At 50.5% G+C, this 66,740-nt stretch overlaps 1 protein-coding gene and 1 long non-coding RNA gene across 4 annotated transcripts; both read left to right on the top strand.

Moving 5' to 3' along the window:
* Positions 1-6,784: 6,784 nt before the first annotated feature.
* LOC108542278 (uncharacterized) lies at positions 6,785-16,082 on the top strand. Its single transcript, XR_001889214.1, has 2 exons — positions 6,785-6,895; positions 14,416-16,082. It is a non-coding gene; the product is annotated as an uncharacterized LOC108542278 (long non-coding RNA).
* A 10,813-nt stretch (positions 16,083-26,895) lies between these two features.
* MELTF (melanotransferrin) lies at positions 26,896-53,068 on the top strand. Of its 3 annotated transcripts, XM_017892239.1 has the most exons (16): positions 26,896-27,130; positions 28,747-28,901; positions 29,887-29,986; positions 32,163-32,345; positions 33,505-33,661; positions 35,140-35,207; positions 39,045-39,232; positions 39,983-40,163; positions 40,849-41,000; positions 45,375-45,494; positions 45,798-45,894; positions 46,775-46,969; positions 47,612-47,768; positions 47,853-47,920; positions 49,810-49,997; positions 52,444-53,068. In XM_017892239.1, the coding sequence occupies exons 1-16, from the start codon at positions 27,082-27,084 to the stop codon at positions 52,705-52,707; spliced, it is 2,322 nt and encodes a 773-aa protein (XP_017747728.1). In that variant the 5' UTR covers positions 26,896-27,081; the 3' UTR covers positions 52,708-53,068. The 3 variants fall into 3 exon arrangements, with proteins under 3 accessions (XP_017747728.1, XP_017747729.1, XP_017747730.1); XM_017892240.1 differs by lacking the exon at positions 45,375-45,494; XM_017892241.1 differs by lacking the exons at positions 33,505-33,661; positions 35,140-35,207.
* Positions 53,069-66,740: the final 13,672 nt, after the last annotated feature.

The following is a 66,740-nucleotide window of genomic DNA, read 5'->3' as shown; positions in this document are numbered from 1 at the left end:
AGGGGAGGGGAGGGGTGAAGAAAAGAAAAGAAAAGAAAAGAAAAGAAAAGAAAGAAAGAAAAAGAGAAAGAAAGAAAATGGCCATACTGCCAAAAGCAATCTACAAATTCAGTGCAATTCCCATCAACTTAGAGTCAACTGATCTTCAACAAAGCAAACAAAATAAAGTGGGGAAAGGACACTCTATTCAACAAATGGTGCTGGGATAATCGGCAAGCCACATGTAGAAGAATCAAAGTGGATCCTCATCTCTTTCTCATCTTATACAAAAATCAACTAAAGATGGATTAAATCCAAGACCTGAAACCACAAAAAATTCTAGAACACTGGAAAAACCCTTCTAGACAATGGCTTAGGCAAAGATTTAATGACCAAAACCCAAAAGAAAATGCAACAAAACAAAGATAAATAGATGAGACAATTTAAAAAGCTTCTACACAGCAAAAGAAATAATCGGCAGAGTAAACAGGCAACCAACAGACTGGGAAAAAATCTTCACAATCTATACATCTGACAAATGACTAATATCCAGAATCTACAAGGAACTCAAACAAATCAAGAAAAAAAAAAATCCCATCAAAAAGTGGGGTCAGGACATGAATAGACAATTCTCAAAAGAAGATATACAAATGTCCAACAAACATATGAAAAAATGCTCTACATCACTAATTATCAGGAAAATGCAAATCAAAACCACAATACGATACCACCTCACTCCTGCAAGAATGGCCATAATCAAAAAATCAAAAAACAATAGATGTTGGCATGGATGTGGAAAAGGGAACACTTTTACACTGTTGGTGGGAATTTAAAATAGTACAACCACTGTGGAAAACAGTGTGGAGAGTCCTTAAAGAACTAAAAGTAGATCTACTATTTGATGCAGCAATCCCACTCCTGGGTATCTATTCAGAGGAAAAGAAGTCATTCTATGAAAAACTTGCACACACTTTTATGGCAGCACAATTTGCAATCGCAAAAATATGAAACCAGCCCAACTACTACTCAGTCATAAAAAGGAACAAAATAATGGCATTTGCAGCAACCTGGATGGACTTGGAGACTATTATTCTAAGTGAAGTAACTCAGAAATGAAAAACCAAACACTGTATATTCTCACTCACAAGTGGGAGCTAAGGTATGAGGACACAAAGGCATAAGAATGATACAATGGGCCGGGCGCCATGGCTCACGCCTGTAATCCCAACACTTTGGGAGGCCGAGGCGGGTGGATCACGAGACGTCAGGAGCTCCAACATGGTGAAACCTCGTCTCTACAAAAAATACAAAAATTAGCCTGGCAGTAGTGGCATGTGTCTGTTATCCCAGCTACTCTGGAGGCTGAGGCATAAGGATTGCTTGAACCCAGGAGACAGAGGTTGTGGTGAGCAGGGATGGTGCCACTGCACTCCAGCCTGGCAACAAAGCGAGACTCCATCTAAAAAAAAAAACAAAAGAATGATACAATGGGCCGGGCGCGGTGGCTCACCCCTGTAATCCCAGCACTTTGGGAGGCTAAGGCGGGCAGATCACGCCCAAGACCAGCCTGGCCAATATGGTGAAACCCCGTCTCTACTAAAAAACACAAAAATTAACCGGGCGTGGTGGCACATGCCTGTAGTCCCAGCTACTCAGGAGGCTAAGGCAGGAGAATCGCTGGAACCCAGGAGAGGTGGAGGTTGCAGTGAACAGATGCACCACTGCATCTGTCTCAAAAAAAAAAAAGAATGATACAATGGACTTTGGGGATTTGGAGGAAATGGTGTGTGGGTGGGTGAGGGAAAAAAGACTACACATTGGGTACAGTGTATGCTGCTTGAGTGACAGTTGCACCAAAATCTCAGAGATCACCACTAAAGAACTTATTCATGTAACCAAACACCACCTGTTCCCCAAAAACCTACTGAAATATAAAAAAAAAATAAAAAATAAAAAAAGATGTGAAAGACTTGTACTGCAAAAACTATAAACATTGCTAAGAAGAATAAAAAAAATATGTCAGTGGAAAGACATTTTATGTTCCTGGACTGGAAGACTAAGTCACACCATGTAAATACATGAAGGAAATGTAAATGCATATTTCTAAGTAAAAGAAGCCAATATTAAAAAAATACATACTGTATGATTTAAACCACGTTACCCTCAGGAAAAGGCAAAATTAAGGAAACAGTTAAAGAATCCATAGTTGCCCGGGTTTAGTGGAGAGGGAGCAATAAATAGATGGAGCACAGAAGATTCTGTCAGTAAAACTGCTCTGTGTGATACTATAATGGTAGATACATGTCATACCTTTGTCAAAACAGAATGTATGACACCAAAAGGGAACCTTAATGTAAACTATGTACCTTGAGTGATAATGATGTGTCCATACAGTTTCATCAGTTGTAAAAAATGAACCACTCTGGTGGGGAATGTTGATAATGAAGGGGGAGGCCATGTATGTGTGAGGGTAGAGGTACATGAGAAATAGCTATACCTTCTGCTCAATTTTGCTGGGAATGTAAAACTTCTTAAATAAAGTCTACTTTAAAAAACACACAAAAACAGCACCTTACAACTCAAACAACTCAAGAATAAGAAGAAAATAGCCTCATTAAAATGGGTAAATTTTTGAATGGACATTTTACTAAAGAATATATGCAAGTTGCTAACATTCCCATGAATGAAACGTTAGCATTCAGCATCATTAACAATTAGGGAAATTCATGAGAAACCACTTTACACCCACCAAAGTGACTATAATCAAACAGAAAGGAAATACTAAGTGTTAATATTTGTCGGGGCGGCCGGGCGCGGTGGCTCAAGCCTGTAATCCCAGCACTTTGGGAGGCCGAGACGGGCGGATCACGAGGTCAGGAGATCGAGACCATCCTGGCGAACACGGTGAAACCCCGTCTCTACTAAAAATACAAAAACTAGCCGGGCGAGGTGGCGGGCGCCTGTAGTCCCAGCTACTTGGGAGGCTGAGGCAGGAGAATGGCGTAAACCCGGGAGGCGGAGCTTGCAGTGAGCTGAGATCCGGCCACTGCACTCCAGCCTGGGCGACAGAGCGAGACTCCGCCTCAAAAAAAAAAAAAAAAAAAGAGTCAGTAACTAAAAACTAGAAACTACCCAAACACTGTCAGCAGTAGAATATGTAAATAAATTATGATATACTCACAACGAAACATTGTATGATAATGAGAGTGAGCAATCTCCCGCCACATACAAAAGTATGGAAGAATCTCACAAGTACAATTTGAGTTAAAAACAAAAACCCTGACCTAAAGATATACATACTCTATGATTCCAAATTTAGTAATTGCTCATAGAAGTCAAATAGAGGTTACCCTGTGAGAAGGGGCTGGTGACTAGAGTGAGCACACCCGGATTCTGGGGTACTAGTGACGTTCTGTGTCTTGACCTAAGTACACAGGTGCATGTAAGTTTGTGAAAATGTAACAAGCTGAATGATACGATTTTTCTGATATTGCTCATCTGTGTTTGAAACCTATACTTCAGAAAATGTTAAGGAAAAAATAGAAAGGGAAAAGAGAAATAGAAAACCTAAATAATCTAGTACTTAGTAAAGACTTGAACCCGTCATAAAAAGCCTTTCCACTAATTAAATACTAAGCCTAGAGGACTTACTAAATTGTACCAAAAGCTAAGAAGCTATGTCAATTTTATACAAACTCTTCAACTAATTTATGAGCATTAATTTGATACCCAAACCTGGAAAGGACTGTATAGGAAAGGAAAATGATAAAGCCAGTCTTAATTATGACTATAGATGCAAGAACCCTTACCAAAATAGGAGCAAATTGAATCAAAGAATTTTTTTAATAAGGCAAAATATAACAACCAAGTTGGGTATATTTCTGGTATGCAACACTGCTTTAACATTTAAAAACTAATCAATTATGGAGCTAGAGGGAAGATGGAAGAGTAGGAAGCTCTGGGAATCTGTCACCCCACCCAGACAACAACTGCACTGGCAGACTCTGTCTGATGTTACTATTTTGGAACTCTGTTCACCATTTTTATCGGTTTTGGAACTCTGAAGTCTATTGAAGGCTTATAACTTCCAGGGGAAGGTTTGAAAGGTTAATTTCAGCTCTTAACATGGTAGCAACTACCTATTCCTCTACCCTCAGCCCCACAGCATGTAGCCATGCACACATTTTCCAGCGGCTTTGCATAGGGTTTGTGGGAGCCAGTGTGGACAATAAGGATTCTGTCCTCCAAATAGCAGGGATCTTTGCTGTGATAGCTAATTACTGCTTCTGATCATGGAGGTGTGGCCATACAGCCATCAAGTGAGCCACTGTTGCAGACCCCACTGCCACTGTTACAAGCCCTTCCACTGGAGGCTGAAGTGACTTTTAAAGATTTAAAGGGCCATTGCCTTCAGTGGTGATTAGTGAGGAGAAAGAAAAGAAAACCAAATGAAAACAAAGGACTAGCGCCTCCCCCTTCCACCTATACCACATACACACCCCTTTTTGCTCCCCCCCGTTTTGGGGGCCAGACCTGGACATTCAAAAGTAACCATGTATGTGAGGGGAGATTTTCATATCCATGGAAAATCACAGGCTTAGAAAATACCTGAAAAGACTGGCTGATTCCTGGTACAGAAACACCTTGCAAGAGTAAACAATAAAATTAAATTTGAAATAAAACAGCAAACCCTAGGAAAGGAAGAGAATGTGATCTCCAGAGTTACCACATTGTAAGAGTTAAATGTGCAGTTTCCAACAAAAAGCACAAGACGTACAAAGAAACAGGAAAATACAGCCCATTCAAAGAAAAAATAAACTGTCCCTGCGGAAGACTATCCTTGAGAAAGAGTTAGACTAAGACTGTAAAACAAGATGCTAAATGAGCTAAAAGACATGGACAAAGTCTCAAGAAAATGATAGGCCCAGCGCAGTGGCTCATGCCTGTGATTCTAGCACTTAGAAGGCTGAGACGAACCACTTGAACTCAGTGGTTCGAGACTAGCCTGGGCAACATAGTGAGACCTTGCCTCTACAAAAAGTCAGCAAAAATTGGCCGGGCGCAGTGCCTCATGCCTGTAACCCCAGCACTTTGGGAGGCCGAGGCAGGCAGAACACCTGAGGTCAGGAGTTCGAGACCAGCGTGGGCAACATAGTGAAACCCCGTCTCTACTAAAAATACAAAAATTAGCTGGGCGTGGTGGTGGGCATCTGTAATCCCAGCTACTTGGGAGGCTGAGGCACGAGAACCGCTTGAACCCAGGAGGCGGAGGTTGCAGTGAGTGGAGACCATACCATTGCACCCCAGCCTGGGCAACAAGAGCAAAACTCCGTCTCAGAAAATAAAATAAACAAAATTATCTGGCCATGGTGGCACGAGCCTCTGGTCCCAGCTACATGCGAAGCTGAGGTGGGAGGATCTCTTGAGCCTGGGAGGTCAAGGCTGCAGTGAGCCAAGATCATGCCACTGCACTGCAGCCTGAGCAACAGAGGGAGACCTTGTCTACAAAAAGATAAAGGAAGAAAAGATGAAAAAGATACATGAACAAAATGGAAATATCAACAAAGAAATAAAAAACGTAAAAAGAAACCAAAAGGAAATTCTGGAGCTAAAAATAACTGAAATGGAAAATTCACTACAGGGATTCAGGGAGATTTGAGCAGACAGAAGAAAGAGTCAACAAATTTAACTTAAAGATACAACAATGGAAATTATTTAGTCTGAGAAACAGAGAAATGATTGAAGAAAAGGGCCTATAGGACACCATCAAGCAGTCAAGTCACACATCGTGGTGGTCCTGGAGGAGAATAGAGAGGGGAAGGGCAGAGAGATGGAAGAAATAATAGCCAAAAACATCCCACATTTGATGAAAGACACGAATATAATCCAAGAAAATCAAGGAACTCAAAGCAGGATAAACTTAGATGCCCACACAGAGGCACATTATCATCAAACTGTCAGACTATGGAGAGAATCTTGAAAGCAGCAACTTACCACACACGAGGGATTTCCCAATAAGATTATCAGTTGATGTTTTTGTTTGTTTTTTGAGACAAGGTCTCTTTGTCACCCAGGCTGGAGTGCAGTGGCATGATCTCAGCTCACTGCAACCTCTGCCTCCCGGGTTCAAGCAATTCTCCTGCCTCAGCCTCCCAAGTAGCTGGGACTACAAGCGTGTGCGACCACTCCCGCCTAATTTTTATATTTTTAGTAGAGACAAGGTTTCATCTTGTTGGCCAGGCTGGTCCTGAACTCCTGACCTCAGGTGATCCACCTCCCTCGGCCTCTCAAAGTGCTGGGATTACAGATGTGAGCCACCATGCCCAGTCTATTACTTTTATTTTTAAAAATCCCAGAAACAGGCTGGGCTCAGTGGCTCACACCTGTAATCCCAGCACTTTGGGAGGCTGAGGTGAGCAGATCACCTAAGGTCAGGAGTTTGGGACTAGTCTACCCAACTGTGAAACCCCATCTCTACTAAAAATATAAAAATTAGCCGGGCGTGGTGGCGCATGCCTATAATCCAGCTACTTGTGAGATGGAGGCAGGAGAATCACTTAAACCCAGGAGGCAGAGGTTGCAGTGAGCCGAGATCACGCCACTGCACTCCAGCCTGGGTGACAGAGTGAGACCCTGTCTCAAAAAAAAAAAAAAAAAAAAATCCCAGAAATGGCCAGAATGACTAAAGTTTTTAATGACATTCATATTTTCAACAGAGTCAACTTTTCCTGATTTTCTATTTTATGTGTCTTCTCTCCTTTGTCGTCTTTTTAAAAAAAGTAATACAATGTGGTCATTATCAATTTCTGTATTTATTTGCATAGGGAAATGAATAAGCGTCTAACAGAAGAACAAGCCAGAAAAACGTTTGAGAGAGCCATGAAACTGGAACAGGAGTTCACTGAACATTTCACAGGTTGGAACCACGTTGTAACAGTCCTCTTTAAGATAAAATTTTGCTCTGAAGCCATGTGAACTGATCCATGCAAGTGGATTTTGAACTACGCCTGCATCTACCAGTAGTAACTAGTACTGTCATTTTCAGAACAAACCCTTAAGATCAGTGGTTTTGTCCTGTGGGAAATTCATCTAGCCTAGGCAGCGGTGCTGGGGAATCTTTTCTGGAGACGGAGTTTTGCTCTGTCGCCCAAGTGGAGTGCAGTGGTGTGACTCGGCTCCCTGTAACCTCTGCCTCCCAGGCTCAAGTGATTCTCCTGCCTTAGCCTCCTGAGTAGCTGGGACTACAGGCATGCACCACCACACCTGGCTAATTTTGTATTTTTAGCAGAGATGGGGTTTCACCATGTTGGCCAGGCTCGTCTTGAACTCCTGACCTCAGGTGACCCACCTGCCTCAGCCTCCCAAAGTGCTGGGATTACAGGAGTGAGCCACCACGCCCCGCCAGGAATCTTGAGATTTAATGTTTCTTAGGTTATTGATTGGAACAGCAAAAACAGGAATAATTCATACTTGACCAGGGAAAAGAGATTTAGATTTCATTTATTCTATGAAACTCTGATTTTCCTCTTATCCTTTATAAATTTTGATCCATTTTCTCTAGCCATGTTGAGGTATAATTGACAAAATGTGTATATATTCAAGGCATATAATGTGATGTGATAAACATATACATTGTAAATTGAGTAACACAATCAAATTAACACGTCTTTCGCCACACAGTTACCATTTTGTGTGTGTAGGGAAGATGCTTAATACTCTTTATTAACAATAGTCACTATTGCTGTATATTAGATCCCCAGAATTGACTTACCTTATAACTGAAAGTTTGTACCCTTTCACCAACATCTCCCCATTTCTTCTACTCTGCAGTCACTGGAAACCACCTCTGTGTTTCAATGAGTTCTACTTTTTTAGATTCCACGTAGAAATGAAATACAGTATTTGTTTTGCTGTGTCTGGCTTATTTCATGTAGCATCAGGTCCTCCACATTCACTCATGTTGGTTGTTGCAGATGATAGGATTTTCATTTTTATGGCCTAATAAAATATTCCATTGTTGTATATATACCATATACATACATACATACATATATAGATATGTATATTTGTTACTTGTTTTTATTTGTTGTTACTTAGTTTTTTCTCTTTTTTTTTGAGACGGAGTCTCACTTTGTCGCCAAGGCTGCAGTGCAGTGGCGCGATCTCGGCTCATTGCAAGCTCCGCCTCCCGGGTTCATGCCATTCTCCTGCCTCAGCCTCCCGAGTGACTGGGACTACAGGCACCGCCACCACGCCCTGCTAATTTTTTGTATTTGTTAGTAGAGACGGGGTTTCACCGTGTTAGCCAGGATGGTCTCAACTCATGACCTCATGATCCGCCCGCCTGAGCCTCCCCGAGTGCTGGGATTGCAGGTGTGAGCCACCACACCCAGCCTGTTTTTGGTTTTTTTGTTCATTTCTGAGACAGGGTCTTGTTCTTGCCCAGGCTGGAGTACAGTGCCATGATCATGGCTCACTGCAGCCTCAACCTTCTGGGCTCAAGCAATTCTCCCTCTTCAGCTTCCTTAGTAGCTGGGACTACAGGCGTGCAGCACCACACCTGGCTAATGTTTTATTTTTGTAGAGACAGGGTCTCGCTGTGTTGCCTACGCTGGTCTCAAAACTCTTAGGCTCAAGCAATTCTCCTTCCTCGGCCTCCCAGAGTGCTTGGATTATAGGTGCACTGCACCTGGCCTACGATACTTTCTTTATTCATTCAACTTTTTTTTTTTTTTTTTTTTTTTTTGAGATGGAGTTTTGCTCTTGCTGCTCAGGCTGGAGTGCAGTGGCGTGATCTCAGCTCACCACAACCTCCCAGGTTCAAGCAATTCTCCTGCCTCAGCCTCCTGAGTAGCTGGGATTACAGGCATGTGCTACCACGCCTGGCTAATTTTGTATTTTTAGTAGAGACGGGGTTTCTCCATGTTGGTCAGGCTGGTCTCAAACTCCTGACCTCAGGTGATCTGCCCGCCTCAGCTTCCCAAAGTGCTGGGATTACAGGCGTGAGCCACCAGGCCTGGCTCATTCATCTTTTGACAGACTCTTAGGTTATTTTCCTATCTTGGCTATTGTTGATTATGTTGCAGTGAACATAGGAGTGCAGATTTCTCTTCAACATACCCATTTCTTTTCCTTTGGGTTTGTTGTTGTTGGCTTTTTGTTTGTTTGTTTTTATTGTTTTGTTTTGAGACAGTCTCGCTCTGTTGCCCAGGCTGGAGTGCAGTGGCATGATCTCGGCTCACTGCAACTGTCGTGTCCTGGGTTCAGTTGATTCTCCTGCCTTAGCCTCCCAAGTAGTGGGGACTAGAGGCGCATGCCACCCCACCAGCTAATTTTTGTATTTTTAGTAGAGATAGAGTTGGCCAGGCTGGTCTCAAACTCCTGACCTCAAGTGATCCGCCTGCCTCAGCCTCCCAAAGTGCTGGAATTACAGGCGTGAGCCACCACGCCTGGCCCAATTTCCTTTCCTTTGGATATATATACCCAGTAGTGGGATTGCTAGGTCATATAATAGTTCAGTCTTTAATTTTTTGAGGTGACCGGGCACGGTGGCTCATGCCTGTAATCCCAGCATTTTGGGAGGCCAAGGTGGGCGGATCACCTGAGGTTGGGAGTTCGAGACCAGCCTGACCAACATGGAGAAACCCCGTCTCTACTAAAAATACAAAATTAGCCAGGCGTGGTGGTGCATGCTTGTAATGCCAACTACTTGGAAGGCTGGGGGCAGGAGAATTGCTTGAACCCGGGAGGCGGAGGTTGCGGTGAGCCGAGATCGCGCCATTGCATTCCAACCTAGGCAACAAGAGCGAAACTCCATCTCAAAAAAAAAATTTTTTTTGAGGAATGTCCACACGATTTTCTATGATGGCTTTACTCATTTACATTCCCACCAACATTGTACAGGGTTCCCTTTTCTTCATACCATTGCCTACTTGTTATCTCTTATATTTCTGATAACAGCCATCCACACAGGTCTAAGGGGATATTTCATTATGGGGTGTGTGTGTGTGTGTGTGTGTGTGTGTCAGAGTCTTGCTATGTCACCCAGGCTGGAGGCAGTGGCATGATCTCAGCTCACTGCAACCTCTGCCTCCTGTGTTCAAGTGATTCTCGTGCCTCAGCCTCCTGAATAGCTGGGATTACAGGCACCCGCCACCACACTCAGCTAATTTTTGTGTTTTTAGTAGAGACAGGGTTTTGCCATGTTGGTCAGGCTGGTCTCGAACTCCTGGCCTCAAGTGATCCGCCCACCTCAGCCTCCCAAAGTGTTAGGATGGCAGGCGTGAGCCACTGCGCCCGGCCTCATGATTTTGATTTCTGTTCCTCTGATGATTAAAGAAGTTGAGCACTTTTACTGGTATCTGTTGGCCATCTGTATGTCTTCTTTGGATAAATGTCTATTCCAGTCCTTTGCCCGTTTTTTTTGTGTGTGGTTTTTTTTTTTTTTTTTGAGACGGAGTCTTGCTGTATCGCCCAGGCTGGGTCAGTGGCCATAGATCTCTTGCTCACTGCAAGCTCCGCGCTCCCAGCGGTTCATTGCCATTCTCCTGCCTCGGCCCCGGATAGCTGGCACTACAGGCACACCCCGCACCACGCCTGGGCTAACTTTTTATATTTTTAGTTAGAGACGGGGTTTCACCATGTTAGCCAGGATGAGTCTCGATCTCCTGACCTCGTGATCCGCCCGTCTCGGCCTCCTCAAAGTGCTGGGTATGTACAGGCTTGAGGCCACCGCGGTCTTGGCCGTTTCCTGACTTTTTAATGATCGCCATCTAACTGGTGTGAGATGGTATCTCATTGTGGTTTTGATTGCATTTCTCTGTTATGGGCAGTGATGATGAACATTTTCATGTGTCTGTTGGCTGTATGAATGTCTTTTTGACATGTCTGTTCATATCCTTTGCCACTTTTTCGATGGGGTTGTTTGTTTTTTGTCCTTGTAAATTGTTTGAAGTCTTTGTAGGTTCTGGATATTAGCCCTTTGTCAGATGGAAGTAGATTGCTAAATGAGGTGGTTTCACTCTGAGGTATTCTTTGCCTGGCAGAAGCTTAGTTATTAGATCCCTTTGTCCAATTTTGGCTTGCTGGCCGTGCTTTTGGTGTTCTTAGGACATGAAAGTCCTTGCCCATGCTATGTCCTGAATGGTTACTACCTAGGTTTTTTTCTAGGTTTTTATGGTTATTAGGTCTAACATTGAAAGTCTCTAATCCATCTTGAATTAATTTTCGTATTTAAGGAGTGAGGGAAAGGATCCAGTTTCAGCTTTTCTACTCATGGCTAGCCAATTTTCCGCCAGCACCATTATAAATGTAAGGGGGAATCCATTTCCCCATTTCTTGTTTTCTCTCAGGTTTTGTCAAAGGATCAGTATGGCTGTTAGATGTGTGGTATTATTTCTGAGGACTCTGTCTCTGTTCCATTGGTCTATTATCTTCTGTTTTGGTACAGTTACGCATGCTGTTTTGGTTAACCCAACACCATGTTTTTTAAAAACACTAGCCTTCCATTGTGGTTTCTTGGCCCCTGTCAAAGATTAGTTGCCCTTTGATCCGTTTGAATACTGTCGTTTTAAAAAAAAAAAAAAAAAAAAGAAAAGAGTAGGTAAGCAATAGCAATTCCCCAATATTCTTTTCTTACTCAGTTTGTCCTTTAACTGACTCCTCAAGTCTTTGGACATTTTTGTTGTTACATGTTTGTTTGAAATAATATCAGCCTAAATTTGACCTTCACAGTGAGTATCAGTAAGGGTCATGGTTTTTATAAGCCTTGTGCTTTCTTATGTTTTTCAAACTAATTTCAGACTTAAATTGAAGTTAGAATAGTACAGGGAGTCTCATGTACCCTTCACCCAAATTCCTCAAGTGTTAACATTTTACCACATTTATAATTTTTTTTCTGAAACACTTGAGGGTAAGTTTCAGGTAGATGCCCCTTTACTTCTAAATATTTCAGTGTGTATTTTTCCAAAAAACAGTGATATGCCCTTTTATAATCATAGTTTTATTACTAAAATCAGGAAATTTAATAATTATATGTCTCATCTAACTATAGATCTTATTATTATTTCACTATTCTTTTAATCTCTTTAGAGCAAAATGGAAAAAAAATGGTTTTTCTGTTCTGGTGCAAGATGCAGTTCAGGCTCACGTGTTGCAGTGAATTATCACATCTTTAACGTTCTTTAATCTGAAATATTATCACATCTTTAACGTTCTTTAATCTGAAATAGTTCCCAAGTCTTGTCATTCATGACCTTGACTCACATTTTTTAAGAGTAAAAACTAGGGGGTTTTTTTGTTGTTTTTTCTGTTTCGTTTGTTTTGTTTTGTTTTTTGAGCCAGGGTCTCACTCTGTCACCCAGGCTGGAGTGCAGTGGTGCAATCTCAGTTCACTGGAGCCTCCATCTCCCAGGCTCAAGTGATCCTCCCACCGCAGCCTCCCAAGGAGCTGGGACTACAGGCTGCAGCCAACATGCCCAGCTAATTTTAGTATTTTTTGTGGAGACGGGATTTTGCCGTGTTGCCCAGGCTGGTCTGGAACCCCTCCGATCGCCCACCTTCACCTTGACCTCCCGTAGTGGTGGGATTACAGGCGTGAGCCACTGCACCTGGCCAGAGACCCATTCTTTTATAAAATGTCCCTCCCTCAATTTGGATTTATCTGACGTTTTCTCATAATTAGATTTAGGTTATGCATTTGGGGCAGGAATAGCAGTGACGTAATGATGTATCCTCTGTGTGTCATACAAGGAGGTTTACAGAGTCTGCTTGTGCCGTTGCTTGTGATGCTAATTTTAACCACATGGTTAAGGTGTCTGCAGCCTTATACTTTCCCAGTTTCTTCCCAAGGAGTATCCTGGTTTACTAACCGTGCCGTTCATGAATTTACAAAGTAAGCAAAATGTGTATTTCCCAAGGCAATTCCTGGCTCTTTTCTCCTAAAATAAATCCTTGTGTGCTGTTGTCAGCCTAAACTATGAAATGCTCTGGGATTCTGTCCTGTGCTGTTGGAGTGCATCAAGATGCCAAACCCACAAACCAAGTATCTTGTCAATTGAACTGAGTCTTCAGGGACACTGAGGCATGTCTGTATTTAGCTCAAAAGGTAGAAGTCTCACAAAACTGATACTAGCGAATATTATGTTACTTAAAATTCTTGGTTACTCAGGCATTCCTAGCTACGTATAAGCCCTTCTTACCTACATATAACTTCTTTCTTCTATGCTCATAATCTCAGGTACCAAATAGACAGTATTATTTAAAATCTCCCTTCGACATTTTATGCTCGGTTTTTCAGACCATGGAAATCTACACCTATGATGCTCTTCCAAGATCACTGGGCATTTTTTTGTAGTTTAATAAGTGACTTATTTAATTTGCAATTCTGAATTATTTCATTTATATGTAAACTTTTTTGTGAGAAACAGGGTTTCACTTTGTCACCCAGGCAAATGGTACAATCCAATGATACGATCATATCTCACTGCAAATGTGAACTCTGGGCTCAAGAGATCGTCCTGCTCTCTCAGTCTCCCAAGTAGCCAGGACTACAGGCACACACCACCATGCCCAGCTAAGTTTTTTTTTTTTTTTTGGACACAGTGTCTCACTATGTTCCCCAGGCTGATCTCAAACTCCTAGCCTCAAGCAACCCTCCACTTTAGCCTCCCAAAGTGCTGGGATTGCAGGCATGAGCCCCCATGCCCAGCCATAAACATTTTCTTTCCTCTTAAAAAGTGACTCATGCTTATTGCTGTCTAGCGATACTTTGTTTTTGTTTGTTTGCTTGCTTGCTTTATTAACTGACCCTCATCCCCCACAGACCTCAGGGGCTTCAGCTATTTCCAAAGAATTACTTATTAGTAATTGTTACTCTTTTTTTCACACATTATTTCAGGCAGCAAATAAACATTGATTATTAAGTCTCTAAACACTAAACTAACAAGCTGGCTTAGATAATTCACCTACTCTACAGTAACTGACATGCCGGCTTAACTGAAAAAAGTAGCATCAATCTGTAGCCAGCTCTTTTCCGCTGGGATCCTACCCCAAAAAAAATAAAACAAAACATTATCCTGCATCATCCTGTCTGTGGGATTGTAGCCAGTTTCCTTTTTCCTACATAGTGATGGAGAAATCAGGACAGTTAAGAAAATAATTGGTTTTAAAATAATAAAGCTAATATATGCTCAGATGGTAAAAGAACAAAAGATCACCAAATCTTACTTTTGATCCATTTTAAGATAAAATTTTATACTATACAAGTAGGAAAATTAATGAAGTGAGCCGTTTTTTCTAAGTGAACAGTGCGTAAATGGTGATTCTTCCTGGATGAGTAACTTTCTCAAAGATATTAGTTTCTGCTATTTCACCAATAATTGTAATGACAAAATAGACAACTAATGGAGATTTCTGATTTTGTTTCTATCATTACAGCTATTGTACAGGGAGATACGCTGGAAGACATTTACAACCAAGTGAAACAGATCATAGAAGAACAGTCTGGTTCTTACATCTGGGTTCCAGCAAAAGAAAAGTTATGAAAACTCATGTTTCTCTATTTCTCTTTTCCACAATTCCATTTTCTTTGACATCTCTTTGCCCTTTCCTCTGGAGTCTTTCTTCAATACTGATTTCATGTTGAATTATATCCCACATCATGGTCTGCAGGTGCGCTTCTTTTTTTACATGTAGTGTCTCCTTCAGGTTACATCATGTGTGTTATTTAATGTCACTATTGGTTAGTGGCCATTTTTCACAACTGAAGATGGAATGGCCTGACCAGCTATTAAGAATTTGGGGAGACGCAGAAATTGTGGTAAAATTCCTTAATGTTTAAGGGAAAGTAACTTTAAGAGATTTTTGGAAAAGCTTTATATACATTCTTTTCAAATTTCAGTACAAATGAAAAAGTGGTTTTAATCAGTGATTTAGTAGACTTTGAGCAACTATGCATGCTTAAGTTTAATAGCATGATTTGGCCAATGTATTACTCTCAAGTCCTGTTCTCAGTCAGCTTCTATCATCAAAGCAATTGTTTCATTATAGATAAATAAGGAAAACATTTTTTAATTTAAAACTTCATGTCTGAGTTAACTTTCATAAGGGATTTCATTTTTCCTAAGCATTCTTAAAGTCTTTTATTATTTGAAGGTTCTTTTTTCCCAGTACATTTGCTAGGAATAACAACGTTTAAATGTTTTTAATCTACTTGAGCAACACTATCGTGTCTTACAGAAGTTGTTCATATGTAAATGATCATCACATTCTGTGAATCGAGGCCATGTTCAGGTGCTAAGGAAGTTCGCCGTTTACACAGAAGGTTGAGAAAATNATATATATAAATATATATATATAAAACTTTCTTTAACTAAACTCTGTAACTATGGGAATTATTTTCTTTACATAGTTGCGCACACACACAAACGTATATATATATATATTTAAAATATATTTTGTTTCTTTTTCCACCTACTCCTAACTTTTTGTTTGATTTTTAAATTAAATATTAATTGAATAGACTTATCTTCCTTAATCCTGTGAACTGAAAATGGGGGCATGGTGATCATGAGGAGAAACATTTAGGGAAATTAGATTATAAGTAAAAGTATGGGCATATTCTCCTCTTTTCTACAAAAGTTTTCAAATGGTTCCTGGGGTTTTTTGTTGTTGTTGTTCTTGTTGTTGTTATTGTTGTTCTTGTCATCAGGTTTGATTTTGGTCCTTGCCCTTTCCTTCTAGTTCTCCTTTTGTTAATAGGAAGGCAGGCAAAAGCCCCATTTATGTGTGTGTTTTTCCCCTCAGACAGCCTTCATCCACTGCTCTGCACTAGAATTACACAAATCTTCATGGTGAGCAATTTTAAGAAATTTTAGTGAAAGGTAGAAATCATTTCAGAAATCAGTTTCTCTGGTCCTTTATATTAATAATAATATTTGGCTTCCCATTGCTCTTTGGAGTTGTTTATTAAATATGTGTTTTTGACAACCTCCTCATTACAGTTTCTTAAAGAAATGAGTACTGGTTTGTAAAGAATTATCAACATTATCCATTCCATTTATGAAGAAGAGGAGAACAGCTAATAAACTGTATTGTAAAATCCATATGTTAAATGTGTCTTGAATTTTGAAAGAAAAAAATATTTTGCAAGCTAACATTTTCTTGAAACAATTTGAGGCATCATGTAATTTATAACTGAATTCAAGAGCCATTAGGCAACAGAGTATGTTAACACATTGAAATACACACAATATTGCTGTTACACTAAATATTGTAGGTTGTTAACAAAATACAAACATACTAGAAGAAAACTGTTGTAAAATCTCAAGAGCTTCAGAAATTGCCTTACAAGACCCCAGCATAAGCTGTTTTGAAGTATTTACCAAATAGTCACATGTTGTAAAATATCAAGTGGGTTATAAAAGGATGCCATTTATGTATTAAAATCTACATAACATTGTTTTCTGGATGTCCTTGTTAAGTGATTTTTTTGTAAGAATATATGATTGTGCAGCTTTCTAGATTGTACAGGATTATCAATAATGAGATTACTGATTGCTGAGTATTATGCAATAGCCACTTTAGTATCATACCTCTTAATTGTTTTTTGGTTTCTTTTTTTTTTTTTTTTTTTTTTTTTTTTTTTTTTTTTTTTGAGACAGTCTCGCTCTGTCGCCCAGGCTAGAGTGCAGTGGCCGGATCTCGGCTCACTGCAAGCTCCACCTCCCGGGTTTACGCCATTCTCCTGCCTCAGCCTCCCGAGTAGCTGGGACTACAGGCGCCCACCACCTCACCCGGCTAGTTTTTTGTATTTTTTAGTAGAGACGGGGTTCCACCATGTTAGCCAGGATGGTCTCGATCTCCTGACCTCGTCTCAGCCTCCCAAAGTGCTGGGATTACAGGCTTGAGCCACCGCGCCCGGCCGGGGTTTCAGCATCTTGATCAGGCTGGTCTTGAACTCCTGACTGTAATCCACCCCCTCGGCCTCCCAAAGTGCTGGGATTACAGGCATGAGCCACTGCGCCTGGCCCATACCTCTTAATTTAAAAAAAAAAAAGAGAGAGAGAAGGTGGTGTTACTCGCCCCACTATGAGGTTTACATTAAATCACTTGCCCAAGATGACTTAGCTAATAAGTGGCAGTGCTTAGTATTTGGATCCAAGCCTCTCTGCCCCAAGTCTACATTCTTTCCAATACACTTGGCTGCCTCATTTTTTGCCCCCTACTGTGTAAAGAACTGTGACTTAAATTATTAGTTTAGCAAAATCCTTTATAAATAAGGAAAGACTCTTAGATGAAAATCCTTGCCCAAAGTCATATAATTAGTAAGGACAGACCCATAGAACAAATCACTCCCGTCAAAGCTGAAAAGACTGTTTGTGGGAAACAAGTCAGCCTAGCCCTGCCACGGTGACATGCCAAGAAATAATCCTTTAAAACCAGCATTGAAACAATGTTTGTAAGAAAAGAGTCCGTTATTGTAATGTCCAGAGAATAATACAGTTTCAAATGTTTTAAAAGGCTATCTTTTTTAATATGCCTCTTCATATCCTTAAGTTGGCAAAAAGAAAAGTGCCTCTTAGATTTGGCTGTAGCTATCTGGTTGCTTTCCTGTTCTGTGACTACCTTGGGCTCTTCAACAAATAATGGAAGCAAGCAGGCTAGGTGCAGTGGCTCACGCCTGTAATCTCAGCACTTTGGGAGGCAGACGTGTCACCTGAGGTCGGGAGTTTGAGACCAGCCTGACCAACATGGAGAAACCCTGTCTCTACTAAAAATAAAAAATTAGCCAGGCGTGGTGACGCATGCCTGTAATCCCAGCTACTTGGGAGGCTGAGGCCGGAGAATCGCTTGAACCCGGGAGGCAGAGGTTGCAGTGAGCCGAGATCACACCATTGCATTCCAGCTGGGCAACGAGAGAAACTCCATCTCAAAAACAAATAATAATAATGGAAGCAAGCCTGCAGAGCTCATTCCAGCAAAATACACTCTGGTTAACAAATACTTGCTAAACACTATAGTATTTAAACTCCAAAGATGGCAATTAAGGAATTTTAGTAATTAGTAAAAATTGTTTTCTAACGTATTAGAGCAGTTACCTTCTAAGATTCTCTGCCTTGAATACTCTTAATTTACGTGTGATAAAATAGAAGCCTAAAGATCCCTATGTCTTAACAAAGTTACACTGCAAATCAGGGACAGAGCCAGAATTAGAACTTTTAACTCCTGACTCCTAGAAAATAGTTTTCCTACCATACAAATTCCTTTTCCTCCCAATCTAAGAGCTGGATTTTGTGGTTTATTAATCCCTGAAGGTTTGAATCTCTGCTGTTAAATATTGGTACATTTATGATATTACAATGAAGAAGTTGCGTTTTAAAGATATCAAGGAAAAACATAGGTGTCATTTTCCCGACCCTACTGTAGAGCATTTGGTAGTTAAGTCTAATACTTAAGATTCCATTTGTCTCCCTCCAGAATTGCACAGTATACCTCTCGCTGACTTTGGCAGCAGTGCCCTCTGATGTGAAGAATGTGGGCTGTGGAATCAGCTTGATTTGAATGCCACTCTGCCACTTACGTAACTTTGGGCAAGTCACATAATCCCTCTTACTGTTTACATATCTGTAAAATGGAGATCTATTGAGGATCAGTAAGATTACAGATAAAGGGAACTAGCACATAGAACACTCTAAAAGCTAATTCCCTTTTCCATTGGAATCGGAGGCTTAGAATTCTTCCAGCTTCTCTTGTGGAGATTAACCTGACCCTTAATTTTGCCGTGTTTTAAATGGGATTTGAATGACTACCTTGCCAGGATTGTTGTAAGGGCTAAAGTGATGTATACAAAACCCAATTGGCTGGGCACGGTGGCTTAGGCCTGTAATCCCAGCACTTTGGGAGGCCGAGGTGGGCGGATCACGAGGTCAGGAGATCGAGACCATCCTGGCTAACACAGTGGAACCCTGTCTCTACTAAAAAAAATACAAAAAAAAAGTAACCAGGCATGATTTTGGGCGCCTGTAGTCCATCTCAAAAAAAATAAATAAAATAAAATAAAATAAAAAAGTACTTCTTTACAGAGAAACATCACCTGTGTAACAATCACGAAGCTTGGTACATAGAGCATGACCGGCCCTCCAGGTGACCTCAGCTTCCGCCTGGTCTCCCACGACAGGCAGGGGAAGCTGCTGTCTTCTGTCTTTATTTTTTAATTTGTCTACAGTAAAGTTCACTTTTTTGGGTGTATCATTCTAGGTTTTGATGCATGCATAGAGTCATGTAACCACCACCACAATCAAGAATATGGAACAGTTCACTGTCCCAAAGAAATTCTCGGATGCTTTTCCCTGTGTAGTCCAGACCTCTCAGCCCCCACCTGTGACAACCACCGATCTGTTTCCAGTGCCTACAGTTTTGCCTTTCCCAGAATGTCATATGGAGTATAGTGTAGCATTTGGGGTGTGGCTTAGCAAAATGCACTGGAGAGGAATGCATGGTTTTCGTTGCCGAGCAGTATTCCGTTGTGTGGACGCACCACAGACTTCATTCACTGCTGGAAGGACTTTGGGGTCATTTTCATCTTTTTCCATGATAGTTGTGTATTTCTTTGCCACCCTAGACCTACAGGAACAAGAGGCAGCAAGCAAAAAAGGGTTTCTGATGCTGAAAGCCATGAAGGGCCCAGCCCCACCCCCACCCCCACTTCATCAGTACTGTGAGGACCCACATGCTTAGCAGGTTGCATAGGAGCCTGTCATCCTGAAACAAATTTTAAAGGCAGAATGATGGATCCTGAGAGCCTGTTTACAGAAGAAATTTGTGTCTAAAGCAGGAATGACTGCAAGAATGAGCACATCAGAATTTCAGGCCCTCAGGAAAAAACACTAATGATCCAATAGCTCGGTGTGCCGGTGACTGGTGCCTGACTCATTACTGATGTCCTAGGTGAAATAAGTGTAGTCTGTGTAGGACAGCAGTGAGTGAGAAGAGAACAAACTGCAGACAGGCCGTTGCTGAAGATGGGATTGTCTCATAGCCTTATAATTTAGAAAACAGTCCATGGAGACAAAACCCTGATCGTTTAAGAAAATTGGGTTTGTTGCATTCCAGACAAAGGATTGTTTTTCCAAATTACTGTTTTCTTTAGGTGGTAACCTCTACGCATTTTAAATATTACTTATGCAATTTATAGTAATCTAATTCTAGTGCAGTGCACTTAAGGAGTCCTTGATGAGAGCTGGTTCCACCAATGGGTGTGACACTCAGCCTTTTCCTGCGTGCAGGTAGCACACGTGGCCTTGACAACCCCTTCATTTTAACCACAGTATGGCTGCTCACTTGTGTGTGAAAAAAACACCGTAGTTCCCTCCTTTCATTTGGTTCCAGATTAATCCTTAGGAAATAGTGGTGTTTACCGAAAGTAGAAACTACTTGTGTTGCGCATATATTTATCCTACTTCTGCCAGTCAACTGTTAATGACCAATTTCATTTGGACAGTTTATAACTCCAATAGAGTGATTTTTTTTTTAAACGAAGTTACTCTGTTTCCGGGGCTGGAGTGCAGTGGCACGATCTCTGCTCACTGCAAGCTCCGCCTCCCGGGTTCAAGCAATTCTCCTGCCTCAGCCTCCCGAGTAGCTGGGATTACAGGCATCCACCACCACGCCCGACTAATTTTTGTATTTTAGTAGAGACGGGGTTTCACCATATTGGCCAGGCTGGTCTCAAACTCCTGACCTTGTGATCCGCCCGCCTCCGCCTCCCAAAGTGCTGGGATTGCGGGCATGAGCCACTGCGCCCAGCCAAGTGAATTTCTTTATATACAAGTCAGTACAAAAAAATTAGCATGTGAAAGTTGCTAATGAATTAATGATACAGTGAATTCTCTGATGGTAGAAAAGATGAGGAAGAGTGATGTAATCTGTCTTCAGGATGTCTAAAATTGGGTACATTTACCTCACACAGATGGGATAGCTAAAGACAAGACGAAGTGTATGAAAGTCCCATATGTTCCACACTATTGAGTCTCCACAAAAAGGTTTTCTAAATCGCATGTCATCTGATCAAAAATATCTACTTCCCTAGTGGTATTTAAGACTAGAAAAGACATCTTTTGAAGATAGATCCCTTTCTCTGAAAGTTCAGTGCTTGGTTCAGATTTAGTTTATCTGCCATACCCTTCCTAGGAAAAAGCTTTACTAAACTTTTAATTTTCTACTTGTAGCTAATAATGGTTATACTTTATATTCTCTCAGTCACCTCCCATCAGACACCAAATGCTATTCTTCCTGAATGTGATAATTTTTCTTGCTCTCATTTCCACCGCCATCACTCGAATCCAGGTTCTCACTCACGCCACCCAGACCTGGATTGTTACAGTGGCTTCTTAAATCATCTCCCAGCCGCTAATCTGCTCCCTTGCTGATCCAGCTACGCACCAGATGACTTTTCCTCAAGTGCAACTTTTATTTCCCTCTCTTCAGTGACCTTCATGTATCCTAAATCCAAATGAATTGATTCACCTGTAAAAGTATAGTTCCTGGAATATAGTATGTAATCAATAAGTCCTAACCTCCCTGGCCATACCTCTTATTTATACACCCTCTGCAGAGCTTGTCATAGCTGTTTGTCACCGCAGATGCCTCCTTTGCCAACCCACCTCCCATCTGTTGTGTCCTCCCCACCCAAGTCCCCTTATCAAAGCTCTAGTTTCTTCAAAGCCACCCTAAGTCCCCTCACCTGCAGAAATCTGGCCAGTTACAGCCCTTGGTGCCTGAATTCCTGCAGTCTTTGGGTGTCCACTTAACACTGAGAATGTGCTTCCTGTGCTGCCTTTACTGCTTTAGATGCCTCCTGTTAGGTGGCATTTTTTATTGTGTTCCTTTCTCCTGTGAAGTACCAGGGCAGATTGGAGCACACAGCTCTACTGCAGAGCCTGCTGGCTACTGTGGCATGGCCGTGTCATCACTGCGGTAGCTTTTTAAGGATCTGAAAACAGTCTTAAGTGTTGGCAGTGGCTTCATTTGCAAATTGGTAGAGATGTGGGGGTAGGGAGGTGGAGAAGGGGATAAAAAGGTCTGACTATAGGCTGGGTGTGGTGGCTGACGCCTGTAATCCTAGCACTTTGGGAAGCCGAGGCTGGTGGATCACCTGAGGTCAGGAGTTCAAGACCAGCCTAGCCAACATGGTGAAAAATACAAAAATTACAAAATCAGCCGAGTGAGGTGGTGTGCACCTATAATCCCAGCTACTCGGGGGGCTGAGGCAGGAACCCAGGAGGCGGAGGTTGCCGTGAACAGAGAGTGTGCCATTGCACTCCAGCCTGGGCAACAAGAGCGAAACTCAGTCTCCAAAAAAAAAAAGTCTGACTATAAATCTCTAAGCCAATTTTTTTGTTCAATTATAGTCTTTCTTTTCTGGTTCCTGTATAATAATCTCCCTTCTCGAACATGGTTTGTGATTTTATCTTCCTTGTGCATATATGTTTTCTTTATAAGTCAGCTGAAGCCCTCCTTGGAAATAGCTGGGGTATAAATAATTTCTCTGAAAGTCTTTAGTGACAAAGCCAAATATAGTATTCTTGATTTTACTTCTTCACTCTTTACCCCCTTTTATACTGGTTTCTTCCCAGATTAACTCTTATATTCAATGAAGTTGATGGAGATTTATTAATGACTTTTTATCTCCAAAGTTCATCTTTGAGTCTTTATAATCTTCTTCTACATGTTAAAGTCTGAACTGCAAGTAAGTTTTTAGGAAAAGAAAGCTTTTGTGGTTTGATAATTAATAAACTGAGCTCAGCATTGAGAGACTTAAACTTGACGGCAGGCTCAGCTCGGTTGCAGCCTTTCTCATCCTCCTCACTCCCATCCCCAGGGAAGAAGCATGCTTTGTTTTCCTTTTTTGGCTGCCCACTCTGCTTGTCTTGATCTTACTCTTCACATTCTGATCAGATTTATCCTATAAAAACTTAACCTCGATGCTGAATCTCCTGAAAACAGCCCCTCTCCCTTTTTTAGCCAAATACCTTGCGATACTCTGTTCACTCTTCCCTTCATTTATTATAATATCATAATTATGTATTGAATCCAACTATATTCCAGACCTGATGCTAGACACTGGGATCGGTGGTAGACAAGACACCATCCCTGCCCTCATGGAGTTCAGTTTCCTGGCCAAGCCTCAGCCCTGGCCATGCCATTGAGACAGCTCTTTGGGGCCACTGTAGTCCCCAAATCCTGTGGCTCCTCTCATTCTTCCCCTCAGCAGCATCAGACACCAGTAATGATAGTTAATAACATCCTAAAGCATAATAGTTCACACTTAGAAATCATCCTCTATGTTCAAGACCCTGTGATGAGCACAGAAACGATCAAACATAGACTCTGCCTTTGAAAATCCTGCACGTAGAGCTTCACACAGCCCAAATGGACAGGACTTACCCTACATCTGGCTTCATAGGAAAAAATCCTTTCCTTTGAAGAGGAAAAAAGAAAAAAAAAACTTATTCCTAAAACTTGCTCAATATGTCTGCCATGGTTCTCGATATACAAATTCAGATTAAATAGCAGGTGTAACATTCTTTGATATCACACTACTGCAGGTGCTCACACCCAACCAGTCAGCAAGAGTGTAACATCCTCTGATATCATCACACTACTGCAGGTGCTCACATCTCACACCCCAACCACTCAGCAAGAGCGTAACATCCTGTGATACCACTACTGCAGGTGCTCACACCCCAACCAGTCAGCAAGAGTGTAACATCGTCTGACATCACACTACTGCAGGTGCTCACACCCAACCAGTCAGCAAGAGCGTGACATCCCACACTACTACAGGTGCTCACCACCCCAACCATTCAGCAACGAGCATAACATCCTCTGATCCTCTGACCATCATCACCACACTAACTGGCAGGTGCTCACAGGCAACACCAGTCAGCAGACGCAGTCAATATCTCGCATATCCACACCTATGGTCAGGTGCTCACATCGTCACACCCAAGCCCACTCAAGCAAGAGTCGTAACAATCCTGTGATGACCACTACTGCAGGTGCCTCACACCCCAACACCAGTCAGCAAGAGCCGTAACATCCTCTGACGATCATCACACCTACTGCAGGTCTACACCCCAACCAATGTCAGCAAGAGCCATCAACATCCCTCCTGATGCCTCCTGACGGATTCATCACACTACTGACGCAGGCTGCTCACACCCAACCAGTCGAGCCAAGCAGTGTAACATCCTCTGACGATCACACTACTCGCCAGGTCTCATCTACCCCAGACCAGTCAAGCAAGAGCCGTGACATCCTACTGATCCTCTGACCACTCACACTACTGCCAGGTGCTAACAGCTCCAACCATGTCAGAAACGAGCGTAACATCCTCTGAATCCGTCTGACATGCACACTACTACACGGTGCTCACGACCTCCCGACGTCCGCTGGGCATGGACGCGCACCCACACACCAGTCAGCAAGAGCGCGCAACATCCTCTGACATCATCACACTACTGCAGGTGCTCACACCCCAACCATTCAGCAAGAGCATAACATCCTCTGATCCTCTGACATCATCACACTACTGCAGGTGCTCACACCCAACCAGTCAGCAAGAGCATGACATCCTCTGACATCATCACACTACTGCACGTGCTCACACCCCAGCTTTCTCAGGGCACACTAGCCTTCCAAGGGTTCTCCAGAATGAAAACTATTTGGCTTGTTCTTAAAGACATTGTGGGCCATAGAAGTAACAAATGGAAATTATGGTTTGTTGAAAAATATTTTTTTCCTAAGATTTGAGGTAAAGCCGTTCACCTTTTGCTGGCTTATTAGCCACTACCTGCTGACAGACCTCCTCAACCTCCTGTCAAAGGCCCCCTCTTTCTGAGGCTGCCTGTAGTGTATTCCCTCCATGGGATCTACCGTTCCTCAATTCCCTGACAAGCAAGCTCAATGCTTCTGGGCACTCTGAATCCTTGGAGAGCCAGAGCTGTGTCTTTGGCAAGAGTGGAGAAGAGCTCTTTGTATTTCATATTACGGGGTAGGGCCAGGGAGTCAGGCAGAACTGCTTAGGCCCCAGAATCTTATCAAAGTGTTAGTGAAACAAGTTCCTTTAGTTTGTGTGCTCTCCCTCTAACCTCAATATGAGTCTAGAATGGAGACCAAACTAACCTCAGCTTCTGCTCCTCCAGAAGGCTGTTTGTGGCTTAAACTACTGGTTTATTACTCTCTCATTACATCACACCCATTTCTCTGGCACACCCAGGTATGTCTGGACCCCAGAAATGGCAGAATCCTGGCTCAAGCTGAGGCAGAGTTCCCCATTCCACAAAGGTGATACACGTTCACGCCAACCCTGGGCAAATGGGCCCCATGCAGAATCCCCGAGAACCCAGAGGCAGCAAGTTCACTGATGAGTCACAGGTGACTGACACCCGAGATAAGGGAAGAGCCTCATTGTGAAAGAGCTCAGCAGACCGCTTAGGTTATGGTCCTTCTCACTCCCTATCAGTGTCACTTGGAGTTTTGCCAAAGGAAGGACTGAGTCAACAAAGATGCTGCCAGTAACCTGGTGGCTCCCGGAATGTGCCAAATGAGCCTTTCTATCCTCATGGTCAGGAGGACCAGGCTTGTTAAGACACTTCTATTTATTCTACCTTCTTAGGACAACCGGTTAGCCCCTCTGGCAGGGCTGCCTGCTAGTCCATTCCGCCCCTCTGTGCGAACTGGGAAGAAGGGACCCATCTGCGGGGCATGGAGAATCGACTTCCACAGCACCTGAGCTCTCCAGAGCAGACAGGAGAGGGGAAGTATGGCATGTCAGGGCCGTCCTTTTACATATGGGGAACAAGCCCAGAGAGGGCAATGAACTTGCCCAAGGTCCGTAAGTCGTTGGTTTTTAAAAAGTAGAGCTCGAGTCTCCCGAATCCCAGCCTATCTTCCTTCCCCGGATCCAGTGGGTGACAAGCAGTAGCTTCATGGCCCAACAGGAGGAGGGAGGGCTTCCTTCCCCAGGGCACAGAGCAAGTGCAAGGACAGACAAACTCACTGTTTTACTTACCCGTGTCAGAGAGAGAGACATCATTTCTGAGTACTCATGAGGGCTGATGACAAAAGGTGAGACCTAAATGGAGGCAGATGACTAACAATGTCTTCAGTTCATTCCCCACATCCCCAGCCACATGGGGAGCGAAGCTTTTGCCTGCCCAGAGCAGTGGTTCTCAACATTTGCAGTGCCCCAAACTAAAAACAGATTGTGGGCCCCACCCCCAGAGCTGTCGATTCAGTGGGTCGGAGGTGGGGCCTGAGCACTTGGGTTTCCAACAAGTTCCAGGGTGATGCTCACGTTGCTGGCCTAGGGACCACACTGAGAACCGCTGTCCTAGAAATATGGTCAACCCACCCTTTCCTCCCTCACCTTCTTCACTCTCTTCTTCCCCTTCTCTGCCTGTTTCTCCTTTTCTGCTTCCTCCAATTCCTCTCTGGTCCTCTTCTCACCTGCCACTGACTGGATGCCTGACTCGGGCAAGTCACCTCCCGTCTCTAGGCCCGAGGAGAGGCAGTCGGCTAGGCCGAGATGCCCCCCGGGAGTTATTCCCTCGCCAGGGCAGTCGGCCTGGGCTCCTCTGTATCCCTAGATCTCTGTGCAGGTGTGTTGGGAGGGAGCTGCTGCGTGAATGAGATGACCTTCCGGCTACCTCCAGCCCCGACTCTGGGATTCTGACCTCTTCTTCCTTCCACACCTGAGCTTTTCTCTCTCCAGTTAGACGTGGTGTTTGGAGTCTCTCTAGGACAAGAGGAGGGGAGGATCCCCTGGAACGCCGGGGAAGAGGCCCGAAGAGCAGTGCCCGGGCCCGAGCGTCAGGCCGCGCTCCAGCAGGGGGCGCGCCGGGGCAGCCCAGGTGTGCGGTCCGGGCCGGCGGGGGGTGACCTGCGCCCCCGGGGCGTGGATTCCGCCCAGGAACTCCCGGCCGCACTTAAGGAGCTCGCGCCCGCGTGAGGCGGGAGCGGGGAGGAAGCCCGGCTGCTGCTGACTTCCTCGGACCTGGACCCAGCCCCAGCCCGGCCCCAGCCAGCCCCGACGGCGCCATGCCGGGCCCGAGCCGGGCCCTGTGGCTGCTCCTGGCTCTGCGTACCGGTGAGGCCCCGCTGTGAGCGCCGAAGGCGGGCGGGGGTCCTGGGGCTGGAAATGTGCCTGAGCCCGCGGCTCTGGGGGAGCGAGGCAGGGGACGCAGGGGCTCGGGGTCGAGTGAGGACGGCGGAGGGAACTGGCACCGAAGCGCAGACGGGCATGTCTGGCTTCCGGCGCTCCAGGGAAAAGCGCGCGCTGAGGCGTGGCGGGGAGGCCGTGGATGTGGCGAGGAGCTCCCAGAGGGCGGCCCCTCCTGACGGGCGCAGGAACTCAGGACGACAGTGGGGGCCAGAGCGGCTCTTTCTCCCGAGCCCCGCGGGAGAAGATTCAGAGGGACTGACCCGGAGGGGCGCGGGGTCCGCCCGAGGGGGCCTTGCACATGCAGGACGGAGGTTCGGGCGGAGGCTGGGTCCCCTCGCGTCGGCGCCCCAGGGAGTCGGGCCCGGGCTGGTGGGACGGGAGGCGGGGCCTCGGGGAGCGGCTCGCGGGGATGGAGTTCACGGCACCGCTGTGGCCGCAGGCGACGCACTCATCAATGCAAACAGTGAAGCCACGACCACCCGCCGTCTGAACTGTGCCGTTTCCCGCCGGGGAGCTTGGAGCGCTGCGGAGGGGAAGGCAATTCGGCTTTCCAGGGCGCCGCCGGGAGTGGGGAGGGAAGGGCTGTCGAGGAAGCTGCAGTCTCGGCCCTCGGACTGGTGGGGCTGCCACTGGAGGGTGACCTGGTTGCAAGGGGAGTCATGCGTTTCCCTCCAGCACAGGCCTCTGGCAATGCTGGCTGGGGCAGGGTGATTGGCAGAGGAGCTAAGGCCTGAAAGTCATCCACCCCAAGGGGCTCCAGCACCCCTTCCTCTGGGGCCCTGGCCTGGAGCTCTCGGGGACTCTGACCCGGTCAGATCCTGAGGCATAAGCAGAAGTGCCCTGAGGATCTGTGTGTCTTGGGCTCTCTACATGGGTTTCCTTTCAACACAGAAGGTGGGGTTTTTATCTGCTTTATCGGAAGATGAAGCAGGCTCTGTCAGAGAGGCTTGAGCCCGCCCTGATGGGTCCTCAGCCTCCCCGCTGTGCCTGCTGCCTTCCCTTGGCAGGGCCTGGCACTGTGCCCACCGAGGGTGGGTTTGCAGCCAGCGTAATCGCAGACACTCCCCGAAGGTGCAGGGCTCCCGGAGGGCAGTCCACCCACAGCCCCCTCACCTCACTCTCCTGTCACAGTTCCTAAGAAGGCCCAGGGACACTGGGGTGAGGGAACCCACACGAGCACGCTCTTTGGGAGGCCTGGAGGGGAAGGAGCCTCCACTTCCAGGGCCTGCCGAGACTCCCCAGCCAGTGCTCCCACCAGGTAGGGGTAGCTGAGAAGCAACCTGTAGACCTTCCCACACCTCTCTAGAGGGCTGGGTTCTGAGCCATTGCATTTGCCAGCAGCCGTGCCCCTGGTCAGAGAGGCCCTGAGCACAGGAATACCAGCCCGTCCCCTGTCTCTGTGCCTGTGGGAGGGCAGGGCTGCCCTAGAGGACTGGCTTTCCAGGCGGATAGGCTCACACAGAACTGCTGGAGCCACCCTCCATGGTGGGCCGGGACTGGGCTTGGTGGGGGAGCTGGGCCTCACAGCTCCCTGCCTGCAGTGCTCGGTGGCGTGGAGGTGCGGTGGTGCGTCAGCTCAGACCCAGAGCAGCAGAAGTGCAGCAACATGAGCAAGGCCTTCCGGGAAGCGGGCATCCAGCCCTCCCTCCTCTGCGTCCAGGGCACCTCGCCTGACCACTGCATCCAGCTCATCGCAGTGAGTCCTCTCCTTTCCGCCCTGCCAGAAAACAGGGCTCTGACTCAGGAGGGAGCACACAATAGCCTCATTCACCCAGAAAGGAGCCGACCCTGCCCTGCCAGGCCCAGCCGATAGGATCTCCCGAGTCTCCCCAGCAACAAGGCCAGTCGCCTCCCCCCGGGCCCAGGCCAGGAGGTGGGAGCCTCAGGAGGACCCGCTCAGAGGGGTGCCAGCAAGGAAAGGCGCCTGAGAGGCTGCCCTTCCACAAGGCCCCTGCCAAGGGGGCCCAGATGGTGGTGACCCCTCAGTGGCCCCAGGCGGCTACTTGCTCATTTTGCCATGGGGCTTTCCAGAATGGGGCTTGTGTGGTTTCTGGGAAGGAGGAGCAGGGGCTGGACTCCTAGGTGGGTGAGTATGGGGTAGGAAGGCAGGTCTGCTGAGACCTGCTAAAGGACACTGATAATCCTCAGAGGCACCATGAGAGAGTGGCGTCCCTCCCGGGTGGGTGCAGAGAGAGCTGGCTTCTCATTCCAGCTCTGCCCCCAGTATGTCCCCAAGACCTCATCCAATCATAGGCTCACACTGAGGCCAAGGCTGTGGGTCAGGCTCCATGTGAGGGCAGAAACCGCAAGCACAGACCATCTTAGAGAAAAAAAAGCTAGAACACCTAGGGTGGCAGTAGAGGCGAGGGGTGGAGGGACAGAAAGCAAGCGAGGCTCAGTTTTCACTGCGTGCCATTTTCTACTATCTGATTTTTTTACTAGGATATCTGAGTCCTGCAAAACTAATGATTAGTATTTTTTAAAATATTATTAAGAAAACAAGGTGAATCCTTGGCCTGGGAAAAGGGGAGAGCCCTGAGCCCTGGTTGGGCTCCAGGGCCAGATAACAGCACAGCCCTCCGGGCCTTGGGGTGGGGCCCCAGGCCATCTGGTTGGTGTCCCAGGTTCTTTGCCGAACAGGCCGGCTGGGCCAGGCTTGGCTGAGCCACGTTTCCTTGCAGGCCCAGGAGGCCGACGCCATCACTCTGGATGGAGGAGCCATCTATGAGGCGGGAAAGGAGTATGGCCTGAAGCCCGTGGTGGGCGAAGTGTATGATCAAGGTAGGAGGGTAAGGTGGGAGGAGAGAGGACGGCCTGCGCTGGAAGTCAGCTCTCCAGGCTGCCCTTGCTGGGCCTGGCCTGAGCTGACCATCAGCCCTGTCCACAGAGCAGTCCTGGAGTCCCAGCCAGACGAACGCCCTAAGTCTCTCTGAAATTCCCCAGGGGCAGGAGCTTGGGACACAGAGAGCTGCCCCAAGTCTGCTCTTCCCCACAGGGAGCCCAGCAGCCCCCTAGCCTGTGCCCACTCAGCTCTTACTGCGGGCTGCCCCAGGCCTGGTGCGGTGCTGGGCGTGGTACTGCCCCGGGCTCGGTGCGGTGCCGGGCGCGGTTTTCTGTGTGTGTAACTGCCTGGGGTGAGCGAGGGGCCCTTAATGCCGAGCCACCTGCACACTCAGGGCCTCCCTGTCAGAAGCTCGGCTCTGGGTAGGGAGGTGCCGCCTGGCAGCCGCCCAGCTCAGCAGACCCAGCGCTTCCCCTTCCCATGACCTCTGTGACCTTGGCCAACGGCCACTTCCCGGACTGTAAAATGGGGATGGTAACACCTGCACTGTCACCCAGACTAAATGAGCCAGGCCGTGTGCCCACCTGATGTGGTACGTGCTGGAAAGCGTGAGTTCCTTTGCCCAGTGCCCGCATCACACACGGGACCTGCCTCCAGCTCAGCCTGCTCCTGCGTCTCCCCCGCCACCTCTGCTTGGCCGGTGCCTGGCCTCCATCACAGTCCAGCGCAACTGTCACCTCCTCCAAGGTGCTCCCTGAGCCCCGCCCTCCCTGGAGCAGGGCCTCTTGCCTGCACCCCCATGGCCTCTGCAAGCCTCTGCCTGCTCAGCCTCGTTAGTCCCCAGAGGAGGGCCCAGTCTTCCCCGTGTCTATCCTCTGGAACTCCACACAGCGTCTCGCTTGGAGAAAGCACTGGCTGGTTCCTTGTTGAATGAATGACCATCAAATGACACACAGCACAGTCCAACCCTGCACACCCATCAGCCAGAACCAGCTCTGCCTCCGAGGCCCCACGCACCTCTTCCTCTTTAATTAACTCCATACCTCTGCTAAGCACCTGCCACCCGCTGGTCTGAGCATGGAGCAGTAAACAAAGAGACCTTCCTGCCCTCACAGAGCAGAGTAAACACACACACAGCTACACAGTGACACATGTGGGGGTGCTGTGAGGAAAAGGGAAGGGCAGGACAGAGCAAACGAGGGTTGCAGAGAAACCCACTGAAATAGAGCAGGCAGGACGGTGCTCTGCGGAGGCGATGCGCAAGCTGAGCCCGGCAACGATCTGAGGCGGTCCAGGGAGTTGGAAAGAAACAAGGTGGGTGAGTCAGAGGATGGCACCAGATGAAGCTACTTAGGTTGGTGGGGGCAGACCCTGGTGGGCAAGAAGTAACACTGACTTTATGTTCTAGAACCCAACTTCGTTCTGAAGTTGCCTCCCACCCCACCTGGCAGTTTGCGCATGCGTGTATGCCTGTGTGCGCGCTCGTGCGATGGGAGACCCTCTGGCCATCAGTTCCCATAGCTGCGTCGTCTGTGTTTTGCCTGAACTGCCCCTTGAAGCCACCTTGGCGCAGGGGAACATTTCACAAGGCTGCAGAACCCTGGCCCACCACACGCACCCTGCAGCCTTGAGGGTCGTGAGTGACTTGGGACCCCGTTGCAAGGTCTCTCTGTCTCTGCCTCCTCTCACTCTCCTCCAACCCCCTCAGCACCAGGAAATCGCCTCTCCTCCCCTGCTCCCCTGCTCGTCCCAGCCACCCTTCCTCCCATAACCCTGATACGATTCCCTCAAACCCTCCAAGTTCTCCTAGCGGCCTAGGCTTTTGGAAAGCAAGGACTTGATGGCTTCTTCTGCTTTCTGTCCAGCTAAATAACTCCCCTGATGTGAGCAAATGTGAACCAGCTAAGCACCAGCTGCTTAGGAAGAGGGGAAATCAGTGAATACATTAATATCTCAGGATCGTATTTACCTCGAGAGGCTAGAGGGCAGGGTCTCGTAGTACATGTGGATTAAGCCCACTTGCTGTCTTGGTAACGAGAATGCTATGCACACATCCATGATGTACAGCCATGCTCCGTGCACACACCTCTCCCACAGCCGGCCCCGGCAGGGTGCTGGTGCAGCCTCCCTTGAGGCCTCTCCGTGCTGCCCTCACCCGCTCCCCTCCCCTCCTAGAGGTTGGTACCTCCTATTACGCCGTGGCTGTGGTCAAGAGGAGCTCCCAAGTGACCATCAACACCCTGAAAGGCGTGAAGTCCTGCCACACGGGCATCAATCGCACAGTGGGCTGGAACGTGCCCGTGGGCTACCTGGTGGAGAGCGGCCGCCTCTCGGTGATGGGCTGCGACGTACTCAAAGGTGAGGGCAAAGTTGAGGGCTTTGGGCTGGGCAGGAGGGTCCCCAGGCCTCCCCTCCTTTCCTTGGCTCATGCTTGTCCCTTCACTGGGTGGCCTCCCTCCGGCCTCACCGCCATTCTTCATCCCTGGAAGGCACAGCAGCGTCCTCCACGCCTCCCCATACCGTGCGCTCTGCCGCCAGCCCTGCGCACCGCCTCTTGACTTCCTGCTTGCTTGGCCCCTGTGGGCACCATTCTTGCTCACCCCTCATGGTGCCCCACATGATGGTCAGGCACAGGCCCAGCCCATGAGTGGGAGGCAGTGAATCTCCCAGGAGTGCTTCCCACACTGTGTCTAGAAATGTGTCCTCAGCTTTACAGGACCAGAAATGCTGTTTTTTCAGGACCCAAACAAGGTGTTGACTTGTACCCAGAAAGCCCCCAAGTGGCTCATCAGCTCAACCACCCATGTAAACCCACGAGAGCCTGGAAGCCTCACCCTCTCGGCTGTGGCCAGGCGTGGGTGGCTCGCCAGGAACTTGGCCTATTTATTAAATACCTACTCCTCTGGGAGGTCACAGAAAAAAGACCAGGAAGAGGGCTTACTCTGGAAAAGTTCAGTCTGGCTGGTGATGAGTGTGGCCCGACGGGCTTGGGTGCCGGCAGCAGGGCGTTCTCGTGTGGCACAGGATAAATATTTGTGAGTTTTGGTGCTGGCCGGGCCTGAAGAACCATGCAGGGCAGCAGACCCTGACCTCGTCCCCTGAGGCCAGCCGCCGGGCGTTTGCCTCCCTCCCTGTGCTGTGAGAAGTGTCTGTCTTTATTTCCCCTCTGCCACCAGTCACAATTCGCTGAGCTGGAAATGAAACCACGATGAGAAGAGCGTCTAGCTGATGCTTAGTTATCCCGCGTGGTCACTTAGGAGGAAACTTGTAGTTCCCCCGAACCACTTTTAAATGACAGTCGCTCCCCAGTGCTCACTGCTGCCTTGGGGGACCCGGTTTGGGATCACTGATGGGATCTGGCTCCCCAGTTTTGCTCAGACTGAAGCTGGAAGGTGGAACCCTTCTCAGCAGGGTCCAGATGAGACCCTGCAGGGCCCGGGCCCCCTGCTGACTCTGGGGCTTTAACTTGGCTCTGAAGAAAGTTCTGCTGAGTGACCTCTCTACCTCCTTCCCACAGCTGTCAGCGACTATTTTGGGGGCAGCTGCGTCCCGGGGGCAGGAGAGACCCGTTACTCTGAGTCCCTCTGTCACCTCTGCAGGGGTGACAGCTCTGGGGAAGGGGTGTGTGACAAGAGCCCCCTGGAGAGATACTACGACTACAGCGGGGCCTTCCGGTGAGCGGAGCGGGGGCGGGAGGAGCTGAATCGTGCGGGCAGAGGCGCTTAAGGCCACAGATGCTGGGAAAAGCACCTTTGCCCAGAGAGGCCTTGGAGGGGAAGTGGCGGTGTTGGCTGCATCTCATCAAAGCACGCTTTATATAGTTTTGTGCCCTGGTTAGTTTAAAAACATCCAAGTGGAATATGCCAAACTGGATTTGCTCATAAAATCAACATGTTTGGTATATTTAGTGAGGTGAGGGCTCGGAGAGAAGAAAATGGAAAAAACAGCCTTTTGACTACTCCCATGTCCCCATTCTCAGACCACCAGGGAGGGGGGGTCGGGGGAGTGTGTCTTGACACTTGGGGCCGGCCTGTCTCTGCCGCTGGTTGGGGCTGGCACCTTGGGTAATCCTTCCGTGAATATAAGAGAGTCTCTAACAGTTCATGGTCCAATTCCATCTGCCTGCAGAGGAGGAAACATGCTCAGCAGGACTGCAAAGGAAGCTTCTCGGGCTCCTCTAGCTGCCTCACGTTTCCACCTGGAGCGGGGAAGCCTGCTGGTGTCCCACGCTCCAGATGTGATCTGAGTGGATGCAGTTTTTGGCATAGAGAGAACAGTACTCAGCGCCTCCGAGCGGCAGAGCCTTGCCCCTCCCCTGCCCCGGGTCCTTGGCCAGGCACGCATTCTCTCTGACTCTCTTGGAGCCTCAGAACCCTCTCCTGATGTCGCCCTCCCTGACCTGCTCTAATCCCTCTGTGTTTTCTCCCTGTGGGGACCTAAGCAGCCTCTTTGCCCAGCAGGTCTCACCTGCCTCCAACACTAGGCAGTGACATCAACAGAACATGTACAAGTCAGTGGTCCCTCCCACTCAGTGGTCCCTCCCATTCATGCATGGCATGAAAAGGCCTTCTAGTCCAATCCCCTGCCTCAGGGTAGAATGCTCTTCAAAACACCCTGAAAATTAGCCCAACATGGTGGCACACACCTGTCATCCTAGCTACTTTGGAGGCAGAGGCAGGATGATCACTTGAGCCCAAGAGGTCAAAGCTGCCATGAGCTATGATTGTGCCACTGCACTCCAGCCTGGGCAACACGGTGAGACCCTATCTCTGAAACCAAAATAACAAAAACCAACACCCTGAGAGTCAAGGCTGCTGGTAGTATATAGCAGCTGCCCTGGGAGTGCCTGCTCCCTACAGGCCTGAGCCAGGCTGGAGAGGGTCTGTACTGGATGATAAAGAGCCTCTCATCCTCAGAGCAGCCCGATGGGAGCTGCTTTCCTGCCCCCGCTTTACAGGTGACAGGGACTAGGAAGGGGCCACAGCTCAGCAGAGCCACACACCCAACCAGCCAGGGAGCTGGAACCCAGACCACATGACTGGAAACCCCATGCCGATCATGGCCACCCCTACAGCCCAAGCCAGGCCTCCAGAGGTGGAAGATGGGCAGGGGCCAGGGACTCAGCCCATCCAGACCCACAGCTTCTCCACAGGTGCCTGGCGGAAGGGGCAGGGGACGTGGCCTTTGTGAAGCACAGCACGGTACTGGAGAACACGGATGGTGAGTGGGGGCGGGGCACGGGCCCGGAAAAGCAGCGTGCCAGGCCAGGCCGGCCTGGCACAGGGCACCTAGATGGCAGAGTTGGGATCAAACGCCCTAGTTCAGTGCTGCTCTGAGTCTCTGGGTGACCTTGGATAAGTCCCATAGTCTCTGAGCCTCAGCACTCCCAGCTGCAAAAGAGCAGAGGCAGGTGTCACCAGGGGAGTGCCCACTGCTCACAGAGCAGGAGAAGGGGGCCAGCAAGCAGCTCTGCTCTGATCTGAATATGGCATTGGGTTCTGGTTCCACCTGAAGATGGGGGTCTGATTTTTTAAAGAATTTGCAAACCTCTCCACTGGATCTCACCTACCAGCCCTTCCTGGCATTTTTCTCCTCTTGCCTGGAGAATCTGTCCCTCATCCCTAGGTAGGTTTAAAATATAGGTTGATGTGGAGGTGGGGCACGGTGGCTCATGTCTGTAATCCCAGCACTTTGGGAGGCCGAGGTGGGCAGATCACAAGGCCAGGAGATCAAGACCATCCTGGCCAACATGGTGAAATCCTGTCTCTACTAAAATACAAAAAACTAGCCAGGCATGGTGGTGGTTGCCTGTAATCCCAGCTACTCGGGAGGCTGAGGCAGGGGAATTGCTTGAACCTGGCAGGCGGAGCTTGCAGTGTGCTGAGATCGTGCCATTGCACTCCAGCCTGGTGACAGAGTGAGACTCAGTCTAAAAGAATAAAATAAAAAAAGACTGATGTTATATATTAAGCCATCATGTCACTTAAGTTTTTTTAATTTTGAAAGTACTGAGCTTTGGAAATTTTACAAGAATAACTCAAAGCGCTCCCTTCTCTTCTTCACCCAAATTCTAACTGTTTAGCATGTTTCCACATTTGATTTGTGTGTGTGCGCATGTGTGTGTGTTCTGAGCTGTTTGAGAGTATATTTGCCTATGTCATACCCCTTGGATACTTTAGTATGTGTCTCCTAAGGCAAGGAGATGTGTACCTAGCCACCGTAATCAAAATCAGGAAATGCAACTTTGATCCAATCCTGTTATCCACTCTATAGTCAATATTGCAGATTCCCTCACCGTCCCCATTCTGTCCTTCATACCCATTTTTTTCAGACCAGGACTGAATCTTTTGCCACGTTTGGGGTTTAGTTGTTAGATCTCTTTAGTTTCCTTTATCTTGGAACAGTTTCTCCGTCTTTGTTTTTTATGACATTGGCATTTTGAAGCATCAGGCCAGTTATTTTATAGAATATCCCTCAATTTAGATTTGCCTGAAGATTGTTTCTTTTTTTAAATTAAGATAGAATTTACAGGCAGCAAAATTTGTTCTTTTTGAAGTATAGTTCTATGAGTTTTGCCAAATACATACAGTTGTATAACCACCACCAGAATCGAGATCTGGATGGGGCAGATGCTTCAGCCCAGGAGTTCCTCAGGCCCCTGCTGGTTATCCCCCTGCACCTGCCAGCAAGCAGCAAACACACTGTTCTGTCTGCAGTTTGGCCTCTCTCAGGACGTCTGATGATTGGGGTTTTTTTTTTTTTTTTTTTTTTTGAGACGGAGTCTTGCTCTGTCGCCCGGGCTGGAGTGCAGTGGCCGGATCTCAGCTCACTGCAAGCTCCGCCTCCCGGGTTTAGGCCATTCTCCTGCCTCAGCCTCTGGAGTAGCAGGGACTACAGGCGCCCGCCACCTCGCCCGGCTAGTTTTTTGTATTTTAGTAGAGACGGGGTTTCACCGTGTTAGCCAGGATGGTCTTGATCTCCTGACCTCGTGATCCGCCCGCCTCGGCCTCCCAAAGTGCTGGGATTACAGGCTTGAGCCACCGCGCCCGGCGATTGGGGTTTTTTTTAAGTCATTGTCATTCTTTACTGTTATCAATCATTGCCTTTTAAATCAGAAAGTGCATCATGAAGCCAAACATGGAGCAGCAGATCTGAGAAGAAGGAAAACAAGTGGCCTGCACATGAGGAAGCATGTAGGATGATGCGCTCCCGTGCTGGGCAAGCCTAGAAAGGGGCTCCTGTTCACAGGCCCCAAGACAAGTCTGACAAAGGAGAATTTGGAAAATGGGCAAAGAGTAGGGATATGTTGGGTTAAAATCAGCTTTTCAGACTTGGGTTTTTTGTTTGTTTGTTTGTTTGTTTTGAGATGGGGTCTCACCGTGTTGCTCAGGCTGGTCTCAAACCCCCAGCCTCAAGTGATCCTCGCATCCCAGCCTCCTGAGTAGCTGGGATTACAGGCATGCACCTGGCAGCTTTTTCAAAGTTTTGATGGTAATCTAAGGCAATCTAAGGCAGTAATTTTTTTAAGTGACTTGATACAAAAAGATTGGTAAGAGCAAAAGGGTAGAAGTGGCATAAATGTCTAAAGCAGGGACGTGACAGGACTTTCATTGTTCTTGGCTTTGAGAAGTGGAAGTGGCTGATGGAAGTACCTGAATGATGCATTTGTCTGTGGGAAGGCAAAAGATGCCCCAGAGCTCTAACCAAAGGTTTTGCAGCAGCCTAAAAACAGAGAAAAGTTGGGAAGTGGAGGGGAGAACTGCACTGAGTCATTAAGGGTGCTGTCAACTACCATGTGGCCATTAAAAATGACCTTTACGGAGTTTTCCAAACTGTTACTCTGGTGTGGGATTTTTTGGTTTTGTTTTAAAATAGCTTTGCAATGAACACTTTCGTGACCATGCAAATTATCTTTTCTCTTCCTATTTGCTTGTGGAGGTTTTTTCCCTCCTTGTCTTAAAGTCGTAAAAATATTGCTCTGTGGGACCATCTGTGGTTTAATTATAGTCCTTAATATTCATCTTCTCAATATCCCTAGTTGGTGTTAATAGTTACTCTTGCAAATTTTCTTTTCTATTGAGAAACAAATGGATTTATGGAAAGTTTCCAATACTGTGGAAAAATACTTTGCCAAGTAGGATGCAAAATTGCCTGTCAACTATGTCCTTAGCCAGGTTAAAAGTGGTCAAAAGGGGGCTGGGCACGGTGGCTCACACCTGTAATCCCAGCATTTTGGGAGGCCGAGGTGGGCAGATCACGAGGTCAGGAGTTCGAGACCGGCCTGGCCAACATGGTGAAACCTCATCTCTACTAAAAATACAAAAATTAGCTGGGCATGGTGGCGCGCACCTGTAATCCCAGCTACTCGGGAGACTGAGGCAGAAAAATTGCTTGAACCTGGTAGGCGGAGGTTGCAGTGAGCCGAGATCATGCCACTGCACTCCAGTCTGGGCGACAGAGCGAGACTCTGTCTCAAAAAAAAAGAAGGTGGGGGGATCAAAAGACAGGAAATAAAACAGAAAAAAGAACTTGAAAGAAACCCGTCTCAGTATGAATAGTTGGAGTTCCGGGAGTTCCCCTTTCGTCTCTAGCCCCGGGGTACGTAGATTCCATCGGGGTTTATTTCCACCTTGGTCCCCGCTCCTGGAGCCCTGCCCCCTGCCCCCTGCCCCCTGCTCAGAGCCAGACGGAGTGCCTCATGGCAGCCGCAAGCTCGTCCTAGACTCTTGGTACATTTATCTCTCTCACCCAAAACCTTTCTTATTTTTTTGCTCTTTTTATCTTGACTAGTTATTTATAAGTATTGTATTACTGTCAGATGCCTCCAGTCCACTTTAGCAACAGAAATTGGTGAGAGCTAGCAAATGAGAGGAACCAGATCGAGTCTGCGTAGGTACCTGGAGTTGGGTGCGGCCACCAAGCTCTGCCACCTTCTGAATGCTGGGTTCTCACGTCCATGACACCCAGCCACCCCCCAGAATCCCTCTCCTGGGCCTTCCTTGCCACCCGCCCCAACCCCTTTCGGAGCTGGGTCAGCCCAGGCTTCCTTCTTCCCAGGGAAGACGCTTCCCTCCTGGGGCCAGGCCCTGCTGTCACAGGACTTCGAGCTGCTGTGCCGGGATGGCAGCCGGGCTGACGTCACCAAGTGGAGGCAGTGCCATCTGGCCCGGGTGCCTGCTCACGCCGTGGTGGTCCGGGCCGACACAGATGGGGGCCTCATCTTCCGACTGCTCAACGAAGGCCAGGTGGGCTCAGGGTCCCCCAACCCCCCTGCACAGCTTCCTGGATGGTGCTGGGCCTTGTGGTCACTCAGCAGGGTGGGACCAAGAGGGGCAGGACCCAGAGACTGTCCTTGGGATGGACCCCAGCATCAGGCCAGGTCAGAGTGAGGAACCAGCCAGCTGTGCTGACTGTCTAGGAGGAGGGCTGGCCAGGGGAGGGGGACCCAGAGGAGTGGGACCCAGGGACTCAGGCACCCTCAGAAGAAGCTCCTGATACTTGTGTCTCTGAGAGCTAAAATCAAAACATATGAGCAAATAAACGAAGTGACAAAAGCAAAGCCTTTCAAAGCATTCACCGTTCACCATGAATTACATGTGGTGAATAAGGTTTGGCTCAAACCGCTGCTTTTGATAGCAATATACTTCTGACCGCGGGTGCCCCAGGCTCAGTTAGTTTTGCCCCATCCAGGCTGCCACTGCCAGCCCCACAGCGTGTCCTCAGGACCGTCCCACCCCTGGCCACAGTCGTGTGTCCAAACAGCTGAGTGTGATGAGGCCAAATGAACTCAGAACAGACCCAGAAGTGGCAGGGCCCAGGGGAAGGAGACAGCGGATCAGGGGAGGCACCGCAGAAGAGGGTAGGCCTTGCCTGGCCCTCACAGTGGGCGCCTGGTCTGAGGTCAGGGAAGAAGGAGGTAGGGGCTGAAGTGGGAGGAAAGGCTGTGGCCTGTCAGCGCCCTCACCACCCTGTACCCACCCCCTCTTGACACACAGCGTCTGTTCAGCCACGAGGGCAGCAGCTTCCAAATGTTCAGCTCTGAGGCCTATGGCCAGAAGGATCTGCTCTTCAAAGACTCCACCTTGGAGCTTGTGCCCATCGCCACGCAGACCTACGAGGCGTGGCTGGGCCAGGAGTACCTGCATGCCATGAAGGGTCTGCTCTGTGACCCCAACCGTAAGTCCACCCGTCCCGACTGCTGCCAGCTCCAGCCCAGCTCAACCTCGGGCATGGCAAGGCTCTCTGGGAAAGCAGCCGGGGGAAGATGCTCACCAGGGAGGCCTCTGTAGGAACCTGTCATTTCTGTCCTCTGCCCCTGGGGCTTTGGGGAGGAAGCCCCTCTTCAGCTGCACGGCCTGTCGTGCCTCAGAAGCCCCACCTGGCTACAGCGGAGTAGGATCCAGGCCCTCAGAATCTGCCTTGGGAAGGGTCTCCTCGCCCCTCCATCCATGGCCATGGCATCCTGTCAGTTCTTCTACAGCCTCTCGCTTCTACTCCCTGCCTCTACCCCATGGCTACAGCCCTGGCTCAGGCACTGTCTTTTGCCTGGACTGTTGCAGTAGTCTACAAGCGAACTTTTTGTCTTCAGCCCTCCAGCCCCGTATACCTTCCACCTACAGCCAGGGAAGTGGGTACCACACACTGAGTTAGATACACGACAGCCATGGTCTTCCTCAAACCTCACAGTTGCCCCTTTCCTGTATGAGGAAGTGGGATCCGATGGTTAAATAACTTATCCCAGCCACACAGGAGAAAGGCCCAGAATTTCCCTTGGGTCTGACTCCAAGCTCTTCCATGGTAGTACTGGCCTGGCAGTGACCGCTTGCGGCCTGGCAGTGACCGCTTGCTTGCCCCACCCCAGGGCTGCCCCCCTACCTGCGCTGGTGTGTGCTCTCCGCTCCTGAGATCCAGAAGTGTGGAGACATGGCCGTGGCCTTTGGCCGGCAGCGGCTCAAGCCGGAGATCCAGTGCGTGTCAGCCAAGTCCCCCCAGCACTGCATGGAGCAGATCCAGGTGGGGGTCATGCAGATGCAGTGTGGGCTAGGTGGGCAGGTGGTGGCAGTGCCGGGGTGGTTCTTACTACCCACTCCCTCTGCTGCCTGGGGAAGAGAAGAGTGTCTACTGCAACAAGGCCACAGAGACAGGTGGGAGGAGGAGCGGACCATCAGGACCACACCCACCCCCAGGGGACAGAGACAAGCGGGGGAGGAGCGACCCACAGGGACCAGCACCCACCCCAGGACACGAGACAGGTGGGAGGCAGCGACACTGCAGGGACTAGCACCACCCCAGGAGACAGGCAGATAGGTCTGAGTCTTCCTGAGGAGCCTGCAAGCTTTCCTCACTCAAGCGGGGGGGCAGCAGCAGCCAAAAGGAGCACTGCCCGGCTGGGCGCTGACGCCCCTGAGGCCTCGGGCGAGCCCCCTTCCCCTTTCTGAATCCAGCCTGTCCCTTGTGCAAATTAGGAGAGGTGGGCGTGAATCATTGTTCAACCTTTTCGTTTTTCATTTTTCCTAATTATTCTAAATAGAACAAATAGTAATGCTGCTATATTCATAAGTATACATTTAGTGATGTCAATACATAGAATACATGGCTGATCGAGCAGCCGAGAGATAATTAAGCTACCCATCATTCTCAAACATTGCTCGTTTCCTCTGTGCGGAGAACATGCAGTATCTTCCCTACCTGTTTGGAAACCTATGTATTATTGCTTACACCTCTAGTTCATCCTACAGTCTGCCTAGAACACTGGAGCTATTCCTTCCTATCTCTTATCTTTGTACCTTAACAAATCTCTCCTGGGGCATGTTTGGCTCACAACCTTTAATTCCCAGCTACTTTTGGACAGAGGCCCGAGACGGGTGGCATCACTTGAGATCAGGAGTTGAAGACCATCCTGGCCCAACATGGTGAAACCTCGCTTGCCACTAAAAGTACATAAAAATCTTAGCCTGGCCATGGTGGGCACGCAGCCCTGCTGAATCCCAGCCTACTCAGGAGGCTGAGGCCAGATGGGCAGAATCGCTTGGGACTGGGGTGAGGCGGAGTTGCAGGTGCAGCCGAGATCATGCCATGCACTCCAGCTGGTGGTAACAAAGAATGAGACTCTGTCCAAAAAAAAAAAAAAAAAAAAAACTCTTCCCTATTTCCTCTTTGCCCCCACCCTTCCCAGTCTTCCAGTATCCTCTGCTTCTACTTGTTTACTTCTGTTGAGATCAACGTTTTTTTAGGCTTGTTGTTTTATTCTTTGCCCCTCAACATCATGAGTGGAACATATTGGTGTTTAACGTTTCTGTGGCCTGGGCTTCATTTCATCTATGTAACACAGGTTGTTCCCTCCACGTTCCATCTGGTTGACTGCTACGTGACAGGAGTTTCATTCTTTTTTATGGCCTAAGATAGTATTCCACGGGGTGCATGGCCGATAGACATTTTCTCTATCCGATCCTCTGCTGTTTGGACACTCCTGGTTGTGATCCATATCCTGGCGTATTGGTGACCAGGTGCTACGACTAAAACATGAGGTGCAGGCGTCCCTTCCACAGGCTGGTGGGGTGCAGGCGTCCCTTCCACAGGCTGATTTCCTTTTTCTTGTGGACAGATTCCCAGTGGTGGGATTGCTGGACCGTACAGTAGTCAATAGTTCGATTTGTAGTTTGTGGAGGGACTTCATACTGTTTTCCATAGCAACTGTCTGGGTTTCCATCCCCACCAACAGGGTAAGAGTTTCCTTTATTCTGCATCCTCACTAGCATTTGTTATCTTTTATCTTTTTGATAACAGCCACCCTAACTGGGGTGAGCTGATACCTCACTGTGGCTTTGATACGCATTTCCCTGATGATTAGTGCTGCCTGCTGGCATTTTGTATGTCTTCTTTTGAGAAACGTCTGTTCTGGTCATTTGCCCATTTTTAAGTAGGATGGTTTTCTGCTGTTGAGATGTTTCCACTGCGTGTATATTCTGGATATTAATCTCCTGTCGGATGACTAGTTTGCAAATATTTTGTCTCATTCCGTAGGCTGTCTTCCTTTCACTCTGATGATTGTTTTATTTGCTGTGCAGAAACTTTTTGTTTGATATAATTCCATTTGCTTATTATTGCTTTTGTTGCCTGTGCTTTCAAGGTCTTTTCATAAAATCTTTTCCCAGACCAATGTCCTGAAGCGTTTTGCCTGTATTCTCTTTAGCCATTTTATTGTCTTGAGCCCTGCATTTAGGCCCCTGATCCGTGATGAGTTGACCCCTGCGTAGGGTGAGGGGTAGTTTAGGGCCCAGTTCATTCTGCACTTGGACATTCAGGCTTCCTAGCAGCAGCCATTGAGGACGAGATCACTCTTTTCCCAATGAGTGTTTTTGGAACCTTTGTCAAAAATCATCGGGCTGTAGAACTGTGGGTTAATTTCTGGGTTCTCTATTCTGTATCATTGGTCTATATATCAGTTTCTATGCCTCTATCTTTGTTCTTTTTGCTTAGGATTGCTTTGGCTATTCAGGGTCACTTGTGGTTCCATACAAAGTTTAGGATTGTTTTTTCTAATTCGGTAGAGAATGTCGTTGGTATTTTCATAGGGAAGTTCAACATTTTTGACAGCACCGTGCACTCAGAAATACATTTTACATTGACCACAATCTAGTGCACAAAAACTTCTTTCAGATATAAATGAAAAAAAAATGTCCTTTATATACAGAGATATGACACAAACAGTACCTGCTACTTTCTCATGTATTCTATTCTAATCCTTTCTTTCCTGACACTTGTCATGACCCATTAAATTGATTTGGCCCCTATGAATAGACTCACCATCCGCAGCTAGAAACACCTGTCGGCCTGATCTCTAGTGCCTGTTCGGCTCCTCCCTGGTTCGCTTCTCTGCCTGGAGACTGACGCCATGTGCAGAGGAGACCCCAGAGGCTCTGCAGTCCGGGAGGACTGCTGTGGTCACGGGTGTCCAGCCTTGGCCTAGAGCCCCGGCTGTCAGCCCCTGGGTGTCCACACTCCCTCCCCAGATTCTGTCTTTAGAGCAAGTAGGTGGGGCCTGTTCAGGGGGTTCCCAAGCACAGCCCCTCAGCAGTGCCAACCCTGCCCAGGCCAGGGAGCCACACTGACTGGAAGGCCACAAAAAGGAAGCCAGGCACGAATGCAGGGTGACCAGGCCTATGTCAATGACCATCGCACAAGCTGACACTCGCTGTGCGCCCCACACAGTGAGGGCCGTTGTGTGGATCACCTCATGTGACCCTCACAGCAGCCCTGGCAGGTGGTGTGACCATCAGCCCCACGTGTGGGTCTGGAACGGGGAGAGAGAGGCTGGGGAGGTCACTTGCCCAAGGTCACCAGCCGGGATGTGCTGTGTGAGCTTCCCCACACCACTTTGCCTGAGCCAGGCCACAGCGCTGTCTCCACACCTGTGGATTGCGGGAGTGGAGACCACCCCAGCCTCAGGCCAAGGAGTGTCCAGGCCCAAGGCGGGGGTGTTCCAGGAGCTTCTGCAGGCACCGATGGAAGCCTTTCCTTGTGCAGAGCCGAGAGCAAGTGTGTGTGACGCTGCCAGGGGAGCCTCCGCTGGAACGGAGGGAAGGGCTTGGGGGGAGGGCCTTTATTTCTTTATTTCCCAGTGCCTGGCAGGCTGCCCTATTGTTCCAAGCGCCCCAGAGGAGGGAGATGTGCCGGGAGGAAGATTTCGGCTCCCTCTGAGTGACAGCCTCCTCTCGATCTGGGCTCACAGAGGGCGAGGGGCTGCCCTGAGGCCTGCGGGAAGAGGAGAGACCAGGGGCTCCTCAGAACCCCAGCAAAGGTCTCAAGACCCTCAGTTCTAGATTCTGAGGTTCTCAGAGAGGTGTCCAGTGTGGCTGTAACACCCACTCCTGCCCTGCCAGTTACAGGCAAGGGACCATCAGCCGGAAGGGCCTGGGCTGCGGTGCAGGGTCTGTGTCCTGCCCACAGCACAGTGGGAAGGAGGAGGTCTGGGCGGTGGAAAAAGGGTCCTGAGAGATGCACCCTCCTGGCCCCAGATGTCAACGCCGCTGCCTGTTATTGCACCACCATCACTTCATGCCTCTTCAGGAATGGTGTGGGACACCTTCCTGGGGCACAGGTGTCCCCACTGTCCCCCACTGTCATCCCCTTCCCTTGAGGTTAATCACACTCTACTATGGCTTTGTTGCCCCTGGGCAGGGTCCTGGGGCCGCCCGTCAAGAGGCTTCTGAATGGACAAGTGGAGTGGGTGCAGGTGACCTGGAGGCCCCAGGAGGGTCCTGGGGAGAAGGCGCTGGGTCCTCCTGCCGCCACGGCAGGCTGAGCTCCATCCCTCAGCCCTGGAGCCTCCTCCCTAGGCCCTGAGACTGCCGTCGTTTCAGATCCGTCATTCTTCCATCTGTACAGGCGTTTAACAGACAGGCATTGCACCACACGGTGTGCTGGCCCTTGGCCCGGTGCTGGAGAGGTGGTGCCTGGCCGTCTGGGGGCTGGCCGTGCACAGGGAGGCCCACGCCAAGCATGAGGGTAGGGATCGCGCTTGCTTTGCTCAGAGCAGGACACAGGGGACCCTGGGTAGCCACACGCAGGAGTGCTGTGTGGGTGTTTCAGCCCCTTGGTCCTCCAGACACCCCTCCTGGTCAGGCGTCTTCACAAGGAGAGGAAGGGGCAGACTGCCAGGATGGGGTATTCCCCACCCAGATTCCCCAGGGGAAGGAAGCCTGAGGCCACAAACCCCAAGAGACCAGGCCCTGCCCCCTCCGTAGGACCCCGACATCCAGAACCATCCTGGGCCCACCCTGGCCTAGTGGCTGCTTCTGTTCCCTTCAGGCTGGGCAAATTGACACTGTGACCCTGAGTGGCGAGGACGTTTACACGGCAGGGAAGACGTACGGCCTGGTTCCTGCAGCTGGGGAGCACTATGCCTGTGAGTGCACGGCCTGCCGCCTGGCCTCAGCCAGGAGGTGGGGATATTTTTATAAATATAAAAAAGTGCCCCTCTCAGCTATTTTCACAAGCTCCATGCCTCTTTTCTGGGGATAGTGACTGTCTGTCACCAGGCCTGCCCCTCCTGCCCCAGGCCTCAGTTTTCCCAACTATTCAACATACGTCTCTAAGGGGCTGGCAAACTTTCTGTAAAGGATTGGAGGATAAATACTTGAGACTTTGCAGATGACAGACAGTCTCTCTTTCAATAACCCTTTCAAAATATAAAAATCATTCTTAGTTTACAACCCAGGCCATCCAAGAGCAGGCACGTGGTTTGCCATCTTGGACTGCTGGGGCCTCCTCAGCCTCTCCTGGCCCTAACCAGCCATGGAAGGTGGCCCTTCGCAGTCCCCCTGTCAGCTCATTTGCACCTTCTGAGGGGCCTGGGCTGGGGCTTTGGCCTCTGTCCTCTTACTGGTGACCTCAGAGGCCTGGGTCCCTGCCACCCGGGTGTGAGCAATCTCTGGGCTTTGGGAAATGCTTCTGCAGCCTCAGCTGTGACTCCACTTTCCTCCCGGGAAGTGAGAAAAACACCACCTGGGTTTAAGGAAAGAAAGAAATCCCTGTGGGGAAGGACTGCGGGGGCCAGAGGAAGACATGGCTGGAAAGAGGAGCCAGGAGGCTACATCTCACAGGGGACGCAGGCAGGGCCCCTGCTGGGCCTGCTCCCAGAATGCCCGGTCTCAGGCCTTGGCACTCTTTGGCCTGCACAGCTCAGACAAAGAGGCAGGAAGGAGTGGGTTTGAAGGAAGGACCCCACAGGCCCTCGCCCGGGCTCTCAGTTGAGGGGCCCCTCGCATGAGTCCCTCTCTCCCCAGCGGAAGACAGCAGCAACTCGTACTTCGTGGTGGCGGTGGTGAGGCGGGACAGCTCCCACGCCTTCACCTTGGATGAGCTTCGGGGCAAGCGCTCCTGCCACGCTGGCTTCGGCAGCCCTGCAGGCTGGGATATCCCCGTGGGCGCCCTCATTCGGAGAGGCTTCATCCGGCCCAAGGACTGCGACGTCCTCACAGGTACCCCCCTTTTAGGAACGCAGACTAGGGAAGCCTTCTCTGGGGTTAGCTAGGGACCCACAGCCAGTTCTGGAGGGGACCCTTGTTGGAAGGTGGCCAGGCTTCTGCATAAGTGACCAGGTATCTCCACAAGTTGGGGACAGAAGCACCTGCCATATATGGTACATGAAGCCCTTTCCGTGTGTTAGATCACACAACATTCATGGAAACGGGCAAGATCCTTGAGCTGACAGGCCACACACTGCTGTCCTGGCTGTTAACTCAGAAAACATACAAGCACTTTTTTTCTAACCACTGACACGAGCACACGGAGGGCACTAGGATTGGCAGCTCCTACTCCCAGACAGCTGGACGGCTGCTCTGATTGGAACAAAATAGTGAGGTAGTGAGTTCCCTGTCCCTGAGGGAGTTCAAGCAAAGGCTGGGTGGTGATGGGGTTCCTGTATCTAGACAACCTCTGCATTCCCCCCACTGAGATCCTCCAGGAGACACTCCACTCAGAGCCGAGGGGAGCAGAGCAGACAGGCGGCCTTGCAGTGTAGGGTCAGGTGGGTGGGCAGACCTGTGGGGGAGCGGCCCGCCCAGCTCCCTGCCATGCTTTCCGCTGCTGGCCCCTCGTCATTGCCCTTCCCTCCACCCCAGCGGTGAGCGAGTTCTTCAATGCCAGCTGCGTGCCCGTGAATAACCCCAAGAACTACCCTTCCTCGCTGTGTGCGCTCTGTGTTGGGGATGAGCAAGGCCGCAACAAGTGTGTGGGCAACAGCCAGGAGCGGTACTACGGCAACAGCGGCGCCTTCAGGTACTCGGGGGACCTGGCGGTCTGGGGCTGTGTGCAGAGGCTGGGACCCTCCTGCCAACGCCTGTCCTGCCCTCTGTGTGGCAGATGCCTGGTGGAGAATGCGGGCGACGTTGCCTTCGTCAGGCACACGACCGTCTTTGACAACACAAATGGTAGGTGAGGGCCAGAGCAGGGCCAAAGGTAGGTCGGGGGACTGTTCCCCATCTCAGCACCATCCAGACACCATGCTGGGCTGGGGCCAAGCAGCAGCTCAGTGAGGCTGAGTCTAGAAGGCTGTGTCCCCTGGGAAGCTGGGAGCCCCATGGGTCACAGGGTAAGACCAGACCTCAGACCACACATCCAGGGGTGCTGGATACATGACGGTCTTCGCTGGTCTGGAATTCAAGTCCCTAATCCACCGAAACGGTAGAAACTCAATCCTAGTCGGTTTGGAAAGACCCCCTTTTCTGGGTGTGAGGTGGGGTGGTGTGAGCCTCTCCATGGGGTCATGAGTTCAATCAGTATCTGCTCTGTGTTCCTGAGCAGGTCACTGCCTCATGCAAGGAAATCTCTCTGCAGCCCCCAAACCACACTGAGGCAGGGCACACCCGACACACCACAGGCAGTTTTCTTCCTGGAGTCACCTTCCTGGGCTCCACCTGGGGTAAAGAACTCAGGGACGCTCTGCTCCGGGACCCCCGCACATGCATGGTCCTGTCAGCACACGCTTCCCCAGCTTACATCACTTCCCCTCTTCTTGTTCTCCGTGAAGGAATCTGAAGCCTAGAGGCTGTTTTCCTTCAACACCAAAGGCTTGTACTTTCTGCATACCCTGACTACACCCCAGGCTTTGAAACCCCAAATGCTGGAGGCCCAGTCTTCTCCACTCACTCCCAACATGTTTCCTCCTAGAGACTTAGCCCAGAAAGGCACAACTGTGGCCCGGTGGGGAGGGGACTGGACAATGGGAAGTAAGACATGCAGGGAAAAAAAACCCAAAAACATCAGTATTTCAAAACTTGGATCTTGCCTCCTATGGGGGTCACCAAGGCGGTAGGACCATTTGCCCCAGGAGAGCTAGGGAGGGCTCCAGGCCCTGACCCTTCCTGTTGCCACAGCCCAGCTCCCCTGCACAGCCTCCTACCAAGAACACGTGGAACCTCCCCCAGAGGGGCTGTGTGCTTCTTCTGCCTGAGCCCGGCGGGCCTGCCTGGTCCCAGAACTGTGCACGGTGTGGTCTGGGATGGGGTCAGGGAGGCTGGCAGGTGCTGGAGAGGCCTTGGAAGGTTCACTTGCGGTGAGTCACCCGCCTCCCAGGCCCGCTCCTTTCCCTTTTATCTTTAGCTCTCCTGGAGGCCCACCTGGATTTCCTGGAAATGGGAGGAGGATGCATACTAAGTGAATGCAGAGACACGAAAATGTGATTCCTGAGCCAGCATTTCTCAGGCAGCCCTGGGACTGCGTGCTTTAGAGTCACTGGGATGCTGGTTTAACATGCAGATTCCTGAGCCCGACCTGAGACCTCCTGAATGAGATTCTTTGCAAGCAAGGGCCCTTGAAGCTGCCTTTTACATCCACAAGTGATGCTATACCCTGTTCCATTTGAGAACCTGAGCCTTTAGGGGCAATCACCCACCATCTTCAGGAAGCCACCCCACCCTCAGACTTGAGGATGTAACACATAGATGGGGTTCTCTGCCTAGGAGTGATTAACAGCCTCAGTTTGCTCACCTGTAAAATGGGGACAACAACGCCTGCCCTGCGTTACTGTTGTGGGGATCAAGCAACGCTTGTAAAGTGCTTGTCACATAGTAGGTACTCCCGACTCCCTGCTAACGGCAGCTCCCGCTAATGGCAGCTCCCGCTAATGGCATTAACACAGCTGGCTTCTTTCACCCCGGTTACACAGCAGAGCACTTGGAGAATGGAAAGGGTTGGGGAGCTGGCCAGATGTTGCCACCTCCTGTAGCGAAGGCCTTGGAGGACCCAGGATAGCAGCCTGTCTTTACACTTCTCCCCACTCCCCTGAACGTCCCCACACACACTGCTTTACCCCCCTCAGGCCACAATTCCGAGCCCTGGGCTGCTGAGCTCAGGTCAGAGGACTATGAACTGCTGTGCCCCAACGGGGCCCGGGCCGAGGTGTCCCAGTTTGCAGCCTGCAACCTGGCACAGATACCACCCCATGCCGTCATGGTCAGGCCAGACACCAACATCTTCACCGTGTATGGACTGCTGGACAAGGCCCAGGTGAGCCAGGGTGGGGCTACCTCATTGAGGGGTGTGCAGCAGAGGTAAGCTGAGCCCCTGGGAGGCCTCAGTCTACCTGGAGCAGACCTCTAGAGAAATTCAGGAAGCCTGGGGGAAATTCGGTGATTTTCACTTACGCAAGGACACACCTCCAGAAACTGCCCCCTGCCTCCTGCATTGTTCATTTTCCCTTCTCAGTTGGACCGTTTTCACCAACATGAAACATGCTGTGATTTCTGCCATCCTTAAAGAACAAACTAACCTCTTGCTCTCACATCCATCCTCTTGCAGCTGTAATCCTGCTCCCTTTTTTTTTTTTTTTTTTTTTTTTTTTGAGATGGAGTCTTGCTCTGTCGCCCAGGCTGCAGTGCAGTAGCACGATCTCGGCTCACTGCACGCCCCGCCCTCTGCGTTCACGCCATTCTCCTGCCTCAGCCTCCCGAGTAGCTGGGACTACAGGCACCTGCTGCTACGCCCGGCTAATTTTTTTTTTAGTAGAGATGGGGTTTCACCATGTTAGCCAGGCTGGTCTCGATCTCCTGACCTCGTGATCCTCCTGCTTCGGCCTCCCAAAGTGCTGGGATTACAGGCGTGAGCCACCACACCCGGCCAATCCTGCTGCTTTTCAAAGCAAAACACTTCCAGAGAGTGGTCTGCTCTGGAGTTAACAAGTCCTCTCCTCTGGCCTCTCTTAAGGATGAAGACTAAGTTAACAAGTCCTCTCCTCTCCTCTCCTCTCTCTTGAGGATGGAGACTCCCCCAGACAGGCTCCCACCAGGGCCCTGAAGCTGTTCTTGTCAATGTCACAGTGACCCATGTTGCTAAACCCAGTGGCCATTTCTCAGTCTTCATTTCACTTGACCTCTCAGCGGCACTGGCCACAGCTCTCTCTCCTGGAAGCACCTTTCCCTGCAGGCACCCAGTTCCTCAGCCCTGGCTCTCCTCTCACCTCTCTGGCCACTCCTCAGTCTTCTTTGCTGATTCCTTCTCATCTCCCTGACCTGTTAGCCCTAGGATTCAGTTCTCAGCCCTCTTCCCTGCCTACAGCTGACCCTTGATCTCATCCAATCCCAAGTTATCAAATACCATCTATCTACAGATGGCTTCTGAATTTACATCTTCAGACCTCAGTCCCAAAGTTGCATATTTAACTACATACTTGACATTTTGATTTGTGTTTCTAACAGTCATCTCAAACGGATCAAGTCCAAAGTTGGACCCCCGTCCCTCCTTCAGTCTTCCCCACTTCAATTAAGAGCAACTTTAGCTTTTCCATTTCCTCGGGAGTCATTTTTGACTCTGGTCTTCCTCTTGTGCTCTATATCCAATCCATCAGCAAATCCCATTGGTTGTGCTTTCAAAATACACCTAGAATTTAAACTCAGGTTGTCTGACAATGGAGCCACTGGTTTCTAACCACTCCCCCTCCCCCAACTTATGCTGAAATTGCCTTCTCCACACCCATCAGCACCTTCTCCACACCCACCAGCACCACAGAACTCCAGAGTTGGCTGGCTCGCCAGGCCTGTTCCTAAACTTTGACATTGTGAAAGTATGCATGTTCCTGTCATCTCCCCCACAGAACCCCTCTATCCCAGGAGTGCTTTACTCCGGGTCCTTGGGCTTCCCTAGGGTGTTGCTAAGTTCTCTGAAGTAATGTGGGAGAAGAATCCTGGGTGGGTGTGCATTTTTCTGGGGAGAAGGCTGACAGCTTTCATCAGCTCTTCAGGAGGATCTGCGAGTCCCTCCAAAAAGACTGAGAGCCACCTGACTCCTTTGTTCCTCCTTGATCAGTACTTAACACTTGACATAGACATTCACGCATGTTCTCCAGATGTCCTTTATTTATATTTGTATTCATAAGTTCTCATACGACTTCTGGTCTTTTTAGTAGCTCTTTTAGGGCTGTAGCCACAGAACAGTCATTGCAGTGATCCTGAGCAGGGTGGAGTGCAGCATCCCTGGGCGGGTGGGTCAGTGAAGACACGCCCAGCTTACCTGTTATTCTGTGGCTGGTTGCAGAACACACGTCTCTCTCGAAATTGTTTTGGTTTGTGCCGAGATATCTGTAAGACAGAGTGAGAAAGCCTTATGGAAAAGGCCAAGAAATGCTGAGCAGGCCTAGTGCAATGCTCAGGAATCTCACCCACACCATCCCTCATTTCTGGGTCTCTTTCTGGACATCTCAGGCCTTAGGCCTGCGTCCAGGAGCTGGAGCACTGCAGTGCTTGTGAACACCTCTTCCAGTGGCACCTGTGGGCCTAGTGTCCCCACACCCCCTTGGGTGACAGAGGCCGATCAGTTGTCAAGCTTATGACTTCCAGTCAGAGTCGTGGGGCCCTGAAATTACTTGCTCTTTGGATCACTGTTACGTAAAGCAATTTGCAGCAAGCCGCACCTGGGCCTGAGCCCAGGTGAGCAGCAGGTCTGCTTGCGGTGCTTCCAGGACCTGTTTGGAGACGACCACAATAAGAATGGGTTCAAAATGTTCGACTCCTCCAACTATCATGGCCAAGACCTGCTTTTCAAGGATGCCACCGTCCGGGCGGTGCCTGTCGGGGAGAAAACCACCTACCGCGACTGGCTGGGGCTGGACTACGTGGCGGCGCTGGAAGGGATGCTGTCTCAGCAGTGCTCGGGCACAGGTAGGACAGGCCCGCCCCGCCGCCTCCCCTGGTGCCATTCAGACCCCTTTACCCCAGAACCTTGAGGGAGCGGGGCGGGGGGCAGGTGCTGCGGGTCCGGGGAGGCCGGTTCACAGCGGTCCAGGTGGGGTGTCCCAGGAGGATTTTGGCCAGGAGACTGCGGGCCAGGAGGGCAGGAGCCCGGCGGGTCTCCCAGACGAAGCTGGGTAATGAGTGTAAACGCTCAAAACGCGGCGCGGGGAGGCTCTGAGGCCACGGCAGAAATATGCATGTGGTGTCTTTCTGGAAGGAATGACTATGTAAAGGCAGCAGGGAAAGGAGCATTGCAATCGAGCAGAAACAGGGAGGCTGGGGCGAGTTCGGTCCCGAAAGATCCCCCCACGCCCACCCCAGAGTCGGTGCCCAAGGCGGCCACCGCGGCCCGGGTTTAGGGGCCTGACCTGCCGCCTTCGTCCCCACTGTCTCCCGCATGCTGGCTGCGGCCCTCGCACGCCCGCCTGCTCCCCCGCCTCCTGAGGCCGCGGCGCCCCCGCCGCGCCCCCAGAGCCCCGGAGCTGCGATTCCCGCCGGGGGAGTTTCCGCGGGCCCGGCTTAGAAGGCTGGAATGCCAGAAGGAAAGGCTCGGGAAGGCGCAGGCCCGGCGCGGGCGGGAGGCCAGGCGCTCCCCCCGGGAGACCCCGCCGCCCACGGGCGCCATGGCGCTGCCACCTGGCGCTGCTACCTGAGGCCGGGCCGCCCCGGGCCGCGCGGCCCTTCCGCCAACCCGCCGGCCCTCCCGCCACCTGGAGCCACCGCCGGGCCGCGCCCGGAGGAGGCCGGTTGGCCCGCCCGGGAAACCGCTGAGCCCGGGCTTCCCGCCGCCCGCCCCGCAGAGCCTCCCGAGGGGCCCGCCCGCCTCCTCCGCGCAGCCCTGCGCCCCCGTCCGCGAGGCCCCCTGGGGACGCGGTGGCCACCGAGGCACCTACTCCCGGAGGCTGCAGCCAGGCCCTCCAAGGAGGCCCGGCCCCGGCGCCAACGGGACCCAGCCCGTGGGACAGCGGCCTCTGCTGGCGGCGGAGGGAGGGAGACCGAACAAGGGCGACGGGGAGAAACCCGCCAGGGACCCCTAGAGGCAGGGCGTGCTCGGGGAGAAGCCTTCGCCAGCGGGACCTTGTCCAGGGTGGGGGCTCCGGTTCCTCCGACCGCCCATGCGCTGGGAGGGAGGCCGGCCCCGGGAACTCTGTGCCCCGCCGCGTCCCCCACTGTGGCCGCGCCAGCTCCATCCCGGGCCAGCCGTCCACGGATCCCCCTCCTGCGTCTCCTCAGGCTCTTGCCTCCCCTACCCCCATGGGATGCCCACTGCCCGCACCGAGCCGCCCTGAAGGGCTGGGCGTGGGGACCTGCCATTCTTCCGGGTTCCGAACGGGGTGGGGGGTGAGCTCCGGCTCCTGACTCGGCCCTGCAGCTACTGGGCCCGGGACCCCTCACACCCCGTTCCCGCCCCTGCGCGAGGCCGCAGAAAGAGCCTGGCCAGGGCCTCTCTCTACTCCATTTTGCCACAGTTGTCTGAGAAGCCAAAAAAAGTTTCTAGAACTGCCAGCCCTTAAAAAAAATGAAAAGGAAGAGAAGAAATGGGAGCAGGCAGCCCTCGTCAGCAGACTGGGAGCCGCGTGGGCCCGGAGCTATTTGCATTCCGGTCTGCGGGGGCTCGGGGATGCTGGTGACAGGCTTGGTTCCTGGTGGCTCGCCCCCACCTGTGGGCGTCGGGAAGGATCCCTTCCATCTCTCAGCAGCAGAGGAGGCCCTGGCATCGTCCTGGCTGCAGCCGTGCAATCCCAAGGAGTCCTGGTCACCTTCACGCCGCCGGAAGGGGCTACAAGGACCTGGGCCTCTGCCACCAAGCTTTGTCCCCTCTTGCTGTAGGGAGCCAGTGATTCTCCTCCGACCTGACGATTGCTTGTTTTTTTTAAAGGGAGATTTGAGGGGTGAGAAGTGCGTTTCTGTGTGGCTACTCCGGGCTAGTGTGCTGTGGGTCATTGAAGGTGTGGCCTGCATGGGTGCAGTGTAAGTGACGTTGGATTGTCAGGTGGCAGTAGGGGAGCCCTGCTATGCCAGTGCCAATGAAAGGTGTTGGTTTGTTTCTGAAATAAAGCCAAACAAGCCTGCACATGCAGAGGCTTGGACCCTGATGGAAACTTCCGGCTGCCGATTTGTTTTGTTTTGTCAGGCGCTCAAAGGCCTACCTGCTCCACCCAAAATGGCAGATTCCATTCTCCAAGAGCCAGTCAGGGACCACTCTCATCCTCTAGTCAGTGAGGCCCCCAACGCCCTTCTTCCACCTGGACTGGTTCTCTGGCCCTTGCAGGGCCTGGGCTGTCCTGGCACATTCCGGCTACCTCCACCCCCTCAGTCTCTGGGGTGTCTGCCCTTCTGGGGATGGGTGCAGATGAGGGTGCAGACTTCTCTCCTGCCCCCTGCCCCACACCTCCAAAATAAGCTGCCCACATCTTTTCTCTGGCAAGCTCGCTGCTAACTCACTGGAGGGGGAGGCGTGGGGAGCTGATCTCCAGAGACCCTACAGTGGACGCTCGCTCTCTGGTGTGTAGTGAGAGCGGGTGGGCCCGGCTGGTCTTTGTCAGTGCTCTGCTCTTCCTCTGGAAGGGGAGGTTTTCTCTGTTTCCCTCTCTCATGGCTTCACTTGGCCCCCACACCATCCCGCCTCACCGCTGTGGCCATCTCCCAGAGCCAGGTCTTGCCCACCACTGCACACAGGCCATTTTCCATGGAGCCGGCTCAATGATCACAAAGCCAGTCAATTCCTGGGGACCTGGATGGCCAGAGCTGACCCACCTTGTCTCTGCATCACATGGCCCAGTCTCAGCTGCACAGTCACCCCAGCTCACCTCATGCTACCACTTCCCCACCCTGAACTTTTGGAAAAGGAAAGTTAACCTTTGGGCACCCTAGCTCCTCATCTGAAAAACACACAGAGTACAATCACCGGTGTGGCGAGGCGGTTGTGAAGATCGAATCTAAGACACAAAACACTCAGCACAGTGCTTGGCAGACGGCGGGTGCAGGAAGGATGTTCACTGTCACTATTGCTATTACCCAGAACCTGTCTTCTTGTCTTCAATTTCAAATTCCTGGGAGAGATCATCCGATTGGCCCAGTGTGCATCAGGCTTTCAGGTGTCTGTCACTGGACCAGTCAGCACAGGCCAGAAGCAGGGTCTGTTCGCTGACACATGGCCACCGAAGCCCCAGAAAAAGGAAATGAAATCCTTGTGAGTCAGGCAGCCATTCCCCAGCACCCCCACGGCTACCAGGTCTGTGGTAGGTCTATTGGCCATTGGTCGAGCAAATACTTACTGATACCTACTGTCAGTACCACGCCGAGACCTAGGCAAGAGGGACCCTAGTCCTCAGTTTTGTGCTTTCAAGCAGTGCTTTTCAGACTTTGACGTGCACATTAATTGCCTGGGGATCTTGTTAAAATGTAGATTCTGGTTCAGAAGGCCTGGCGTGAGGCTTGAGTCTGCAGTTCTAACCAACTCCTAGTTGGTGCCTGCGCCAGTGGTCCGGGGACCACCCTTTGAGAAGCAAGCCTTCAGAGGCCTCTGCTGGAGCCCTCCCCCAGACCACACCCCATCCACAGAGGGAGGAATCACAGGGAAAAGGGATGCGTTCACTCAGGGGTCTTTTTTTTTTTTTGAAACGGAGTCTTGCTTGTTTGCTCAGGCTGGGTGCAGTGGTACAATCTTGGCTCACTGCAGCCTCCGCCTTCCGGTTTCAAGTGATTCTCCTGCCTCAGCCTCTCAAGTAGCTGGAACTACAGGCGCCCGCCACCACGCATGGCTACTTTTTGTATTTTTAGTAGAAATGGGGTTTCAACATGTTGGCCAGGATGGTCTCGAACTCCTGACCTCATGATCCGCCCACCTTGGCCTCCCAAAGGCCTCCCAAAGGAATTACAGGCATGAGCCACCGCACCCGGCCTCAGAGCCCATTTTTCACACCATGTTCCCGATACCCAGAATCCTGGAATTCATACCCCAAACAGACCCGAGCCAGCTTCCAGGGTTTGGAGGGCCCCTTCCCTAGATTCTACCTCCCAAGGTGGCCAAAGCCTTGGAGGTTCCAGTGAGCCGTGATGGTGCCGCTGCACTCCAGACCAGACCCTGTCTCAAAAAAAAAAAGATATTCCAATTTTGTGGAATAAAAACCAGCTCACTCACTTAAGATTCAGGAAACTTGAATTCTAGTTCCACTTTGGTGTTCACCCTGGGCCAGTACTTTCTCCTCTCCCCATCTCAGTGCCCAAATCTATAAACTAAGAAATGGGTATGGTGCCTTGACGATTTCTAGCTCTAGCAGTAATTCGTAGACTAAAACACATCTGAGTCTTCACAGGGTTGTTGCCTGTGCTGAAGTGAGAGGAGCCAGGTGGACTCTTTTTGTTTCTGACTTTCTCAGCTGCCTTTGGGTTGGTGCTAATAGGCCGGAAGCTGGGTTTCACAGCGGAGAGTCATATACATCAAAGGCTCTCACCTTGAGCATGTGTCAGGATCACCTGAGGGCTTATTAAAACACAGACTGTGAAGCTGGGTGCCATGGTGTGTGCCTGTAGTCCCAGCTACTTGGAGGTTGAGGCAGGAGGACTGCTTAAGCCCAGGAGTTGAGGTCAGCCTGGGCAAGATAGTGAGACTCCCATCTCTAAAAATATATATATTGGCCAGGCATGGTGGTTCACGCCTGTAATCCCAGAACTGTGGGAGGCTGAGGTGCGAGGATTGCTTGAGCCCAGTAGTTCAAGACCAGCCTGGGCAACATAGACCCAATCTCTACCAAAAAAAAAAGGAAAAAAAAAAAGCTTTTAATTAGCCAGGCGTGGTGATGTGTGCCTGTGGTCCCAGCTACTCGGGAGGCTGACAGGGGAGGATCAGTTGGGCCCAGGAGTTGGAGGTTGTAGTGAGCTCTGCGCTGTGATTGTGTCACTGCACCCCAGCTTGGCAGGTTCCCAGGTGGTCCAGTGCTGCCCTCAGTCCACCTCACTTTGAAGAACACTGTTCAGGTCAAGGTGAGCTCACACGCCATGAGTGCATTGACAGGTGCCTGCCCCAGGGGCTCAAGGGCGTGGGTGGGAAGGGCGAGTGGTTCTCCCTAACCAGGGAACCTCATGGAGGAGTCTGGGCCCAGCCTGGAAGAAAAGCCAGGTCTGTGTCCATGGGCCCCGTGGGCTCCATGTGGAGAGGTGGAATGTGCAGGAAGGTGCCTCAGCGCCTTGCCCGGGTCTCCAAGCAAGCGGGCTGCAGGTAGAATGGCATTCTGACTTCACCCTTTCCCAGCATGTCACTCCCCCGTCCCTCTGGCCCTGCACTTCCCACCCTCATGATTCTGAGCAGGGCCCTCAGGAAGAGGAGAGAACTCAGAGATTAGCATGTGAAGGTCGTATGTGGTCAGAATACCCCCCTTCCTCCTTCTTAGCTTCTGAGGTCCCTGGAAACCTCCAATTCCACAGAAAAACCAAATGTTATCTGCTGTGCTGTGGTCAGTCTTTGGGTTGTTGGAGGTTGAAGAGAAGGGCCTGGTGGTTTATCGGGCAGGGCATTCTTAGCCAAGATCCCCATCCAGCGACTGTGTGGCAGACTCTGCTGCTGGTCTTCTCCCCTTCTTCCTGTCTAGCAGACCCCGATTTTGTTCGGGTGGCAATGCGCCCGACTAAAAATACTCACTCATGCGTGCCCAGGCAACTCAGTTCTGGCTGAAGAAACCTAAGAAGTTCCAGGGCGTGGGATTCAGGGAGGCTTTTTAGGAGGAACAAACAGCTGGCACAGCCCATTGCCTCAGAGCCCTTCTCCCTCTTCCTGCCCGGAAAGTGGACAGGATTGCTGGAAAATGGAGCAAGAAGCACAAGGAAAAGGACCGCGTGGTCAGGAGAGCAGAGCAAAAGGACAGCAGCATTCGGCTCAGGTGACGGCACCCAGGCCTGGAACAGTCTAGACTCCCTGACAGCTGACTCCAGTCTTCCCTTGTTTCAGCTGGCTGCATTCTGAACTGATGTAAGTGGTGACAGTGGAAAGAGCCTGAGATGGGCCCTTGGGGTTCCTAGGCTCCTGTCCTGGCTTTGTGTGGCTCAGGGAAAGTCACGGCCCCTCTGTGTGCCCTGTTTCTTCATCTGCGGGCACTCCAGGGTCTCCTTAGGCCCTTCTGTAGCTCAGAGTCAAGAACCAGAGCTGGTCCCAGCTGAAAGTTCCCAAGATGGGCATAAGTGGGGGTTTCAGGGATGGGGCAGGAAATCACCGTGCGAACAGGTGACAGCTGCGGTTGGTGTCTTCTCAGTGTTCAGCCAAAAGGAAACCTTGCAGCACAGAATTCAAGGGGTCTGTCAACAACAGTCCAGTTGTTGGAAGCCTTTTAACATCCAAAGGGGAATTGTTTCTAAGTATGTCCTTGATTGTGACCTTGGGATTCACATTTGTCCCTGGAAGAAGCCCTGGGGATCGCTGCAGACCGGTTCCCGGCCCCACACACCTTGTACGTTAGGTGGGATGGCCGGTGGGAGCCGCCTCAGAGGGAAGCCTGAGGTGCTTTTGATTGGTGGCAACCAGGTCATGAGGCAACCTCTGTGATGTGTGAGTCAGCTTAGGCCTGTGTCATGTGGCAGAGCCCTGGGTCTAGAGGCAGAGCCATCCCCTCCAGAAGTCCAAGGCCTGAGACTGGAGACGAGGAAAGAGCAGGGCACCGTCAGTAAAGAATGAAAGAATGGGAAATAGATGCCGGCTGCCCCAAACCACACCATCCTCCGCCCTGGCCCAGCCACAGCCCTGTCCTGGTGTGGATTCCTTAAAGCGCCTGTCGGTTCTGTGGGCTTTCGAGGGAGGCGGGAGGGTGGGGGCCTATGTCTCAGAGGCAGAATGCACCAAAAGCACTTTTCAAAGGCCATCTGTGGGCAGAGGCACTAACGAGATTGCAACAGATGTTTTCATGATCGAGCTAGTGTGAGTCGGCTCAGGAACAGCCACGCTCCACAGAGGCAACCCGTGAGCCTCCGTCAAAGAGGATCATTGGCCAGATTCCACCACGAAGCCTCTGGGATTCTGCCTGCTCCCTCCTTCTCTTCCTGCCCCCTTTGGAAGGCCCCCTCCAGGCTCCGAGCCCAGCCGGTGATGGAATCACCGTAGCCGCAGTAAACCCATCTGTGGCCGTGGGACACACTGCAGGGGTGGAGAGGAAAGCTTGCCTTTGAAAACAGTAAAATAGATTCACCTATGTCTCTTCCCTTGGTAAAAAAAACTCTGTGTGTGTATGTGTGTGGTGTGTGCACGTGCATGCATGTGCGTGTATGTGTGGCACGTGGTTTTGGTATGTGCATGTGTGTGCATGGTGAACCTGTGTGTTGTGTGCGGGCATGTGTGTTCAACGTGGTCGTGCAATGTGCATGTGTGTGTGCATGTGACTGCGTGTGTCTGTGTGCGTGCATGTGGTTGTGCGTGTTCTGTGTGCACACGTTTTGTGAGGTACATGTGGCTGTGAGTGCGCGGTGTATGCCATTGTGGTGGCGTATGTAATGTGTGTGTGTCTGTGCGTGTGGTTCCTCCGTGTGTGTTCTTGTGTGTGGCTTGTGTTCCTGTGTGTTTCCCATGTTGTGCCTGTGGGTCTGCATGTGTCGTGTGTGTGTCCCTGCTGGTGTGGGTTCTGCCATGTATGTTGTGTGTGTTGGTCTGCATATATGTTGTTGCTGTGTGCGTGTCTGCGTCCTGTGGTGTGTGTTGCATGTGTCCTGCATGGGTGTGTGGTGTCTCGTGGTGGTGTTGTGTGTCTCTGTCGCCTGTGGTGTCTGCAATGTGTGTGTTGCATATGTGTGTCTGCGTGTGTGTCTGTGTGTGCTGTGGTCCCTGTGGTGTGTATGTGCATGTGTCCCTGTGTGTTGGGGGAAGGGGAGTTGCCCGTTTCACTGCAAGGGCATAGTTTTTAAGAAAGGGAGGCTAACTACAAATGTATACACAATGGTGGATGCATGTCGTTATGGACACATTAGTCCAAATCCACAGAGAGACAACTGTGGGCTGAGTGTAAGGGAACTGTAGCACTGTGTAAGGGAAAGTCTGTGAATTGTGACACACGCACCCCTCTGAGGGAGGGTGATAGTGAGAGCTGCGCCTGTGTAGGGGCAGGAGGTAGATGGAAGATCTCTGTACCTTCTGCCCAGCTGGCCTGCTCTTTAAACTGCTCGTAAGTATAAAGAAAGTCTGTGTTTTGTTTAAAGGCCTCACCTGGCCAATATATAGACCATAGTCTAATCATGGAGAGACTACCCCATCGCCTCCCAGTCCCCGTTTTTATCATCCACCCCCCGACCAAGTGCATAAGAACTGTCACCCCTATGATCATCTGGCTGTGGGTCTCTCCTTCCCACTATCAGCTTGACTTTTTCGATCCCACCGTCTCAGCTCCTATGCCGGAGCCTGGAGAGAAGCAGCAGCACCAGGCCAAGGCTTCCATCCCAGCCAGGATGCCCTCGACCTGCCAGCCACCTTCGGCCCCAGTTTCTTTAGCCCACTTGCCTCCTGGAGGAAAAGCCAAGCGCGCCGCAGAGCTGCAGGCCGTCCTCAGGGCCCCCCAGACTCCAGCAGGAAGCCGAGCAGACTGTCATGGGGACAACTAGCCACGACTTTAGATATGGACTCGGGGCAAGGGCCCCTCTCTGCCTCTCCCCCAGAACTTCCTGAGGAGAAGGCTGTCTCTTTGTGTGTGTGGTTCTGCTGCCCTGGCCCGTTGGGGAGGAGCCCTGGATTTCCTGAAAACGAGGATCTGCCATTGCAATGAGGCAGCGCAGTGCCCTTACTTGCTGTAGGGAGTGTTCTTTAAGACCAGCCTGCTGAAATGGACCTGAAGACAGCAGCTGGACAAGACAGAGGTGTCATCGTGCCCATCCCTCGGTTTTTTTGTAATGAGAGACATACTGGAAACAGCCTCAATGCCCAGTATCAGGTTGGGTAAATGAAACACAGTCCATACTTTCCTTCCCAGTGGAATGCAATGGATGATGGTCTGCAGCTGTTAGATGAAGGGCAGAGCTATATTTACCGATGTGGAAAGAGTTCCATGGCATATTGTTGAGTAAAAAGAGCAGGTTATGAAACAGTATATAATCCCATTATCATAAAATCTCACATACGAACTCACACGCACACTCACACACATAGGGCTGTCTGGAAATCTGTTCACCAAACTGTTAACAGTGACTAGCTCCAGTTGGTGGAATTTAAGGGTAATTTTTACTTTCTTTAAACTTTGTTTTAGTTTCTTTAACTCTTTATTTTGAATTTAAAAGCCTTTTAAATAACTATTCAGTATCATTTTGGAATGAATAAATAAACAAGCAAATAACAAGTAAAAGAGCTGGGCACAGCGGCTCATGCCTATAATCCTAGCACTTTGGGAGGCCGAGGCAGGTGGATCATCTGAGGTCAGGAGTTCGAGACCAGCCTGACCAACATGGCAAAACCCTGTCTCTACTAAGAATACAAAAATTAGCCGGGCGTGGTAGCGGGCATCTATAATCCCAGCTACTCAGGAGGCTGAGGCAGGAGAATCGCTTCAACCCAGGAGGCAGAGGTTGCAATGAGCCAAGATCGCACCACTGCACTCTAGCCTGGGCGACAGAGCAAGACTCCATCTCAAAAACAACAACAACAACAACAACAAAGGAAAACTTCCGCTGTCCCAATCACAGTCCCAATGTCACCTCACGACTCTGAACAATGCAGGTGGCCTCAATGAGGAAGATGAGGGGGCTGCAGAAGGAGCTCTGGCTTGGAGCTACTCAGTCCTGGATGTGGAAGTGGTGGATGTGGCCCTGTGACTAGCTGTGTGGCCTTCAAGCAGTCACTTAGGCCTTCAGAGCCTCCATGTCTTCCCTGAGTGCCTGCCTGTGGGCTGGCTGGTGGGGGGGATGCAGGAAGGGCACCCACAGCCCAGAGGCTCCTCAAGGCTCCACAACCCAGAAACCTGTGCCTGAGCAACGTCCTCTCCAACTTCCCCAACTGCTAATGGTCCTGAGTGCACACTCCTGCCAGACTGGGACAGACGCAAGAGGAAGAAAAGGAAGTCCAGGAGGCAAGGGCATCCTGAGGAACGTAGACTAAAATCCAGGCTCAGCTGGGTCAGCGACAGGTGCCCTCGCCCCAGAACCTGGGAGGACTTGGGGGAGGAAGGGGAGGGCCTGAGCCCAGGATGAAACAGGTTGCTTCGGGCAGCGTGGGCCCCAGAAAATCTCCTCCATCCACTCCCCTTCGCTTATTCACACTCTTGGCTCCAGGGCTCTCCCATCCCGCCCAAACCCTTCTCCCTAGTTCTCCGGCTTGTGTAGGATGCTAGAGCTGGAAGGGACCACAGTGAATCAGCTTGGCCAATCAGCTCACCTCACCCCTCATAGTTCAGGAAACCAAGGCGTTTAGGAGACTGGACTCCCTGCTGATGGGGAGTTAAGTCATCACAGCTCCGGACCCGAACCCAGGGTCTGGTTCCCAGCTGCGGCGTCACAGGACACAGTGTGCGGGACCAGCCTCCATCAGCACATCCCTCCCACCCGCTCCCCACCCGCTCCCCACCCGCTCCCCGCCGGGCGAATTGGAACAGCTGTGCCACAGCCGTGTGCCTGGTCCTCCTTGCCAGCCGGCCGGCAGGGCACCCAGCCCCAAGGTCCCATTTTAGAGTCTGTTCCTAGGATCCTTCCCAGCACCAGCTGTCACAGGTCGGGTTCCCAGGAAAACACTCGAGGACGAGATGTGTGTGCAGGCTTCTCGGGGAGCGCTCTCACAAACAGTGCCTGCCGGGGGGTAAGAGGTTGACTTGGACAGCCAGCCACCCCACGTTCCTTGGGAGAGGCACCTTTCCTACCACCTGTGAGAAGCTGTCCTGAGAACCAAGATCTTCGTTCCTCAAAGGCCTTGCATGCGTGAGAAAGGAGGCTGCCCTAGGGAAAGAGACCAGAGGTCCCTGGGCCGTCCTTCAGCCCAGGTTCTCGCTGTCACACTCCATGAAGAGCCTGTATTTGGGAAGTGCCTGTCTCCCTTCCAGGCTGCCAGCGAGCCCTTTAAGGGCAGGGACAGAGCCTGCCCCCTGCCCAGTACATTCCCAGTGCCCAGCCTCATCTGCCACAGAGCTGTCGCCCAGACAGTGTTTGCTGAACGCATGAATGAGATGAGACATTAGTTTTGCCTCCCGGAAGCTGGACTGGTCCCGGGGGAGTTCCAGGAATACTGAGGAGCTTGGTCCTCCCTGGCAACTCGTAGAGTGCAGAGCTGATTTTAAAAAGAATCACTGTTGGCATCAGGCTGGCCAGTATCTACCCCTGGTCCGGAGGCTGAGCCCTTTCCCAGGGGATGTGTGTTGGTTTGCCAGGGCTGTCGTAACAAGGTACCACAACCTGAGCAGCTTTCACACGACAGAAGTGTATCGTCCCACGGTCCCAGAGGCCGGGCATCTGACACTAAGATGTCAGCAGGACTGGTTCCTTGGCCCGCAGAGGCACCACCCACACTCGGCCTCTGTCTTCACACGGCACTCTTTGTGCGTCTGTGTCCAAATTCCCCGCTTTTAGGAGGACATCAGTCATACTGGATTAAGGCCCATCCTAATGACCTCATCTTAACTAGTGACATCTCAAACAACCCTGTTTTCAAATAATGTCCCATTTTGAGGCAGTGGGTGGAGTTAGAACCTCAACACAGGAATTTGGGAGGGACACCACTCAACCCATAGCAGCTTATGATTGTTCTGTTGGTCAGGGCTGGGCACAGAACACCCCATAGGCTCTCTGCTGCCCCTCTCACCCTTGTTCCCGTGTACACCCTCACCAATGCTAAAACATGAAGACGATGAAGATGATGCCCGGATGACACCAACCCGGAGAGATCAAACCGTCAGGCAGCACTATCCCAGCTCCAAGGCGTGCCCTGACCCTCTGCTTAACTTCCCTTGGTGAAGAGGTGAAGGACGGTCTCACCTGCAGCTAGACAGCCTCAGAGTTCTCTCTGGTGCTAGTTTTGGTACTGGGAGGGAGAAGAAGCTAGCTTTCCCAATGCCAGGCTCTGGGCACTAGGCTTAGTGCCACTGGGGTGAGCTCATGCCCAACCCCCACTCATTCACTCTGCTTTCTCGCTCCCTTTCCTCCCTCTCCAGCTCTTGCTGGTTTCCTAGAACCCAGACCACCCATCGTGGGCTGGAAAGGAAGCAAAAGGCCCCAGGTTTCCCAGGAGTGTCTCATTTTGACAATCAATTGCCAACCTTAGGTGTGACCTCCTCTTCTCCCTCCCGGCCCCCGCAGCGGAGCTATCTGCATTATCCCCATTCTACAGGACTGGGAGGTGAGGAACCGAGGAACTCGCTTGGATTTGAACACAGGCACAGCCAGCCCCAGAGGGTGGTCGTGGTGAGTCTCCCCCAGGCCTGGCTGGACCACCTGCCTGCAGCCTCCAGGACACTCGAACCAAAGTCCAGGTGCAATTGCATTTATCGCGTCTGCTCCAGTTCTCCACAATCATCTCAAGGACACTGGCCAGGTGGCCCCAGGAGCAGGAGGCTGGTCAGCGTTTGTCAGAGCAGAGCTCATCACTGATAACAAAAGTGCTGGCCACGCCAGAGCTGGAGACAGGCTGGGACTGCACTTATGGTTGAGAGGACAGAATTCCACAGCAAAACTTTTCAGCCCGCACTGGCTGCTCATCTGAGCCTTGGTCAGGGCGTGAGGCCCACCCCCTCTTGCTGGGGGTAACTAGAGCAGAAAGCCGTCCGCCTAAAGGCCTGTCCTGCCATTGGCCCTGCTGCGTGAGGGGTCTTTGGCCCTGCAGCAGAGCATGGGACTGGCTAGGAAGGAGTGACTTGAAGGGAAAAATAGGGCCACCTGCCCAGATACTAAGGCACGGAGAATGGCGTAACATATTCTAAACACACGGGCAGGTCCCCATGTGGATGTGACGGATGCGTGTATACAAGGGTAAGCACGTGCACCCCTGTTTCCAGGCCTGGCTCCCTGCAGAAAGACGGGGGAGCCGGATCCTGCTCAGCAGAGGTCAACAGGATCTGCCCTCGCCCAGGACGGCCTCAGGACCAAACGCATGAGACCTCACTCTATTCCCGTTTCGTTTCCGTTAGAGGCAAAGAACTTATTAAGAGCCAGGCTTCCTTTCTTTCTACTCCAGCTTCAAGTTCCTTCTGAGACTTCACCAAGGAGAGGGGTGGGGGTTGCTTTGAAATGCATCTGCTTTGCTTAGTCTCTTCTTAAGCAACTGTTTAAAAATTGTGATAAAAGACAACATTTTCAGCATTGTAAGTGTACGGTTCTGTGGCATTGACACTGTTGTGCGGTCATTGCCCCCCATCCATCTCCAGAACTCTTTTATCCCCAACTGAAACTCTGACCCATTAAACACGGACTCATTTCCCCAGCCCCTCAGCCCCTGGCAACCACCATTCCACTTCCTGCCTTTATGAACTTGGTCATTTTAGGCACTTCATATAAGTGGGATATACATACTGTATTTGTCCTTTAGCGACTGGCTTATTCTGCTTGAAACTTAGCCTTCACATTTCATCTATGTTGTAGTGTGTATCAGAATTTCCTTCCTTTTGCCTTTCTGCGCTACCTGCAGAGGGGTCCATCCGGCGTTGTTCTGGATTTCCATCGTAACTTAAAGGAAATTTTCACAATGTCCGGAGCCCTTGATGTCCTTCAAATGAAGAAGGGGGATGTCCTTAAGTTCCTTGCAGCAGGAACCCACTTAGGTGGCACCAATCTTGACTTGCAGATGGAACAGTACATCTATAAAAGGAAAAGTGACGGCATCTACTTCATAAATCTGAAGAGGACCTGGGAGAAGCTTCTGCTGGCGGCCCGTGCCATTGTTGCCATTGAAAACCCTGCTGATGGCCGGGCGCGGTGGCTCAAGCCTGTAATCCCAGCACTTTGGGAGGCCGAGACGGGCGGATCACGAGGTCAGGAGATCGAGACCATCCTGGCTAACACGGTGAAACCCGTCTCTACTAAAAATACAAAAACTAGCCGGGCGAGGTGGCGGGCGCCTGTAGTCCCAGCTACTCGGGAGGCTGAGGCA

The sequence above is a fragment of the Rhinopithecus bieti genome, unplaced genomic scaffold (assembly GCF_001698545.2).
Source record: "Rhinopithecus bieti isolate Rb0 unplaced genomic scaffold, ASM169854v2 scaffold_21777, whole genome shotgun sequence".
Taxonomy (NCBI): Eukaryota; Metazoa; Chordata; class Mammalia; order Primates; family Cercopithecidae; genus Rhinopithecus; species Rhinopithecus bieti.
The sequence above is the reverse complement of the archived record's forward strand: the minus strand, read 5'-3'. Positions and strand labels throughout refer to the sequence as shown.

Bases quoted from the DNA above. Each gene is read 5' to 3' on its own strand.
- MELTF (XM_017892239.1), top strand. From the start codon at position 27,082: ATGCCGGGCCCGAGCCGGGCCCTGTGGCTGCTCCTGGCTCTGCGTACC. The intron at 32,346-33,504 runs GTGAGGGCAAAG...TCCTTCCCACAG, and splicing joins GGGCTGCGACGTACTCAAAG to CTGTCAGCGACTATTTTGGG. The intron at 45,895-46,774 runs GTGAGTGCACGG...CTCTCTCCCCAG, and splicing joins AGCTGGGGAGCACTATGCCT to CGGAAGACAGCAGCAACTCG.